Source organism: Tasmannia lanceolata, unplaced genomic scaffold (genome assembly GCF_043159265.1).
Source record: "Tasmannia lanceolata isolate RefF3 unplaced genomic scaffold, GAP_Taslan_0.1 ptg000006l, whole genome shotgun sequence".
Classification (NCBI taxonomy): domain Eukaryota; kingdom Viridiplantae; phylum Streptophyta; class Magnoliopsida; order Canellales; family Winteraceae; genus Tasmannia; species Tasmannia lanceolata.
Window position 1 is genome coordinate 50,647,348 of NW_027518683.1, and position 72,089 is coordinate 50,719,436.

At 38.7% G+C, this 72,089-nt stretch overlaps 2 protein-coding genes and 1 pseudogene across 2 annotated transcripts in view; 1 reads left to right on the forward strand and 2 right to left on the reverse strand.

The window, feature by feature from the left end:
• Nucleotides 1-28,522: 28,522 nt before the first annotated feature.
• LOC143880497 (receptor-like protein kinase HERK 1 pseudogene) lies at nucleotides 28,523-31,806 on the reverse strand (annotated as a pseudogene).
• A 16,212-nt stretch (nucleotides 31,807-48,018) lies between these two features.
• Nucleotides 48,019-53,312, forward strand: LOC143878694 (uncharacterized protein At1g24485-like). Its single transcript, XM_077380947.1, has 9 exons — nucleotides 48,019-48,142; nucleotides 48,668-49,190; nucleotides 50,241-50,713; nucleotides 50,862-50,994; nucleotides 51,559-51,627; nucleotides 51,712-51,783; nucleotides 51,896-51,967; nucleotides 52,068-52,312; nucleotides 53,134-53,312. The coding sequence occupies exons 1-9, from the start codon at nucleotides 48,076-48,078 to the stop codon at nucleotides 53,310-53,312; spliced, it is 1,833 nt and encodes a 610-aa protein (XP_077237062.1). The 5' UTR covers nucleotides 48,019-48,075.
• Nucleotides 53,313-64,750: 11,438 nt separating this feature from the next.
• Nucleotides 64,751-72,089, reverse strand: part of LOC143878695 (putative leucine-rich repeat receptor-like serine/threonine-protein kinase At2g19230) — a 9,993-nt gene continuing 2,654 nt past the window's right edge. The window contains exons 2-8 of the mRNA XM_077380948.1: nucleotides 71,758-72,089; nucleotides 69,329-69,789; nucleotides 67,202-67,337; nucleotides 66,699-66,770; nucleotides 65,867-65,938; nucleotides 65,705-65,776; nucleotides 64,751-65,073 (exon numbers count right to left, since the gene is read on the reverse strand). The exon at nucleotides 71,758-72,089 is cut by the window's right edge and continues 212 nt beyond it. Coding sequence (XP_077237063.1) covers nucleotides 64,863-65,073; nucleotides 65,705-65,776; nucleotides 65,867-65,938; nucleotides 66,699-66,770; nucleotides 67,202-67,337; nucleotides 69,329-69,789; nucleotides 71,758-72,089 — 1,356 coding nt within the window. The 3' untranslated portion in view covers nucleotides 64,751-64,862. The remainder of the gene's footprint in view (nucleotides 65,074-65,704; nucleotides 65,777-65,866; nucleotides 65,939-66,698; nucleotides 66,771-67,201; nucleotides 67,338-69,328; nucleotides 69,790-71,757) is intronic.

Below are 72,089 nucleotides of genomic sequence, written 5' to 3' on the forward strand. Positions count from 1 at the left end.
TTTAGGTTATTGTTTAGTGAAATTTTTTTACTTATTGAGGCCTGTCAAGTGTTCCTTTCCCAACCAGAAATGAGGAGGAAGAGGAAAGGCTTTACTAATAGGGCGAAATGGCTAGTGATTCCGACTGATACATCGAAATTGCCCTCTACGTTACCCAAGAGACAACAAAGACCCGGGTCAGGATGAACCAGTTATCTTATGAAGAAACTTGGAACATTAGAGGCTTAGGGAATAGATATTCAAAAAGTCCTCCACCATCATGTGGGTAAGGATAAGGCTCTATCACCACCAGTGTTGTTTTCTCAAATCCCTTCCTGTTGCTTTCTTAGAGGGCATAGAGATTAATTCTTTTGTAATCCGGAGAAAGCTTGGGCTTTTGTAATCTGGTGAGTGCTTCTTGTAACCCACTTATTTTCCACATAGTGAAATCTTTTGAAGTCTTCTCCAGTGGACGTAGCCACACACATTGTGTGGTGAACCACATAAATCTTGTGTGCTTTTCTTGTGGTTTGGCTTGCACTTTATTATTTTGTTGTTACAAATTTACTTCGAATACGCTGCGTATTGTTAGCACAAAAATACGAAAACACACTTTCGTGTTTGGATTGTTAACGGGTCACCGCAGAGGGCTGATTTGATCCCCAATTCCGCAACAAGTGGTATCAGGGCTTTGGTTCTATAATGACGGTGACTGTTTCTAGCTCAAAGTTTGAAGTGGAAAGATTTGACGGAAAGAACAGTTTTAATTTGTGGCAAGTCAATGTTTGTGATTTGTTGGTTCAACAAGGATTACATAAAGTACTGTTAGGGAAGGCTAAGAAACCTGCAAATATGTCAGATGGTGATTGGGATGACATGGATTTGAAGGCTATGAGCTCTATTCGCTTGTCGTTGGGAAACGATGTCAAATACCATGTTATATATGAAAGATCTGCAGTGGATATGTGATTGAAACTTGAGAGTTCGTACATGACAAAGTCTCACACAACCAGGTTGTATTTGAAACAACAATTATACACCTTGAAGATGAAGGAAGGGATTGAAGTGATGGATCACTTGAACTCCTATAATAAGATAATTTGTCAATTTTCAAATATTGATGATGAAGACAACGCCTTGATTTTGTTGACTTCTCTACCTCCATTGTATGAACATTTGGTTACAACACTACTCTATGGTAAGGATACCATAGAATTAGAGGAGATTGCTGCTACTCTTCTTTCTAATGAGATGAGAAAGAGGCCTACGGGTGAGAAGCAGAATGTTTGGTTGCCAGAGGTAGACCACTAGAAAAAGACAAAGGGAATAATCGAGCAAGTCTAGGTCAAAATCCATAAGAGGAAAAGGCAAGATAAAGTGTTTTCATTGCCATAAAATTGGGCATATAAAGAAAGACTGCCGAAAACATAAAGAAGATCTAGAGAAGAAGCGTGGAGAGGCTTCTAAATAGGCAAGTGTGGCAGAGGAAAACTCAGATGAAGACTACGGCAAGGTGCTTACTGCATTAGGTATTGATCGTTATCATGACGCATGGATCCTTGATATAGGATGTACTTTTCATATTTGCCCACATCGACATTGGTTCTCTACATATGAACAGTTGAATGGTGGCTCGGTTTTGATGGGGAATGACAATTCATGCAAGACAATTGGGATGGGTACAGTGAATATAAAGATGTATGATGGAACCATTGGAACCTTGACAGGAGTTAGACATGTTCCAGGGCTGAAGAAAAAATTAATTTCGTTGGGTGCTTTAGACACCAGTGGATGTCGGTTTACTAGAGATGATGGAACTCTAAATGTTGAAAAGGGCTCTCTCGTGGTCATGAAGGCAAAGATGGTCAAAAATCATTTATACAAGTTGATGGGAAATACAGTGGTAGGTGGAGCAGCCGTTTCTACAAAAGAAAATGATGTAACTGATTTGACACAGCTATGGCATATGCGGTTGGGGCATATGAGTCAGCAGGATTTGAGAGAGCTCAGTAAAAGAAATCTACTTAAGGGTGTTAAAAGTTGCAAGTTGGACTTCTATGAGCATTGCGTATTCGGAAAGCAGGGTGAATTTCAAAACTTCAGTTCATCGAAGCAAAGGCAAGTTAGACTATGGGCACTCAGGTGTGTGGGGACCAGCCTGAGTTGCTTCAAAGGACGGTGCTCTTTATTTTGTGACGTTCGTTGATGATTACTCTAAAAAAGTATGGGTTTACTTTCTAAAGAGGAAATCTGAGGTGTTTTCTACATTCAAGCAATGGAAAATCATGATTGAGAAGCAAACTGGCAAGAAGGTAAAGTGTCTGAGGACAAACAATGGAGGAGAATACAAGTCTTCTGAGTTTATTGAGTTCTACAAGGGCGAAGGCATAGTTCGCCACTTTACTACACTGAAAACTCCACAACAAAATGGAGTTGCAGAACGGCTTAACATGACTCTTCTAGAGATGGCTCGCAGTATATTGAGCAATGTTGGATTAGAAAAGGACTTCTGGGCAGAAGCGGTTAATACAACATGTTACTTGGTCAACAGGTCACCTTCGACAACAATTTCTTGCAAGACTCCAAAAGAGGTATGGTCTGGTAAACCTAGTGATTATTCTATTTTGAGAATATTTGGTTGTCCTGCTTACATTCATGTTAAAAATGATCAACGCTCTAAACTTGACTCAAAATCCAAAAAGTGTATCTTTTTTGGATATGCAAGTGGGTCAAGGGATTTAGAGTGTGGGATCCTTCTTCTAACAAGCTAACCATTATTCGAGATGTTATTTTCGATGAATCCTCTATGTTAAAGTCATATAAGCAGATTGGTGAAGAAGAAAAACAGGATACTGTAGACACCCCATTTTGACCTGACCCGATTTTCCAAATTCAAATAAAATCCCGAAGTTGAATAAGGTCCTGAAGTGCGAAGTAAACCCGAAAAATCCGAAAAATGTTATTGCTGCCGGGCCTATTGAATATTCTTCGCAACCCAAGAAACCCCGAAAATCCCATTGACACTCCTCTAATCGAGCCTTTGAATTCCAAATGCTTGACTACAACGTGATTTTGATATTTTCGCTAATTCACCTTGTCCATTCGTGCGTAAAAGAGCTACCAAAAGGTCATCACCATTTTCAAAGATGTCCCTGACAAATTATGCCGAAAATGGGCTAAAAGAAAATTAAAGAAAAGACAAGCGGAATTAGTACTATTATCAAAGCATAGTTGTACCAACATTATTTCAAGAGGAATGATACATCCACCCTTTCTTCCTACCTAGACCGCCCCTTTTGCAATGAAAATACACCCAGAGTGGGCTGTCTAAGGAAGAAAAAGAGGCAAGCATATTGACCTAGACCCCATCTTATGGGAAGAAAATGAAGGCAAGCATATGTAAAGGGGCTGTCCATGGAATGGAAAGGAGGCAAATTTATCATTTCTCTTAAATAGCCAACGAATTAGGGCTAGAAGAGAGATCTCATTTTCTAAAAAAAAAGAGAAGAGAGGGGAGCTGGTTTTCTGCAGCCGCGAAGGAGGAGGAGGGAGGAGGCGCCTCATTTTTTTTGTTTCTCTAGAAAAATAGCAGAGAGAGGGAGGGAGAACGGGCAGAGCTTGATCCCCACCCACCTTGAGCCACCATCACTACCACCGCCACTTTCTTTTTCACCACAACCGAACCCCCTCTCTGCAATTTGCAACCCCCTACACCACCATCTCCTTCTACCCACCACCATCGGCCATCATCTTCTCCATTTCCCTTATCTTACGAACCCGTGAAACCCTCACCCGCCGGCCGGCCACCACCATCATCTCCGGTAACCCCATCGGAAATCCCTCCATCATCAAACCGCTTTCGTTTGCAGAGAGAGGGTAAGAAGAAGAAGAAAAATTAGAAGAGGGTTTGGGGTCTTCATCCCCATTTGCGGCTTGCGGCTTGCGGCTTGCGGCTCCCAACAGGGAGAGCAGAAGGAAAAGAGAAAGAGAGGAGGTAGGGATCCGATCATCTTCTCCGATCGGATCCTTCCCACCGGTTGACCCCACCACCACCATCAACCTCCATTTTCGTCCCTTTCATAAACCCAAACCCACTTCGTTTCTATCCCCATCCCACCTCAACCGACCACCTTCTTCTTCTTCTTATCTATCTCAACCACCACAAGACCCATTTCATTTTCCCTCAAACCCATTTCGTTTTCTCCTTAAATCCAAACCCATCTCTGCAAATCTGACCGAGCATCACCATCTTCCATCTCTATTCCCTATCTCTGCAAACCCGTTTTCTATCACCATGGTCATCCCTACTTCGATTTCTTCTATCACCATGGTCACCATCGTTTTCGTGTAGATCTGTGAAACCCTCTTCCATTGCCGACTACCACGGCCATCTCCACTCAGATCTGATCTACTGCCACCTTCACAGCCTCAATCACAGCCACCATCTACCCTACCCAAATCTGCCACTAAATTTCATCGTCCCCTGTACTCTCCGGCAATCCCAAATCCTCTGCAACTTCCGGCAATCTTGTCGGAATTCGATCGGCCGTCGTTATCGGGATCCATATCAGCGAAAGAGTCCGAAATACAGAGTCTTGTTCATCCCTGTTTGAGACTTCAGGTAATATTCTTTGCTCCACTTGTATTGTGGAAATTTGGGCAGTTGTTTGCCTTTTTGCTCGGAATTATGGCACTAATTTACAGGTTTGGTGTTAATTTCATTTTTGAGTGCAATCTAATGCTTAATTTTCCTTGATGAATGGATTATCAAGTTAGCTGTATTAACTGGAAAAGGCAAATCTTCTGATTTTGTTAGTTGGCCCCAGGTCGTGAATATAGTAGGGTGATTCAATTGATTTCCTGATTGATATTCTTACAGGTTTGATCTTACTATATTTCAGATTATTGCTTCTCGGTTGAATTGATTGGTTGTTTTCACCTCTTGATTGAAAACTGGTATAGGCTAAGCATCTGATTTGTCAAATTGGTGATAAAATGCTAATTAACATGATCTTGGTGTGATAGCATTAAATAATCTTTGGTTATTCATTTCTCTTCCTTCTTCCCTGGTCTTCTTTTAATGTTAGCTCAAAAATCAAGAGGGCAATGATAAGGTTACTTGGAGCCCGTCTTTATGTTTTGTGGCTCACCGCTTCGCACTTGGATCTGCACAAGTTGATGTCCCTTGTATGCACTGAAATTTTTACTAATTGGAATTATCATAATCTTTTGATATTCCTAATACTCTTCTTATCTTAAGCATTGAGTTAGGTTCTGAAGACAATAATGAATGGACTGTTCAGGTGAGATTATTTTGAAGCTTATCATATTTGTTTAAATTTTATTTAAATAAATTATTTAGGAAAGAAGGAGATCAGATGACTACTCTATTCGATATTATCGACATGAGTACTGTCTGATTTCAAGGCAGGATTAGAAATATTATCATGTGTATTATGACATCAGATGATCACTTTAGCATCATCTGATTTCATCCCCATATTGGGGTGGTGTTTGTGGTTGGGCATAGAAGTGTTTGATATTATTTTTTTGCTTTATTAGGCTATCCAGCGGCTGGTCTGGACTAATTAATGTTGTTTATCATTTTATGATTTCTACAGGTTGTGCACTCTTTAGTTGTAGATCATATTTTGCTGATATTTGATTTGTTTTTATAATAATTGATTGAAAATTTGAGATTATCTGGTATCATTTTTCCTCTCTCTTTGGATAGACTAGCACAGTCTTATAGATTTCTGTTAAATTTCTTTAGATACTAGAGTCCCCTCTCATTGCGAGGGCGATGAAGGCGCTAGCCCAAGCCCATCCTTAGGGGACTTGCTCAGTCCAAGTAGCATACATCTCCTTTGTATATAGGAGACTTGCACAGTCTCACTCTCTTGCTAAACCTCCTCTTTGTGCGTCGTTTGGTTTTGGGAGAACACCCTACTCGGCTTGGCAGCATACCCTTACCCTTATGGGTATTGGGTTGCACATTTGTTGCACCCTAGGGCTAGGCAGCTGTCCAGCCCGGCTGGGTGTTTTACCTTTGCGAAATATGCACAGGGTGTCTTATTCCTTTTTACGTCATTTGTGTCTCGGAGACAAGCCTTGTCTCATGTAGAGAGTTTCCCCTTTAGGAGGTTTACCTAGCCTCATGTTAGAGTGGCCTCCTCTTTTAGAGTGAGTCTTTGACTCGGTAGTGTTATTAGAGAGTCTCTGACTCATTTGTTCCCCTCTTTAGTGTTGTTAGTTCGGAGTTTCTCCTTTAGAGTTGTTGATTACTTCGCTTTGATTAGAGGCCAACTCAGTCTTATTAGAGCTTTGCTTGCTTGGGATCTTGGATCGTTTTCTTTCTTCTTGGGACGCTATCTTTCTTGTTGTGGTTCGTCTCTTTGAGGCGTTAGTTGCTTGTTTGGGTATCCCCTTTTTGCTTTAGGGCTTTGCCCTAGTTTATAGTTATGCTTGTTTGTTCTCTGTAAGAGTGAATTCATCTAAAGGTCCTGAGCATTGGAAAAGCTTTAAAATTCAAAAACATTAGAAATTTAAAACTCAAAAATATTTGAAAACTTTAAAAATATCAAAAACATTTGAAAATATAAAAAAACTTTAAAAAAATCCGAAGTGTGAGTGTTTCTTTTAGCAGCGTAGTTTGAGAGTTCGTTTCGAACTACGTTGGCTTGATCCTCTCTCACGAGGTACGTAGTGCAGCTCGGGATTTTTATCCCAAGTCCAGCCAAACTTTTATAAATAATATTTTAAACCTTCTTCAAAAACCTTTAAAACCTTGTTTTCAACAAGATCTTCCTCTAAAGTTAGGAGTTGGTCCTAGATAGAGAGTTTTAGAGTTAGAAGTTTGTCTTTGATTTGTTGTGTGCTTGTTTGTGTTTGTGTTAGAGTTAGGGGTTTGTTACGCCTCCGTCCGGTCAGTTGGCGATTCACATCGCCGACTGATGACTAGGTCTTGGATACGTTAGCAATCCTATTATTTTCCTTAGGGCACAGCCTAGTTACACATAGGTTGTAGGAACCACATGCATTAGCTTAGGGCTAATCTGCATTTAGTTAGGGCATATAGGGTGTCCTAAAATCCACAATTCACTGGAATTTAAAAATGATCGTACAAGAAACTTTAATAACTAGTCCGGTCTTTTAGATCGAGTCTAAGATAGAGGTCTAGGTGTCTTAGGCATCCTAGCTTAGAATAGGCGCGAAGAACTATGTTGCCTTGATTCTCATGGAGGCGGGGATACGTAGGCTTCTTTGGATGAATACCAGACCATCCGAGGACTCGGGATAGATCGTTTAGAGTCTTAGGATTTGTTGTTTTGTTATGTTGTGTGTTTTGTTGTGTTTTCTTACTTTCTTGTGCAGACCTATACCTTTAGCTGTAGCATGCATGCGTTCGTCCACCAGAACTTAGACACCTGTTAGGCATGTCACTCATAACCTAGTTGTCATTAGGTGACATTTATTTCGGTTCTTTTGTGTGTGCTTATTTTCATCTCCGAGACATGCATGATTAGATAGACGTTTTCTCGGAGATGTGTGTTCCCATTTCATATGATTTTCGCCCAAAACTCTTTGAGGTTAATAATAAATGGCATAAGAGACCAAGTGTTCGCACTCGGGCGAATTGGGGGCGCTCTTCGGACCTTCTCCATTCGTCATCAGGCACGGACCTTCTGTATCTCTGGTTATCCATTGCAAACAGAGCATTTATTTTGGTTCCATGGCGTGTCCATGGATGGCAACTCTGAGTTATTTTCAGATATATCTTGGTTTCGAGCCCTGGCTCCGGATTAGGATGTATCTCTTTTTTTTATATCGCCACTCATGCTATGCTGTGAGGGTGGCAACAATTTCGAGAGTTCCTTGGTTGAGCTCTCTCTTCCGTTGTGGAGATCTTAGAGGATCGCAGGAGGGATCACGCGTCCCTCGGCGCCGTCCTCGGATCGGGGTCCACAGGCTGGTGACTCTGCTGGGGAGTTCTTGAAACATTGCCTAACTCTATAAAAATGCCATTTTTACTAACTTTGGAGGAATTTGGGTTAAAATCATTTTAAATGAGAACCTTTTCGCTTAGAGTCCAGGGGCACCAGATAGGTGCGTAATTAAAACAATGGATTCACACACTGCACATCATGCATTATCATATTTTTTATTCCTTTCATGTTTTTTTTATTTGTTTTCATTATTGGCTCCACGGGATAGATTCAATGCGTGCCCGACTGGGATGTCATTACACCCTGATGGTACTGTTGAATCTATTTCCAAGCTATGCGCCGGTGCTGCAGCCGTAAACATTGGGCGTACTTGTGTTTACAGCAGCCGATGAGCAATGAAGCATACTATGTATAACATTGGGCGTACTTTTGTTATACATATTAAGTATGTTTCATACGCATAGTACCCATTAGATTGAGTCCGGAGCCCTACTTTGTTTTATATATTATGTATATACGTACTGACTTAGTGAAATCCAACTAGGAAGTACCCGTGTTTATATATGTATATTTTGCATTCATATGTGGTCGAACATGTGTTGCTCACACATGTGGAGCCTAGAGTTAGGAGCCTTGTCCCATTTGTAGACTAGGGTAGCTTATTTTATATGGCTACAACACGGTCCTAGTACACTCATCAGTCTGTCTTGAGTCGAGACTTTCTTGACTCCGTTAGATTAGATTTGAGCTGGTGCCCCTGGTTAGGATTTGTGTGTATGTGTATATACTTATATATACTGATTATGTATATTATAATTCTCCTCTTAGTTGGAGTTCCTTATTCATTTCAGTTGGTTATATCCATTCTTAGTTCAGATCTAGATCTAGTCAGTGGCTTTTGCTTGCCATTTTTCTTGGCCGAGTTTTGTCCTTTGATCTGTTGATTATAGGATTTGACCCGTTGTCATATGTTCTCATCTATGGTTAGTCCTTCTTTTGATTACCTTTTTCCGGTAGTCAGGAGTCGTTTATTGGTCGTGAGCTTTTCCTGCCACTGTCATTTGAGCATCAGTATTTTGCTGAGAGTCTTGTTCTATTGGTTTTTTTTATTCGTATACCCTTTTGTTGAGCCGTGGGATCTCCTGTATAGCCGTTATGCTGCCGGATTTTATCCAGAGCATTTTTTTTAGCATGACCGCTATTTCTTAGAGTTAGGAGAACCATGAGTTTACCTTATCTTGACTTTCTTGTCTAGTGCCGTTATGCTGCCGCATTTTATCCAGAATATTTTTAAGCATGACCGCTATCCTTTAGAGTTAGTTAAACCATGAGTTTGCCTTACCTCGATCTTCTTGTATAGCTGTTATGCTGCCGGATTTTACCTAGAACATTTTGAGCATAACTGCTATTCTTCAAAGTCAGGGATATAGACCATGAGTTTGTTGTATCGTGATCTTTTTGTTTATTCCTATTTATTCATTTGTGGATTATTATCAGATTCTTGACTTTTGTCATAATCTTTTTTTTTAATCTTTTGTGCATATAATTGATTCATATTTTCCGTCATGAATTTACCCTTCTTATACCATGATCGTTGATGGATTAGCTAAATCTTGCCTATCTGTCGCAAGTGCATGATTATTGCTGAGGTCTAAACTCATTTAGATTAGGGGTGTTATCATTCTTAACTTTTTCATACCTCAAAAGAGAGCAGCCATATCTCAAAAAGGCTTAAAGGGATAAATTGAAGATTCCTTAAGATCCTGTTGGTGTAGGTCATGTTATCAGTGCCTACCTTTCTTTGACCTTCATAGATTGACCTCCCTGTTTTGTAATTCAAACATGTTTAGGACTGTTTTGTCTCTATTTGTACAAGATATTTTATCTCCGTTATCATCCATTTAACCTAGTGTTTTAACCTCCATTTCAGGATTCTAAAGAGTGCAAATCACTGTTCCTAAAAAGACAATCTTAGCCAAACCTGCTTGGTCTAGATCATCTTCGATATCTAGACTCAGTTGATCCTCTCATTACATCGAGAATACCTTTACTCTCTTTGTCTTAACTGTTTGAATTACCAGAGGTTCATCCAATGGCTGACCCAGTTGATCCTATGATAGCCATTCAGGAGATGCTGAAAAATCTCACTCGCGACATGGCGAGCATGAAGGAGGAGATTACCCATATGAAAATTCAGAATACTGACAAGGCCCCCAATTCTAGAGAGCCAATACCCCAATCTCCTCGAGTTGTGTCTCCAAATTTGAACAGACCAACCGTTTCGCCATTTGAAGTCAATTTAGAAGATGAGCAATATGCTGAAGAATATGGTGTACCTGTGGTCAGTAAAGAGAAAGAGATGTATGACAAGTTAGAGAAGGAGATGTACGATAAGTTCAGAAGGTTGGCTCAAGATGTAGAGAATATGAAAGTTCAGGGGCCAAAGAAGTTTGACATTTCTGAGTTTATGATACCTCCTGAGGCTATTCTGCCACCCAAATTCAAAACCCCTGACTATGATAAATATGATGGGACTGGGTGTCCTCGGGGTCATGTAGGATGGTTCATAAAGCTTTCCCAACAACATGGACTCAACCCCGAGCAAATGGCACAACTATTCCCAGTGTCCCTTGTGGGAATTGCAAAACAGTGGTTCTTGCGCTTGAAACCCGAAGAAGTTAGAACTATGGAGGCCATAGCAAACAAACTGGTCGAACAATTTTCGATGGAGGACGGAATAGAGATTACGAAGAGGGATTTGAAGCAATTGAAACAAGGGCCGCAGGAGACCTTTACCTCTTTTATCCGACGATGGAAAAGAAAGTTAGCGCAATTGAGTCAAGCACTCTCAGAGGCAGATCAAATCAAGCTGGTAGTAAAGAGCCTATCCTCCGAATATTTTCATTTCATGGCACCTCAGCACTACCCAAGTTTTGACCATCTGATAAAGACGGGAACTCAAATTGAAGATGCTTTGGTAAAAGGCCTGAGGTCAAAGACTTTATCTGATATCAAAGAAGGGAAAAGACCTATGGTCGAGCCAAAGGAGGTACATAATGTCAATTCTGTTAGGACTACAGCCAAAACAGTATTGGAAGGGGAAGAGACAGCAGAAAAGAAAACAAGAAAATTTACTCCGCTTCTTTGCTCGTTATCCTATCTTCTCAGGAGATTGATCAAGGACAACAAGATTGAATTGCCTGAACAAAGAGTCCTCCCTAATCCTCTGCCTAAGAATTGGAGAAAGGATTTATTTTGTGCATATCATCGTGGCTCGGGTCATACGACTGATAAATGTTATACTCTGAAGCATAAAGTGCAAGATATGATCGATGAAGATGAGCTCACTATTGAAGAGCCTTTCGATGCTCATGCTGTCCCGCCGCTAGCTTCGATAAATGTCATTTCTACTGAAGGACCAATCTTGGATCCTGCATCTCTCATTCACCCTATTTCTGAGACGCCACTTGTCCCATCAAGCACCCGATCTGTAGAAGAATCTGTTGAGAGGACTACACTTGTCAGAATGGAAAACTGGATGGTCAAGCTCTTTGGTCAGATGGCTATGCTAACTGAGGAAGTAAGGGAGATGAAAATTCAGATGCAGCACTTCTCCATTAACTCCAACTCTGCTCCAAAGCAACTTGTTGATATGGGTACTATGACTGAAGAGGCCTCGGTTCAGAGTTTAATCCTTGATAGATATGTTGATTTGCATAATGGAAAAAAGCCTTGCATTGCTCCGAAGGAAGTTAAAAGTGTTGGACCTTCTCGCCAACCTCTTAAGAAGCCTCTCATTGCTCCGAGAGAGGTTAAGAATGTTGGACCTTCTCGCCAACCTTTAAAGAAGCCAGTAGTAGAGGAAGAAAAGATGGGTCAGAAATGGAAAAGAGAATTCACTCAAATGCCTTGTTCTCTTATAGCCATCATGAAGAAATGGGTCAGTGAAGGTTGTTTGAGACTTCCAGATATTAAACCTGTGCCTGAACCATTCCCCAACAATTGGAGGATGGATCAATACTGTGAGTATCATAGAGGCCCGGGTCACCTGACAGAGAATTGTTTAGCTTTGAAACATGCAATCCAGAACCGGATAGAGAAAGACTCTTCTGTTCTCGCTGAAATCTATGCTTTTGTGAACCAGGCGCTTGAAAGAACCATTCAACCTCGCAGAGATCCCGTCACTTATGTCACTCTAGAGTCAGGGAATAAGTTGAAGGGAAAAGAAAAAATGTCAGAGTTTGAATATCTTGAGAATGTTGAGGCAGAGAAGGTGCTGTCACCGACAGGTTTTCAAAGACAATTTGGGCCAAGTCAACAGGACTTCAGAGGACCACCCTTTCCAAGGTTTCTGAACCAGGGTCGAACTCCTTAGCCAGCATTCATGGAGGAAGGCGTGCTACTTGTGAACTTCAGTGCCAAGTCCTCGCCTCTGTTCAACTGTTATGTTTCAAGAGTCATATGTCAAGTATCTTGTTTCTAGATTTGTTTTTTGTCAAGTTTATACCAACTCCTAGGTTGAAAGTTGGTGGGTCTTGTAGTGTCAATGTCAAAAAAAGAAAAAGAAAAAAAAAGAAGTGTCATGTCTGTCAGTCTTCCTTATATAGAGTCCGTGTTTTGTTTTCTATCAGAACCGATGAAGAGCCCATACAGGCATGTCTGGGAGCCATCTATGTACTTCAAAGTTTTCAATTCAATATAGCATTTGGTTCTGTATCTTCAATGTTTTATGATTCACTCTTAGATCTAATGTTTAAAACAACTAAAGACCCCCTTCTCGGATGAGAACGCAGACGAAATTCACCTCGAGATCTGAAAGATGATCAAACGAGAGGAAGAGCGTCGAGCATAGCCACTTAAAGAAGAAATCGAAGCCATTGATAGTGGTATCGAAATCGAAAACTCGAGAAAGATGGAGTGGCAAAACTTTATCTCCCGAGGAGCGCAAAGAATTGATAAACCTGTTTAGAGGGGTTTGAGATAGTTTTGCTTGATCCTATAAGGATAAACCAGGGGAATGCCCTGTCGTTGAGCAAAGCAAGACTTCATCGGCTTTAGACATCCAGTTGAAAAGTGAAGATTTTAAAGAGCGAAACATCAGACATCCTTTGGAGCTGATGAAATATTGAGAGAAGAGTTTTTGGCAAGGAAGTATGATAAATTTGAGTCCTAAAAAAAAAAGAAAGACAAGGGGTTGTGGAACCTTAAGCATAAATTCAAGATCTTCGAGATAAGAGATGGAGCATTATGGTTGAAGTCTTGTCTGAAAAACCGCCAGACTCTTCGAAAACATTTTCATAGTCTTTGAACCTTAGCATGTAAGAGCTTGCAAGTTAACACACCAGGAGGCCATCCTTGGACGTTTGAGCTTTTATAGCCAAAATCCTAATGTTTTAAAATCTATTTGTAAACCCTTTGGGCCAAAAGTCAAATCAAACCATTTCTTTTCAAACACATTATAAACCCGGGGCATTTATGCGCCCGAACTACGTCAGACCTGATCCCCATTTCTTCAGGGGTACGTAGGCAACTTGATTAATTCAAGTTCGGTCAAACCTTGGGATAGAATCCTTTTTAAAAATTTTGAAGCTAAATGCTAAACCATTCTTTGAAAAACCCCATAGTGAACTACGCGGACCTGATCCTCCATTTTTGGGGTACGTAGGTAGTCTGGCTAGACCAGATTCGGTCCAAATCCTTAGCACCTTAGGTATTCAACTCTTTTGAACCCAAGCCCACCTAGAAAGTCCTTCTGGTGAAACAAGCAAAGGTTCGAGGCGAATGAAAAGAAAAACAGAAAGAAAAGAATGAGTCTGAAGACCCACTAGGTTGAAAACGCGAAAGGGCGGTCTAGATAAAGTCATTTTCTTGCTAAATCAATAATCAAAGAGATTGGCTTATGTAAAGTCAGGGTAGTGGTCTGCTAGATTGAAAACTTGAAAAAGCAATCTAGTCAGAGGCAAATACTTCCCATGAAAAGTTGAGTTGAATGGAAGCAGAAGGAGTTCTTCAGTCGCGAGGAATTCCAAAGTTTGAGTACAAGTAGTCTTTTAGACTGAAAGCTTGAAAAGCAAAAGTTGAGATAAGTAGTCTTTTAGACTGAAAGCTTGGAAAGCAAAAGTTGAGATAAGTGGTCTTTTAGACTGAAAACTTGGAAGACATTAATTTTGACTTCTTCCGAAAAGACAAATCAACGAGACCGAGAAGCAACCTCTACAGGGCAGGATCCTGGAATCCGAATAGTGTCAGCGAGACTTACTTTGACACATTTTTAAACTAGGGGCATTAAAACCGAGCAATCCGAAGGGGTAATAACCATGGCGGATGTCCTGATGGAGGAAACTAGAGCCTCTTGGCATGGTTTTTGAGAGTACTCTAAGAGTGGCTAGCTTTACCATAATAAAATAACACATTTTATCTAAGGGTGAATCAAAAGTGAGTCAAGTCCCTTGAGTAATTTGAGTCTTCTTTGATTGAGTCATTGGAAGTCTTTTTCTTATTTTTATCTTTTTTTCTCTCTCAATGTCCGAAGTGTTTGGCACTGGAAGAGCGAGAGTACACCTTCTGAAATGCGAAAAAAAAATAAAAATTTCAGAGTAGATCCTGGTTTAGAAATCAAGGAAAGGGCAAGAGACATTTTGTTCAAACTTGCCAGAGACATCAAAGCCTCAAGTAGTGAGCAATGAAAGAAAAAATTCTCAGACTCATCCATTGTGGATATCCTTTTACCCATATACCAAAGAAAGAACCCATGCAAGCTTAAACTTTTCTTACCTATCCTGGTTTTACTCTCTTATGAATCCTGTCATGGAAGTACATCATACTAGGGGCATCTTTTATGACTCGCGTCATAAAAGATATCAAATACAAGATAATTGAGATAAATATTTTCAGCAAATAGAAGCAAGAGAAGCTTGAACGCTCTTTTGAATCAAATTCAGAAATTGAACTCATTCTTTGAAAGAGTCAATGTTTCAGAAAATCTAGTACCCAACGGAGTCTAGAATTCCTGCTTTTGCAATCTTCAAATCTTAGCAGAATGCTTTTCCTCTCTTTAAAAGAGTCAATACCCAAAAATTCCATCAAGTTTTTCGAGTCTGGTCTTCAGCAATGATCATGCACTCCCATATATTCTCGGCAGGAGATAGCTATGCTATAAAGAACTCGATATAAGATCGATAAACCCATCAATCGTGTTTGCAAGTCCTTTGGGCCCCAAAAAAATCTTTTCTTTGTTAAGCCCAAACAAGGGGCATTTCTTTTTTTTAAGAAGGAAAAGAATCTTTTGATTATTAATCAGTGAGGTGCCAAGTAGTGGCCTGTTTAATTGTTGCTTGGTGAAAAGTAGTTTCGCCTCGGTTTTGGTTTTGGGCGAAAAGTAGTTTTCCCGTGTTTGGAAGATTGGGCGAAAGGTAGTTTCCCCTTTTGATTTAAAGATTGGGTGAAAAGTAGTTTCCCCGTTGATTGAAAGATTGGGCGAGAAGTAGTTTCCCCTTTGATTTGGAAGTTTGGGCGAAAAGTAGTTTCCCCGATGATTTTAAGATTGGGCGAGAAGTAGTTTCTCCTTTGAATTGGAAGTTTGGGTGAAAAGTAGTTTCCCCATGATTTGAAAGATTGGGCGAGAAGTAGTTTCCCCATGATTCAGAAGTTTGGGTGAAAAGTAGTTTCCCCGTTGATTTTAAGATTGGGCGAAAAGTAGTTTCCCCGTTGATTGAAAGATTGGGCGAGAAGTAGTTTCCCCATAATTTGGAAGTTTGGGCGAAAAGTAGTTTCCCCGTTGATTTTAAGATTGGGCGAAAAGTAGTTTCCCCGTTGATTGAAAGATTGGGCGAGAAGTAGTTTCCCCATGATTTGAAAAATTGGGCGAAAAGTAGTTTCCCCTTTGATTGGAAGAGAAAAGTAGTTTCTCAAAGATAGGTTTTGAAGAGAAAAGTAGTTTCTCAATTATTTGAAGATTTTTGGAAGAGAAAAGTAGTTTCTCAAAGGCAGAGTTTTGGAGAGAAAAGTAGTTTCTCATTGGATAGAGTTTTGGAGAGAAAAGTAGTTTCTCGGAGAAAGTTTTTAGAGAAAAGTAGTTTCTCAGATTTGGTTTTTGGAGAAAAGTAGTTTATCAAAGATAGAGTTTTTGGAGAAGAGTAGTTTCTCGTGTTTTTTATGTTTGTCGGAAAAGTAGTTTCCTTTTGGTTTTGTTTGTTCGAGAGAAAAGTAGTTTCTTTTGATTTACAGGGCTTGTTTGAAAGCGGTTTCCCCTTTTGTTTGAATGCTTGAGGTGGAAAGTAGTTTCACTGATGCGATATGTTTTGTCGAGTTAAGAGTTTCAAGAGAGGCCATCTCATTGAGATGTACCAATTGCAGAGTTAAAGGCCAGAGAGAGACTATCTCCCTATTGCTTGCAGTTTTAAAGTTTTAAATGGTCTTTTTGCCAGTTTACCTTTGTTTTCAAAGTCAAAACCCAAAAAAAAAAACAAATTTTGCTTTGCTTTGTTTTCGGGCCAGCCAAAATGTGTTGTCTGTTCAGCTTTGGCATTCGCGGTTACACACGCTCTGCCAAAGAGGGGCATCTGTAGACACCCCATTTTGACCTGACCCGATTTTCCAAATTCAAATAAAATCCCGAAGTTGAATAAGGTCCTGAAGTGCGAAGTAAACCCGAAAAATCCGAAAAATGTTATTGCTGCCGGGCCTATCGAATATTCTTCGCAACCCAAGAAACCCCGAAAATCCCATTGACACTCCTCTAATCGAGCCTTTGAATTTCAAATGCTTGACTACAACGTGATTTTGATATTTTAGCTAATTCACCTTGTCCATTCGTGCGTAAAAGAGCTACCAAAAGGTCATCACCATTTTCAAAGATGTCCCTGACAAATTATGCCGAAAATGGGCTAAAAGAAAATTAAAGAAAAGACAAGCGGAATTAGTACTATTATCAAAGCATAGTTGTACCAACATTATTTCAAGAGGAATGATACATCCACCCTTTCTTCCTACCTAGACCGCCCCTTTTGCAATGAAAATACACCCAGAGTGGGCTGTCTAAGGAAGAAAAAGAGGCAAGCATATTACTTTCCTTTATTAGTATGCCCCTGTTCTTACCTAGACCCCATCTTATGGGAAGAAAATGAAGGCAAGCATATGTAAAGGGGCTGTCCATGGAATGGAAAGGAGGCAAATTTATCATTTCTCTTAAATAGCCAACGAATTAGGGCTAGAAGAGAGATCTCATTTTCTAAAAAAAAAATAGAAGAGAGGGGAGCTGGTTTTCTGCAGCCGCGAAGGAGGAGGAGGGAGGAGGCGCCTCATTTTTTTTGTTTCTCTAGAAAAATAGCAGAGAGAGGGAGGGAGAACGGGCAGAGCTTGATCCCCACCCACCTTGAGCCACCATCACTACCACCGCCACTTTCTTTTTCACCACAACCGAACCCCCTCTCTGCAATTTGCAACCCCCTACACCACCATCTCCTTCTACCCACCACCATCGGCCATCATCTTCTCCATTTCCCTTATCTTACGAACCCGTGAAACCCTCACCCGCTGGCCGGCCACGACCATCATCTCCGGTAACCCCATCGGAAATCCCTCCACCATCCAACCCCTTTCGTTTGCAGAGAGAGGGTAAGAAGAAGAAGAAAAATTAGAAGAGGGTTTGGGGTCTTCATCCCCATTTGCGGCTTGCGGCTCCCAACAGGGAGAGCAGAAGGAAAAGAGAAAGAGAGGAGGTAGGGATCCGATCATCTTCTCCGATCGGATCCTTCCCACCGGTTGACCCCACCACCACCATCAACCTCCATTTTCATCCCTTTCATAAACCCAAACCCACTTCGTTTCTATCCCCATCCCACCTCAACCGACCACCTTCTTCTTCTTCTTATCTATCTCAACCACCACAAGACCCATTTCATTTTCCCTCAAACCCATTTCGTTTTCTCCTTAAATCCAAACCCATCTCTGCAAATCTGACTGAGCATCACCATCTTCCATCTCTATTCCCTATCTCTGCAAACCCGGTTTCTATCACCATGGTCATCCCTACTTCGATTTCTTCTATCACCATGGTCACCATCGTTTTCGTGTAGATCTGTGAAACCCTCTTCCATTGCCGACTACCACGGCCATCTCCACTCAGATCTGATCTACTGCCACCTTCACAGCCTCAATCACAACCACCATCTACCCTACCCAAATCTGCCACTAAATTTCATCGTCCCCTGTACTCTCCGGCAATCCCAAATCCTCTGCAACTTCCGGCAATCTTGTCGGAATTCGATCGGCCGTCGTTATCGGGATCCATATCAGCGAAAGAGTCCGAAATACAGAGCCTTGTTCATCCCTGTTTGAGACTTCAGGTAATATTCTTTGCTCCACTTGTATTGTGAAAATTTGGGCAGTTGTTTGCCTTTTTGCTCGGAATTATGGCACTAATTTACAGGTTTGGTGTTAATTTCATTTTTGAGTGCAATCTAATGCTTAATTTTCCTTGATGAATGGATTATCAAGTTAGCTGTATTAACTGGAAAAGGCAAATCTTCTGATTTTGTTAGTTGGCCCCAGGTCGTGAATATAGTAGGGTGATTCAATTGATTTCCTGATTGATATTCTTACAGGTTTGATCTTACTATATTTCAGATCATTGCTTCTCGGTTGAATTGATTGGTTGTTTTCACCTCTTGATTGAAAACTGGTATAGGCTAAGCATCTGATTTGTCAAATTGGTGATAAAATGCTAATTAACATGATCTTGGTGTGATAGCATTAAATAATCTTTGGTTATTCATTTCTCTTCCTTCTTCCCTGATCTTCTTTTAATGTTGGCTCAAAAATCAAGAGGGTAATGATAAGGTTACTTGGAGCCCGTCTTTATGTTTTGTGGCTCACCGCTTCGCACTTGGATCTGCACAAGTTGATGTCCCTTGTATGCACTGAAATTTTTACTAATTGGAATTATCATAATCTTTTGATATTTCTAATACTCTTCTTATCTTAAGCATTGAGTTAGGTTCTGAAGACAATAATGAATGGACTGTTCAGGTGAGATTATTTTGAAGCTTATCATATTTGTTTAAATTTTATTTAAATAAATTGTTTTAGGAAAGAAGGAGATCAGATGACTACTCTATTCGATATTATCGACATGAGTACTGTCTGATTTTAAGGCGGCATTAGAAATATTATCATGTGTATTATGACATCAGATGATTACTTTAGCATCATCTGATTTCATCCCCATATTGGGGTGGTGTTTGTGGTTGGGCATAGAAGTGTTTGATATTATTTTTTTGCTTTATTAGGCTATCCAGCGGCTGGTCTGGACTAATTAATGTTGTTTATCATTTTATGATTTCTACAGGTTGTGCACTCTTTAGTTGTAAATCATATTTTGCTGATATTTGATTTGTTTTTATAATAATTGATTGAAAATTTGAGATTATCTGGTATCCTTTTTCCTCTCTCTTTGGATAGACTAGCACAGTCTTATAGATTTCTGTTAAATTTCTTTAGATACTAGAGTCCCCTCTCATTGCGAGGGCGATGAAGGCGCTAGCCCAAGCCCATCCTTAGGGGACTTGCTCAGTCCAAGTAGCATACCCCTCCTTTGTATATAAGAGACTTGCCCAGTCTCACTCTCTTGCTAAACCTCCTCTTTGTGCGTCGTTTGGTTTTGGGAAAACACCCTACTCGGCTTGGCAGCATACCCCTACCCTTATGGGTATTGGGTTGCACATTTGTTGCACCCTAGGGCTAGGCAGCTGTCCGGCCCGGCTGGGTGTTTTACCTTTGCCAAATATGCACAGGGTCTCTTATTCCTTTTTACGTCATTTGTGTCTCGGAGACAAGCCTTGTCTCATGTAGAGAGTTTCCCCTTTAGGAGGCTTACCTAGCCTCATCTTAGAGTGGCCTCCTCTTTTAGAGTGAGTCTTTGACTCGGTAGTGTTATTAGAGAGTCTCTGACTCATTTGTTCCCCTCTTTAGTGTTGTTAGTTCGGAGTTTCTCCTTTAGAGTTGTTGATTACTTCGCTTTGATTAGAGGCTAACTCAGTCTTATTAGAGCTTTGCTTGCTTGGGATCTTGGATCGTTTTCTTTCTTCTTGGGACGCTATCTTTCTTGTTGTGGTTCGTCTCTTTGAGGCGTTAGTTGCTTGTTTGGGGTTTCCCCTTTTTGCTTTAGGGCTTTGCCCTAGTTTATAGTTATGCTTGTTTGTTCTCTGTAAGAGTGAATTCATCTAAAGGTCCTGAGCATTGGAAAAACTTTAAAATCCAAAAACATTAGAAATTTAAAACTCAAAAACATTTGAAAACTTTAAAAATATCAAAAACATTTGAAAATATAAAAAAACTTTAAAAAAATCCGAAGTGTGAGTGTTTCTTTTAGAAGCGTAGTTTGAGAGTTCGTTTCGAACTACGTTGGCTTGATCCTCTCTCACGAGGTACGTAGTACAGCTCGGGATTTTTATCCCAAGTCCAGCTAAACTTTTGTAAATAATATTTTAAACCTTCTTCAAAAACCTTTAAAACCTTGTTTTCAACAAGATCTTCCTCTAGAGTTAGGAGTTTGTTCTAGATAGAGAGTTTTAGAGTTAGGAGTTTGTCTTTGATTTGTTGTGTGCTTGTTTGTGTTTGTGTTAGAGTTAGGGGTTTGTTACGCCTCCGTCCGGTCAGTTGGCGATTCACATCGCCGACTGATGACTAGGTCTTGGATACGTTAGCAATCCTATTGTTTTTCTTAGGCCACAGCCTAGTTACACATAGGTTGTAGGAACCACCTGCATTAGCTTAGGGCTAATCTGCATTTAGTTAGGGCATATAGGGTGTCATAAAATCCACAATTCACTGGAATTTAAATGATCGTACAAGAAACTTTAATAACTAGTCCGGTCTTTTAGATCGAGTCTAAGATAGATGTCTAGGTGTCTTAGGCATCCTAACTTAGAATAGGCGCGAAGAACTACGTTGCCTTGATTCTCGTGGAGGCGGGGATACGTAGGCTTCTTTGGATGAATACCAGACCATCCGAGGACTCGGGCTAGATCGTTTAGAGTCTTAGGATTTGTTGTTTTGTTATGTTGTGTGTTTTGTTGTGTTTTCTTACTTTCTTGTGCAGACCTATACCTTTAGCTGTAGCATGCATGCGTTCGTCCACCAGAACTTAGACACCTGTTAGGCATGTCACTCATAACCTAGTTGTCATTAGGTAACATTTATTTCGGTTCTTTTGTGTGTGCTTATTTTCATCTCCGAGACATGCATGATTAGATAGACGTTTTCTCGGAGATGTGTGTTCCCATTTCATATGATTTTCGCCCAAAACTCTTTGAGGTTAATAATAAATGGCATAAGAGACCAAGTGTTCGCACTCGGGCGAATTGGGGGCGCTCTTCGGACCTTCTCCATTCGTCATCAGGCACGGACCTTCTGTATCTCTGGTTATCCATTGCAAACAGAGCATTTATTTTAGTTCCATGGCGTGTCCATGGATGGCGACTCTGAGTTATTTTCAGATATATCTTGGTTTCGAGCCCTGGCTCCGGATTAGGATGTATCTCTTTCTTTTTATATCGCCACTCATGCTATGCTGTGAGGGTGGCAACAGTTTCGAGAGTTCCTTGGTTGAGCTCTCTCTTCCGTTATGGAGATCTTAGAGGATCGCAGGAGGGATCACGCGTCCCTCGGCGCCGTCCTCGGATCGGGGTCCACAGATACAGATGAGACCATTGAGGTGGAGGTTGACACTCCAAGAGAAGTGCAGAAAGAAAATATTCAAGTTGATTTTTTTGAAGCAAGACTACCTGAGCAGGATCAGCAGATGCACCGGTCAGAATCACGGGTTAGAAAATCTCAAAGAACTCATAAGCCACATGTACGATATGGCTATGAGGATATGTTGGCTTTTGCATTGGTAACAGAAAGTGGAGATCCGGCTACATTTCAAGAAGCAGTTGCATGCGAAAACTCTAAGTGTTAGGAGGATGCAATGTGTGAAGAAATTGAATCTCTTCAAAAGAACCAGACTTGGGATTTGGTGGAGTTACCAAAGGGCAAAAGGACCCTTATAGGAAAAATGAAGGAAGCTCAAAAAACGGTGGAGAAAAATACAAAGCAAGTTTGGTGGCAAAGGGATATGCTCAAAAGGAAGGAGTGGAGTACAATGAGACATTTTCACCGGTAGTGAAGCATACTTCGATCAGAGTAATACTTGCCATGACAAAACTATTTGACCTTGAGCTTGAGCAACTTGATGTGAAAACGCCGTTTTTGCACGGAAATCTAGAATAGAAAATCTACATGTATCAACCAGAAGGCTTCAAGGTAGAAGGAAAAGAAGACCATGTTTGCAAGTTGAAGAAGTCATTGTATGGCTTGAAGCAATCTCCCAGGCAGTGGAACAAGAGGTTTGATACTTTCATGATTGGACAAGGTTTCTACAAAAGTGAGTATGACTCTTGTGTTTATTTCAAAAACCATGGTAATGGCTCTATCATTATTTTGATTTTATATGTTGATGACATGCTTATAGCTGCTAAAAGTATATTGGAAATCAATAAGTTGAAAGCCAGGTTGAGCAAGGAGTTTGAAATGAAGGACCTAGGCACTGCAAGAAAATTTTTGGGTGTGGAGATTCGTCGAGACAGGGAAAAAGAAAAGTTGTGGCTATCTCAAAAGAAGTATATTGAGAAGATGCTCTCAAGGTATGAGATGGATAAAGCAAAGTTGGTTGCTACCCCACTTGGTGCTCATTTTAAACTTTCCTCTAAGTTGGTACCTACAACGGATGAAGAAAGGAGTTACATGTCTCGAGTTCCATATGCGAATGCTGTTGGCATTATGATGTATGCTATGGTTTGTACTAGACCAGATATTGCACCGGCAGTGGGTGTTGTTAGCAAGTATATGGTAGACCCAGGAAAAGAACACTCGCAGGCAGTCAAATGGATACTTCGGTATTTGAAGGGTACGTCGTCCCTTGGAATTTTGTTTGACAAGAACAATGTTGGAAAAGGAAATATCATGGACTATGTGGATTCCGATTATGCTGGAGATTTGGATAAGAGAATGTCAATTACGAGTTATGCTTTTACGCTTGCTGGGGCACCTGTAAGTTGGAGGTCCACTTTACAAACGACTATAGCTTCGTTTACTACAGAGGCAGAGTATTTGTAGCTTCGGAAGCAGTGAAAGAAGACATATGGCTGAGAGGACTCGTAAGTGAACTTCGAGCAAGGAAACACTTATGTATATTGCGACAGCCAAAGTGCATTGGACTTGGCAAAGAATCAAGTTTTTCACGCAAGGACAAAACACAGACGTGAGGTACCATTTTATTCGAGAGGTCATTGAAGGAGATGAAATTTCCTTGAAGAAGGTTGACACAAAGAACAATGCCACGGATATGTTGACTAAGCCTATGACGACGGAGAAGTTCAAGTATTGCTTGGACTTGATTAACATTCGACAAGTTAGGTCGAACTAGCCCCTTTGGGGTGTGGTGGAGAAGACTTTGTGATGAAAGATTTTTACAAGTGGTGGATGAATCAAATTCAAGCCAAGGTGGAGAATGTTGTGTTGCCTTGAATTTCGCAAGGCAAATACATTGCCGTATTCAACTCTTCTTGGGTTTCTTTTTAAAAAAAGAATTGTAGGGAACTAAACCGGGTAGAACTCAACCCTAAAAGCTAGCTTTTAGAGGGAGGGTGTGCATTCCCTTATAACCCATCCCCATCCCATTTAACTTTTCGATGTGGGACTATTTTTTCTTTTGCGTGGAACCCCAACAATCTCCCCCTCCACGCGGAAGCAACGTGGACCATCTCGCCCCTCCACGCAATAACTACACAGGGTTTTCCGAGATCTTCCCAGAGGGACATTACCGCCCTCGGGGGCAAACCGGGGTTACAACGCCCTGAGCTCTGATACCATTTGTAGGGAACTAAACCGGGTAGAACTCACCCCTAAAAGCTAGCTTTTAGAGGGAGGGTGCCCATTCCCTTATAACCCATCCTCATCCCATTTAACTTTCTGATGTGGGACTATTTTTTCTTTTGCGTGGAACCCCAACAATGTAGGGCATGTTTGGCTGCCATGAATTTTTTACCTGGAATATTAGCTTACCCAAAGCTGAGGGAGTGTGGGAGATGGATAGACACGACAGGTACTGAATGAGGAGAGGGTAAGAAAAGCCTGAAAAACCAGAAAACAAAAATCTCCATCCAAAATGTGATTTATTTTTACCTTTTTTTCTAGACACTAACTCACACTTTGCTCATTTGTGCACTCTCAAGTCTCTGTTCCACCTGCCCCACCCCTCTCACCACTTGATAAACTAATTTATAATGAAAAAAAATTCTTGGTCGCCAACCATGGCTGTATATGTGATCAGAGTATTCATTGGGTGGACGGTGGACTATATTGATATTGTGATGCAATACGATAGATAAAGTACGAATTTGTATCTACGAATCCGTCTTCAAACTCGGAAATAAAAGTTTAATATGTTCTTCTCTACTTTTATTCAAACGATTTCAAAACTCAATAATTCTTAAAAAATCAACCCAAAAACCTATATGTACTAATTTATATATTGTAGAAGCAACTTAAAATTAACCATGTCTGGCCACCTTGAAAAATTACTCCACTGAATGCGCATGAGCCCAATTGTGTCAGTGGACTAGAGAAGGAAGGAGAGAAAGGAAACTGAGCGTACAGAAGGGCAGAGTCAGATAGATCATGAAAAATCTCTAAAAAACTACTGAAAAGATAATAACTACTTAAAATTGTTTTTGTTTTCTTAATTTTTAGGAGTTTTTCAAGTTTCATGCTCCCCCCAATCTCACCTTCTCAGTTCTCGCACTCTCGAGCCCATCTCTCACAACCAAACCCACAAATATTCCATATAATATTTGTTCTTGGTTGCCAAACATGGCCTAAATGTAGCCAAACCCTAAGGCTACTGATAATTGCACTACCAAATCTCTCTCTCTCTCTCTCCCTAGAAAACAGTACCAGTTCTTAATGGGAAAATGTTATATTAGCCCCCTTTTCTTCCCTGGGCCACCCCCTTGTTGTGTAAAAGATAAGCATATATGCACTAGAGGGGCTGGCCTGAGGAAGAAAAGCAGAAACTATATCACTTCCCTTCTTAATGGATAATGATTTGACAGGCTGCACATGCGTGTCATCCTAACACTTATTCTTAATTTGTCACCAAAACCAAACAAGATGCGGAGGCTCAATTATGGCTCATTGTAGACATGGAATTGCAATCTCAACCGATGATAATGTGGGGCTATCACTGCACTGCACAAGAATATTCAATCTTATGTTAAATGCATCTCACCCGCTTGATCAACCATCAATCGGATGGTTGGGGATGACCCTGTCATTTGCAGATAGGGTATTCTTGTACGATTTTGTTTTGGCTCAATAGATCAATTTATGGTGGGCCCAAGACCAGATAAGAGTAACCCTATCTAATTTTTTAAATTCGATCCCACCATCCAAGCTATCTCAACTATAAAAGGAGGACCCAAAGATCCAACATTTGAATCAAGGTGAATAGGGCACTGATCCTACACATGCCTAGACAAAGAATAAGCCATATGAATTGATCCGAGAATAAAAGAAGCCCACTGGAAGCAAAGATGAAAACGGTCCAATCTACTGCTAAGAACCCACATGCATGCTGAAAACCTCCATCCAATGTTTTAAATCTCAATTTTGGTTTAGTTTGCCATGGAAATGAAAACAATTGGGTCATTTAGAAATTTCAGTAGGAATCCTATAGAATCACGGAAACATATGGAAATATATGCAAATGATAGAATTTTAAGATGATAATTTAGGAAATGCTAGAATAAGCACAAAAACACTTCGAAACCAAAACATGAGCAAGATAGATGTTGTGCATATGTCTGGTATTCTGGCATTATACAAGACCCTGGCAGACTAATGTGTGATGCAGGAACACTGGACCCTGACGGACTAATGTCACACTTCCACGTATTATGGTTTGGAGAATATAGGTTTTCTTTGAGTTTTTCTTGGCCAATAAGGAGAGTTTTCTAGCCCTAAAATCAAAATAGTGAAGCTATTCTCCACAAGATCCATTCCTCCAGGCCAAGAATTTCTATAGCCATAAATAAAAAGATCGAGCTTCCTCCTCAAACCCATCAAACGACAGACCAATCACCTAGCAACAACTAGAATATGCCTTTTCACCAAGACTTCAATATGTTCCACATCTTTCTCACTAGGAGCCCATGAAATGGGATTTATTTTCCACAATCATCAAGCACAACAGCTAAATATCTCCCCATTTCTGTTGGAATCAACGTGGCAAGCCACACCCTCACCCTCAGTCTCATAATCCACCCAAGAGCAAATTACAACAAAATCTGTTCATGTTGTCAAAACCATCAGATCTGTCCCTCATCACAAAGAGACAGCATGGGATTGGATACCAGGAATGACTAGCCCGTTCATATAACGTAGCTCAGAAAATTGTGCCTGACCAAAGCTCCCAAGACATGGGCAAGAATCCAATAACAGAAATATTTTTTTTTTCCAAACTATCCTCCAATTTTAAAGAATGTGAAGGAAAGAACTTTTGAATGGTCGAGTATCCTGAATGAATGAAGATAACATACCGGCCATTATTAGAATTTTAATCTAACTTAGGCAGAAATCGATCGTTACCTCTGTCTTCAACAACCATAACTAAGTTAAAACAGAGGATTTCAAGAAAAAGAGGTCATTCAGTGGTTGAGATTTTCATATGCAGCATCAACAAGCCATTCTTGTTCTCCTTCACTTACGAAAATCATGGGTTGGGGTTTCCCCAAGCAGAGATCTTCAACTAAAAATAAGAGTCCTAGGAGGAATGCAAGAATGCCACCCCGACTTACCCCACCAATTCAATCTAATATTTCATCTAGTGAGTTTCCAAGATGACATTAATTTCACGACCAGGAGTGCCCAATAAAGTTGTGTTATGGTCCTGAGTGGGGGCCTGCTTAGGTATGGGACTACGTGGGACCCAGCCTGTTATGGGAAAGGTTTAACGGGCCTTGCCTAACGCGTTCCATCAGCTCTTGAGCTTTTGGTGTATACGCGTTAGGCAAGGCCCTTTAAACCTTTCCCATACCAGGATGGGTCCCACCTAGTTCCATCAGCTCCGGAGCTTTTGGCGTCCAGAGCTGCACGTTAGGCATGGCCCTTTAAACCTTTCCCATAACAGGATGGGTCCCGACTAGTCCCATACATGGTTTAAAATTTCGGTTTCGGTACCAGTTTCGGTACTTGGAATTTCCGAAATTTCGGTCGATATTTGATAATAAATTAAAAAAGTGTATTTAATAAATTTCGAATCTTGGGACTGAAATTCCGAAATTTTGTAACACCTTTTTTTTTAAAAAAAATTTACATTTTCTAGAAATTTCAGACCAAAATTACGGAAATTCGGCAATTTCGGAAAGGCCGAAATCCTAAATTTCGCCAAATTTCGGTTTCAGTCTCAGTCTCCACCGAAATCTGAAATTTCGGATTTTGGTCGAAATTTCAAACCATGGTCCCGTACATAAGTGGGCCCCCACTCAGGACCGTGCCAAGGGGAGTAGAGAAAGGATGATATTACAAGAATGTTCCAAAAACTTTTTGGTCTGATTTTCTTAAAGAAGGGATAAAGCAAGTAGGAATGTATCTGGAAATGATGCATTTTCAGTGCAGGTACGACTGCCCAGAGTTTCATTAGGAAAGAATAAGAGAGAAAATTATTCCAAACAAACCATTAAAAAATAATAATTCCAAAGCAAGTAATTAATAGGGCTGCTTACAAGCAATCATGATCAGTCCAAAGCACACATTTTCACAATTGTAAATGCTCCATTTTGCTCCTTTTCATATGGAAAGATAGGGGCTTGAAAGCTTTCGAAATAAAAGATTCGCTGGTTGAGATTAGTTGTGTAGCAAGGCACAGGTTTAATTAAGGAGCCAAATGACTCATGGGGACCGAGGTCTTCTGCACTGTTATGGATTCTTATACTCAACATCATATCCCTCTACTAAACAGAATGAACACATGCTCAAGTCTATAAAACACATTCCATACATGAAAATCCAACATATGTTTTCTCAATAGCACAAAAACCAGGGTACGCACAATGCAGATATCTTGTTTTAAGTGAAGGTTCCACAGATGAATGTAGAAATAGATAAGAGAAACATACAGTACCATGATTTTAGACTTATGGGAATTGATTAATTAGTAAAGCTTACAGAATAGTAACAGAATGATTGAAATCAAAAGGTGTTTTGTGTATACAAAAGCACATGTATACAAACACCAATAAATGGAAAGATTATACTCAGCAGAATAAAATGTTACTATCACAACATCATTTATTAGGAGGGGATTGGGACATGCAAATCAAAATAATGATACTTGGATGTTATGTTCAAATCCGTGGCAATTTATATTCAGTAATATTTTTTGAGAAACAGTGACTAATTTTATTCAAGAACAGGAAGAGAGATATGTTTGGTGTTGCTTTGCATATGTCAAGAAGCTGAGACACAAACACAACAAACATTTACAGAGAGAGAGGATGTAAGCCAAAGAAACCCAAAATCATGGTGATTGATTATTTATAAAGATAACAAAACATGAACCCATCTACCGCGAGAATTTATATATGGTTCTAATAGAAAGAACAGACTTACAAACCAAACAGAAACTATGTCTCCGATCCCCACCATGGAGTGCAGCATCCTACGCATTACCTCCCTTCAGCCTTCACCAACTGTGAGAAAACCCTACTCATTGATACACCAGAAAGATCATCGACACTTGTCATACCATCATTCCCAGCATTACCACTCTCCAACTGAATGATGTGGTCAATTCGTGGGGACAGCTCAGCTATATGATTAGTACTATCTTCGTCTGGATTGCTTTGCACCATTGCCTCCTGAAGTTGGAGCGCATATTCCAAATTCCACAGCACATCTCCCATCGTTGGCCGATCAACACCATAATCGGCCAAGCATTTCTCAATAGTATCTCCAAATTTCCGAAGAGAATCAGAACTTACGTGGCCCACAAGATGTTGATCAATGATTTGCTCCAACTGCCCTTTCTTTTGCCACTTCATTGCCCATTCTGCTATGTTTACCATCTCTCTTGGAAGGGAGGGATCGATAACAGGTCTCGCACAAAGGACTTCTAACAATACTACTCCAAATGAGTACACATCTGATTTCTCAGTAAGCTGTTGCCTTCGAAAATACTCAGGATCAAGATACCCAAAACTTCCTTTCACTGCAGTACTCACATGAGTCTGATCAAAATCAGGCCCAGTTTTGGAAAGCCCAAAATCAGCAACCTTTGCCATAAGATTCTCATCTAGTAAAATGTTTGCGGACTTAACGTCACGGTGGATGATAGCCTTTGCAGAACACGTGTGAAGGTAATGGAGTCCTCTCGCTGACCCAATGCATATTTCAAGCCTCTGTTTCCAACTCAGGTTTGGAAGGTCTGAGCCATAGAGATGACTCTTAAGAGTCCCATTTTCCATATACTCATAGACTAGGATCATCTCATTATTTTCGTCACAGTACCCAATCAGCGAGACCAGATGGCGGTGGCGGAAATTAGACAACATCTCGATTTCAGTGCGGAATTCATTGATACCCTGTTGGGATTTGGGATTACCTCGCTTGACTGCGACTTTAGCACCGTCCCGTAGCAATCCTCTATAGACCTTCCCAAAACCTCCAACTCCAATGACCGAATTCTCATCAAAGTTGTTTGTAGCCTCTTGTAATGCAACAAAAGAGAAACGAAATCCGGGGTTTGAGTTATACCCAGAAGAAGTAGTAGTTGCATTGGAGAATTTACTTGCCAAGCTGTGAGAATTCCCCCCATTTGTAGAGAAAGGCACCCAACTCTTGGAAAGGCGCTTATTCAATTTCCTTCTTCTAAATGTCAGGCATAAAACTACGGCCACAATCATGATACCGAATGCCCCAAAGACAACGCCCAATATAACACCCAGATTACTTTTTGAACCCGTTTGTGCGGACAGAGTTACAGGGGCCACACCATCAAGACTACCTTTGGAGTTGTTCATCTTCAAAATCTCGAGCCCATTTAAAATGGCATTGCGGGTGTCACTGAGACCCGAAGGACCGATACTGACACGAATTCTACTAGAGCCATCACTTACACCTGTGACAAAATCCATATAGTATGCCGCAGCCAACGTGCCTTGTGTCTGGGTATTGAGATCTAGATCATGAGACACTTGCCAACTGTTAATATAAACATTGAAGTACAGTTGATCAAGCGCGATACTAACGATATCACAGAAATGCATCCGTATCAAATACATGAAATTAGCGTCCACAGGAAACTCCCATGTTATGTTAAAATTCGTAACAGAAACATTCGCCGAATTCATCTCTGAGCAAGTAGCATAGACAATATTAGGAGCATCATCAGGGGTGGCTCCACCACTCACATATTGGACAGTTCCTCCATAACTGACTGATTTGGCGAGGTTTTTATTGAATAAAAAGCTCTGATCAGGATCCCAAGTTCTCGAAAGAGAATCATCAGATGGGAGAACCCTTGGTCCACCCATATTAATCCGATAAACCGTCTCTAACGCTTGACTCAATAGACCCTGATATGTCCCAACTGGATTAACAGTCCTCGCATCTTCGGAGATAAGCTTGTCGGGAATAGAAACAACCTCGATGGCGTTTATGAAGGCGAACGAATTACTCGACGGTGTGAAAGTAAGAATTAGACTCCCCAAAGTTATATTCGTCGAGTATTCCTTAAACACGGGCAAATCATTCGGTACTTGGAAATTGGAGAGGAGAACAAATTCTTGGGTGGAAACTGAGAAGTTCGCAGTTTTCAGATTGAAATTTTGGTAAACGAATGGGAAGAAATAGAGACGAATCCAATGCCTACCGGGCTTTTGGATTGGGAATGTGTAGGACGAAGTTTGGGTGAAGATTCTGGCGGTTTGATAGAGAGCTGAGCTATTGCCTGATGGGATTGAATTTGAAGAGGTGTTGGCAAAAACTGTTTGAGGGGTTGAAATGGTTGATGAAAGGGAATTATCAGCGACGAAAACCCGATTACCCATGGTTGTGTTGGTTGGAGATCCACAATCTATAAGGTAATTGTCCACAGGAACAAATGCACTAGAGATGCATACTAAAGACAAGATCAATGAAACCCAAAAAAGAAATTCAAGCTCTTTAATACCCATCTAGAAATAAACAAGAAAAACAACAACAACAACAACAAGAAAATAGATGGAACCTTTCTAGGAAATAAAATAACTAAAGCAACCCATTTGTTACTGATCTGAGATCTATAGAACCAATTGAAAATCTCAGAAATTGGAAACTTTCTAGGAAATAAAAGAACTAAAGCAAAGATTCACCATCATAAACACAACCAAAAAGTGAAACCCATTTCTGTTTGATCTGAAATCTAAATAACTAATTGAAGATCACTAGTACCCATAATGGAAAGAGTGATCAAAACAGAAAAAAAAAAGGTGGCATCTTTGAACAAATCTGAGAGCATAATCTAGGGTTACAAGAACTGCACCAGAAAAAAGCTGGAATTCTCACCAACCCAATTTAAAAAGAAAGACGCAGATGCTTTATATGGGTTTCTCTAACATTTACAACAAAATAAGAAAACATGGCTACCTGCATCAGCCAAGAAGATTCAAACCCACTACTTTGAACTCCAAACCAACTCTGATTTTCTATACCATTCTCTCGACGGATTCAGGTGTGAAAGGATAAAGAAAGAAAATTTGGGGAAAGCAAAGTCAATGGTCTGAAACTGCACATGGACCAAAAATCCAGCTAATAAAAGAGCTGACATATTATATAAGGTACTGATATTTGCACTTTGACAATTGCACTAACTCACCTTGTCTTTTATTATTTAAACAGCTGTTACCACCGTTTCCAACATAAGTCGTGAGAACCCATTAAAACAGAAAGGACAAACTGAGTTAGTGCAACTATCAAAATATATCAGTTTTTTCTTTCTTTGTGGTTGGTAGAAGAGTTTTCTGTTACTTCCTTGTTGGTAAGAAAATGCCATAGAGGGGGGAAAAGAGCACTGCCCAATGTCAAAAGGGGGTCTAAAGATTTTCTTACACTGGAGAGAAAATATTGAAAAAGGAGAAGAAAGTCTCCAAATACCATAAAAGAAAGAAAAGAGAAAAAAAAATACATAAAAAATATATTTATAGATTCTCAGTTACCCATTTTTCTCTTTATTTTCCTTTTCAATATCATTAAATATGGTATACGAGCAACACGTTGGGGCTCTCAAATGGGCCTATATCATTTCTTCCATGCCCAACTTTGGCCATCGAGATGGTCCCAAGCCTAATAAGTCCAGGCCCATATATGCTTTTCTATGTTGAAATGATGAATAACCTAGATCTTCAAAAAACTTTTATTTGATCATCAAGATTAGAGAGGGAGTGAGAGGAATACTAAACTGAAGGGCACCCTTGCAAAATCCTAGCCCCAAGGGCACCTTGTTGGATCCACGTCACTCAACCTTGGTACTGAAAATGCAAAATTAAAGGAATGATAAATGCTGTTGTGTGAAGTAGATCCGATGACAATGAGGCACCATTGTAGTTTGATTTTGCAGGTGCACCCTTCACTCTAGAATTATTTATATCTAGTAGTATACAAATATGAGAAAACGGTTCCTACACATATGTGTAGATAAGTTATCTACACAGTAGCTTAAAATACAGTGGGGGCTACATTATTTGGGTGATCCAAACCATTCATTTTTAAGGCCCTCACATAGATAGGGTGTCCACAAAAAATCAGATCCATAGGATCATCCTAACCATTCGAACTGTGGAGGCAAAAAATGGACTAATTTGTGAAGGTTTAAAGACATCCATTTTACCTCCACAAGTCGTAGGGTTGAGATGATCCTATGTATCTGATTTTTTGTAGACACCCTATCTATATGAGGGCCTTTAAAATGGATGGCTTGGATCACCCAAACAATGTGAGCCCCCACTGTATTTTAAGCTAGTGTGTAGAGAACTCTCTACACATATGTGTAGGAACCGTTTTCTCTACAAATATTTGGTTGATAAAATAAGGGTGATGATATTTTCAACCCCCTGCAGTATGCATGCACCCCCCTTATAACGTGATTTCACGTAAACAGAGGGCAACTATATAAGTTTATAACTAGAAAACGGTGCTCTGCCTAACCGAGAGTGGAACATATCAAATCCCTACATGCCACATGGCATTGCAAAAAAAGAGAGCCTAAAAAAGATCTAAGATTGGTAACGTGGGAAGATGCTATTTGCCTAACTGAGAGAGGAATAGAGCAAATCCCTACACACAACATGGCATAGGAATGGGTATTTTTGCTATTTTAAGTAGAAACTTGTATTAAGAGGCTACTGGTGGTTTCCATACTTCAGGTTCCCAATTTGGTATCATTATTCATTACAAAAAAAAAGAGAGGAAGTCTAAACTGAAGGGAGACCTTGCAAAAAAGAGGTGAAAGGGCTCTCCCATTGGCTGCACATCACCATCATGTTTGACTTTTCGGCCGTTATTAATGCATGATGGTGATGTGTAGCCAATAGGAGAGCCCTTTCACCTCTTTTTTGCTGGGGCTCCCTTCAGTCTAGAATTCCTCAAAAAGAAACCCCCACGCAGTAAGATTTATAAGGCCTTTCATCACAAGAAAGGCCAGCTGGATTTGTACATAAGCTGAATTCAGCTCTCAAATCACAATCATGTACCCCCGAGATTATTTTATTAAGGTGATGCTCCAACTCCCTTGTTTTGATACTGGCACTCACTCACTTTATTTGACACTCTTTTTTCTTTGGTTGGTACAATTTCCCAATAATCTAACAACAAACCCATGACAGAAGTCTAAAATAAAGATATGCTTACAGATATTGGGTAAATATTGCATTCCATATCAATACAAGCACCCACAAGTGAGGTAATTAAGAGCCATTTCGTAAACAAGAGTAATAGCAAGCCTGGATTTATTTTATCCTTGGATAGACATGCCATCCTCTAATTACATTGTTCTTTTTTCTTGGAAAAAATATTACCAGAATAGAATTGGTGAACAACTGACAAGATAATTTTAAGATAAATTTATAGAAGCAATAAAATTAATCCAAGGAACAAAACTTATCAAGGATTTGGGAATTAGGATATTCCCACCTACCAATTTGTGGGCATTTCTAGTTTAATGACGATTGTGGGTCCGACAGAGAGGAACATTTTGGACCATTAGCAGGTTGGCCCCATGGTTTTAAATTTCGACCGAAATCCACTGAAACCAAAATTTGGCGAAATTTCAGATTTCGGTCTTTACCGAATTTTGAATTTCGGTCCGAAATTTTGAGAAAATATAATTAAAAAAAAAAGAAGCGTTAGAAAATTTCGGCTGAAATTTCGGAATTTCGGCTGAAATTTCGGAATTTCGGTCCCAAATTTCGAAATTTATTAAATACACTTTTTAAATTTATTACCAAATTTCGATCGAAATTTCTGAAATTCCAAGTACCGAAACTGAAATTTTAAACCATGGTTGGCCCCACACATTTAATATTTTTTCGAATAATAACAAGAAAAATCCCACAAGTATCGTTTTCTTAAGGAAAACAGTCACACAGTCACAGTCACGTACAACCTAGACCCACTGCCACGCTCTCGTCGGATAATTCTAGAAGTTTGATCGAGCATAATGAAATTAGGTGATTTAGGCCCTATTCATTTCGATTTTGACAGTCAAGTAAGTCCTAAACCGATTATTTGACTCAAAATTAAACGTGATTTTGAGTCCAATAATAGGTTTTGGAATCACAATCGGTTGTCAAAATCTAAAGAGAACAGGGCATAATGTGTTTAAATCGTTAATTTTTACACCACTTTCATCTTGTAAATGAGATCTCCATTTGGCGTCAAACTTAGGCCCATCGGATGCCCTCCCGATCGCCAGGAAAATGGGCCAAGTTTGTTGGCGGTTCGTTCATTTATTTATAATTAAGGCCCTCTTTGTTTTAGATTTTGAGTACAATAATCAGTTTTGGACTCACAATCAATCGGTTCTTAAATTTTAACATTGCAGGGCGTAATGAATGATTTATTGAAGCACAATCTCTAATATTTACTACCAAAAAAGAAAATAACCTCGCCATAATACGATAAAGGCACACCTGCAATATGAGCCTAAGTTCTTGATGGATGCAGTGTCTGAGTAATTTCAAAAATAAAGAAAGATGGCAAGGTTTTAAATTTCAGATTTCGGTCAAGACCAAAACCGAAACCTGAAATTGGCAAAACGGACCAAATTTAGGTCGAAATTTCGTCGATTTCGTCAATTTAAGCAAAATTTGCAAAAAATATTAATTTTTTATTCCTTTCCTAAATTTCAGTAATTTCGGCCGAAATTTTGGCCCAAAAAATCCACGTTTCGTGCCGAAATTTCGGGATTTCGGCTGGGTCCGAAATTACCCCCGAAACCGAAATTTGAAACCTTGGAAGAGGGGAAAAGTTCCACTTTGAATGAGGCAAAAACAAGAGGGTGATGATATTTTCACCCCCCGCCCCGCATTACGCATGCGCTCCCCTTATAAGGTGATTTGATGTAAAAAAGCGTTGAAGTTGCACAGCTTTCTCTTTAGATTTTTTCTTATTTCTTATTTCTTATTTCTTATTTAAGTTCTTTTTGTTTGGGCGATGATACCCCCCCCCCCATTACGAAAAAATCTAAAGAGAAAGGTGAAGCAAAATATTTCCCACTTTGCTTCTTCTTTGGATTTTTGTCTTTTTCAAGATTTTTTTTTTGTCTTATTCAAAGCAAATTATTTTCCTTTTCTTTCTTTATTTATGTAAATATTATTATTTTATTGCCTAGACTAAATAAATTTTGATTTCTACTAAATCTTGATGATTACAATCTGCCCGAAAATATCATCACCCAAACAAAAAGATATTCCTCAAATAAGAAATAAGAAAAAATCTAAAGAGAAAGGTAAAGTAAAATATTTCCCACTACGCTTCTTCTTTGGATTTTTGTCTTTTTCAAGATATTTTTATTTTTGTCTTATCCAAAGCAAATTGTTTTCCCTTTCTTTCTTTATTTTTGTAAATATTATTATTTTATTGCCTAGACTAAATAAATTTTGATTTCTACTAAATCTTGATGATTACAATCTGCCTGAGGGTTTAAAGAGAATAGAGTTCCTAAGGTGTCACCTCATATAGGTTATATGAGGTGGCGCTTACAAAACATAAGGGGCCCACATTTTTGGGGTGATCGAAACCACTCATTTGAAAGGCCCTTAGATGGATATGGTGCCTACAAAAAATCAGGTTCATAGGATCATCCTAACCCTTCTATTTATGGAGGTTAAAAATGGACAGATTTATGGAGGTTTATACCCATCCATTTCAACATCTACGAATGGAAGGGTTAGGATGATCCTATGAAGTTGATTTTTTGGGCACACCCTATCTATGTGAGGGCCTATCATATGAATGCTTTGGATCATCCAAACAAAGTGGGCCCCTTATATTTTTAAGCGCCACCTCATATAAGCTATATGAGGTGACACCTTAGGAACTCTATTCTCTTATATAAATTAGAGATTTTTGCCGATTAGTCCTTTTTTTTCAAAATTATTGCTAAAACATCCTCAAGAAGTTCATATTTGCCAATTGGCCCATGCTTTTAGAAAATAATTTCCACATAATCCTCAAAACAAACTTCACTTACTTTTCTCTTTTAAAAGTTTTAAAATGACAAAATTAACCACAACTTGTCCCTCGGCAAGGTCCACACTCCCACAATAAACTCTCTCTCTCTCTCTCTCTCTCTCTCTCTCTCTCTCTCTCTGAAAGTGAAGCCTTGGTATATTCAACCCATTTTGTTCATCGGACACCCCATCTAATGTATTTATGACTATTCCTTTTACATTAAAAGGGTTGGGCCCAACAAAAGAAAAGAGCAAATATATCATTTCCATTGTTCAAATTTTTGAACAAGGTAGGCCCATTTCATGATGTATTCATTCAATTGTGGGACCGGATAACAATTGCATGCACTCCAATTTAGCATGATGGAATAAACTCTGATAGCATGATCGATCAAACACGAGAATAATTTGTCTTTATTGTTAATTCATGCCATTGGAGTCAAAATAGAGTTGAGGAGATATAAGAATACCATTAATCTTCCTACTTTCAACCTTATGGAAGAAAAACTCCAATTTATTTCTTTCTCAAATTTTCCAAGTGTAAGAGGAAGAGGTATCATCTTCAACGTCTTAAAAGTAGAGTAAATTATCATCAAATAAGTAAGTTTTTACGGTACTGCTTTTTAATCTTCAATTTTACTTCTTTTCAAGGAAATTTTACATGCTAAGAGTTCTTTAAAGATTTGAGATATTGGAGGGAATTGAAAAAATAAACCCAAAGTCCTACACTTTGCATCATGAGCTTCTGTAAGTATATGAGTATTATGAGTTTATCCACTTCAATATAATTTAATGATCTCATATATGATTTTAATAATTCACTTCATTATTTGACATGTCATTGGTTGTAAATAAATAACAAAATAAAATTTAAAACATATAGAAAAAAGAAAATAATGGAAGAAAATAGTTAATAAAAAATACTTTTTGATTTAAGAATGAACTTGAATATTTTTGTGCAATGAACTTGAAAAATACTTGTAATTAAAATTTTAAATGTATAATAGTAGGAGCGGCCGTAAACCAACATTCTACACTGTCCATGCTTCTAATTCTTTGATTTGTAGTGACTTTCTTGATGAACGTAAACTAATTCTTTTGTATTTCCCATGTGAAGCCCACATATTGAAGTTTTAGAAATGTCTAACGAGGGAGATTTTGGAAGGCTATCATATGAAGGGCCGCCAACAGATAATGAGACGAATGGTTTAGATCACTAAACAATTAGGCCTCATTTGTACTTCCACAGTTCTGCTCCTCATATTTTTCTAAGAAGTTGATACATCCTATACCAACAACTTCAAAAGAGTTTTTTCTTTGGTTTGGGAATCCAACACTTGTTTAGAGAGAGATCGTAATTGCAACTGGAAAATCCCTGGTGAGATTGTGAGAGTAGAGAACGAGAAATACGGGTTAAAACCCTGGTGCGATAAGAACGAGTAAAATCATTGCCCCATGCATGAAAAAATCTGAAATTCTAAAAGGGGCAATGGGAAAATCCGGAATTTGAAACCCATATGTTATACCAAGATTTATTCCGCCCAAAAAGTGGGTTGAAATTCCTGCCAGGACCCACTCCAAAGAGAGCTCTAAAAGAACCACAACCAGTTGAGTAAAGGACTTCATAATGGTAGATCCAACCTCCTTTTGCTCTTGTTGGTTTGTTACTTACTGGCTTTATGGTTGTTTTGTTGATTATTATTATTTTTAAGTTGTTTGTTATTTGTTTTTGAACGGCTAGTACTTATTGTTTATTGGGAATTTTGTATGGATACTTTGAAATGCATACCCTTCATCCTGTCACCACGAAAGGAAGGGAGGTGTGTGTGGTATATATATATATATATATATATGAGGAAAAGGATTGTACGCTCGAGCGTACCAAGCTTATGGTACGCTCGAGCGTACCAAGCTTATGGTACGCTCGAGTGCCCAATCACATGTGGGCCCACTTTGTTAGGATGATCCAAAGTATTCATTTGAAAGGCCCTTACATAGATGGGGTGTGTACCAAAAATCAGCTTCATAGGATCATCCTAACCCATCCATTTGTAAAAGGCAAAATGGATAAACAACAAATCTGCCCATTTTTTCCCTCCACTTTTGGAGGGGTTAGGATGATTCAATGGAGCCGAGTTTTGGTACACACCCTATATATATGATAGGGCCTTGCAAATGAATGCTTTGAATCATAAAAAAAAATGTGGGACCCATGTGATTGGGGCACTCGAGCGTACTATAAGCTTGGTACGCCGAGCGTACAATCCTTTTCCTCTCTCTCTCTCTCTCTCTCTATATATATATATATATATATATAGAGGAAACTGTTGGTGAGCTTAAGCTCACCAAACTTATGGTGAGCTTAAGCTCCCCAATCACATGGCTCCCCAATCACATGTGGTGATCCAAACCATTCATTTGCAAGGCCTTATGATAGATAGGGGGTGTACAAAAAATCAGCTCCATAGGATCATCCTAACCCCTCCATTTGTGGAGGACAAAAAATGGGCAGATTTGTGTCTGTCCATTTTTGTCCTCCACAAATGGAGGGGTTAGGATGATCCTATGGAGCTGATTTTTGGTACATCCCCTATCTATGTAAGGGACTTTAAAATGAATGCTTTGGATCATCCTAACAAAGTGGGCCCCCATGTGATTGGGCGCTTAAGCTCACCATAAGTTTGGTGAGCTTAAGCTCACCAACAGTTTCCTCATATATATATATATATATATATATATATATATATATATATATATATATATATATATGAGAAATGAAGTATGTGCAGCTGCACAGATAAGCTATCTGTGCATGGCTGCACAAACCATAGTGGGGGCCACATTTTTTGGGGGATCCAAAGCATTCATTTGGAAGGTCCTTCCATGAATAGAGTGTGTACCAAAAATCAGCCATTTAGGATCATTCTAACCCTGCCATTTGTAGTTTGTAGAGGGAAAAATGAGCAGAAATAGTGTCTGTCCATTTCCCCTTCAACTTTGATTAGGTTAGGATGATCCTATAGGGCTGATTTTTGGTACACACCCTATCCATGGAAGGGCCTTCCAAATGAATGCTTTGGATCCCCCAAAAAATATGCCCCCCACTATGGTTTGTACAGCCATGCACAAATAGCTTATATGTACAACTGCACATACTTCATTTCCTCTTTCTCTGTGTGTGCAGCCATGCACATATAGCTTATCTGTGCAGCTACACATACTTCATTTCCTCTCTCTCTTTATATATATATATATATATTTCATTGGATTAGTGAATGTTGTGATGCTTCGCACATTTTTTTTATTAGAAATCCAGTAAATCGAAGAATAAATGGGGATTCGGGAAATTGCAACACCCTAATCCTTGCGCTTCTTCGTTAGATGCAGTGAAACGGCACATGTGAGGAGTTGATGGTACCCTCAATTTTGAGTTTAGTGTTTTTCTATTCCCCGTTTTCAGCCTTCTCTTCACTCATGGCCTCTCATTCCTCTCACTCTCCGAACACCACCATCCCCCGCCCCTCGGATAAATTTTCGTGGCTGCCAAACATTGCCTAAATGATCATGCTTGCATACATAATAAAGGCTTTATGCTTTTTAACTGGTTCTCAGCATTTCTCAGGTAGCAACAACCAATTAAAATAAACAACTGAGTGCCATTATCAAATCAAGCGAGTGTGGACATCATAGCAACACAATCCGTGGCCCACATGGATCTAGATCTCTATTTACAACTCACAGCAAGATGATGGATGTGCTAAAAATTGCGTCTGTTTCTTAGAATGACCTCATCAACAACCTTAATGCCTTGCCAAGGATGCAGAGGTGTGCTGTTTCTGGTATGCGGCCTATAAATTCATGAAAGTTCAATATTCAGTTGTATGAAATTTATAGGACAATAGAATGGCATACATTCATTTTTTAATCATTACTGATGGTGTACATTGTGAATTTCTGTGTCCTACAATACTTCCAACTAACCAAATATTTGTCTTATCTAATTTGCTTTCTTTTTCTTAAATATTGATAAAATTTAAGAGGCCATTAAAAAAAATGATAAATTTTAAGAGTGGCTATACAATTATCCCTTATGGCCATGGTTATAAATTTCGACCGAAATATGAAATTTCGGACTGTCAACACCGAAAAGGCCGAAATCCAAAATTGCCGAAATGTACCAAACTTGGGTCGAAATTCCCAAAATTTTAGCCTAAAATTTCGGGAATTTCTTAAATTTCGTTGCAATTGAATAAAAAATATTAATCTTTTATTCCTTTATACCAAATTTCAGCCGAAATTATCAAACTTTCGGGCCAAAGAACCGACATTTCGTATGGCTTTACCGAATTTCGACCGATATTTTAGGATTTCAGCTGAAATTTCGGTTTTGGCTGGGTCCGAAATTTATGCCGAAACCGAAATTTCAAACCATGCTTATGGCCATTCTAAACTAAATACAAACCCACTTATTAAGCTTATGGGTTATATACCTTCTATCAGTACTGATTTCTTTCTTTGTTTTGGTTTAGTGAAATTTCCGCCTTGCGGTCGAAATTGGGGAAAGGTCTCGAAATATCGTTTTTTAAGCCGAAATTTCAGTAATTTTGGCCATCGAGTTTTATCCCATTGAACCAAGTAAAATGCAGAGTTATTGTTGATGTATCTCTCAAGGTGCATTATTATATGGATCTTACTATACAAGCAGTTTAGTGAAGAATGCGAGTAATTTTGCTCCTTTTGTTTCATTCGACGGTAACTTCTCTTTTTCTTAGATGAGTATATTTTCTTTCTTTTCTTTTTCAACAATGGAATAGTGGTTTATTGTATTTTTTTCCAATTTTTTCATTTTATACCAAAGTTTGTGATTTGTTAGTTAATGACATTCTTATTTCAAGGTTTTTAAATTTTTAGTATAGTTTCAATGCAACTTCTTCATTGTTAATTTTTCTATAACCCACAGGGAACTATTGTTTTGCTAAATCGATTTCCTAGCATTTATTCCCTACCTTTCTTTCTCCATTTTATTCATCCCGTTCATTGTGCATGGCACGTTGGTCCCACTAGTGTGTGTATATATATATATATATATATATATATATATATATATATATATATATATAAAAGCATGCATTCAAAGTTAATCATCATTTAAGAACTCTTAAAAAAAAGCTATTGAAAACTAAAAAAAACAAAGTGAGGAGTGCCATTATCAGAAAAGGGCATGATGATGGCCTTTCCCTACTTATTTCCATCATCTTAACATGTGGAAATTTTCTTCAAAGTTTTGACTCTTTAAAAAAAAATTATAAAGAAGACCCATTAACCAAAATAATCGGCCGGACAAAAGAGCTTCTTATTTGGCAGGCAATATCTATTTGAACGGCAAAAATACATCATCGAAACCTAAGTACCTAACCCATAAGACTTCCCCCGGGATGGAGAAAACAGATATTATAATTAGAGGAATGCTAAACTGAAGGTTGCCCTTGTGAACACCATCCTGCAAGGGTGCCCCATTAGATCCAAGTCACCCAACATCATAAATCACGGGACTGAAGATGTAAAATTATCGAATCGATAACTAGAGTTGGGCGAGGTGGATCCAATACCTTGTGGTTGGGTTTCTACATGGGTGCACTTTAGTTTAGCATTCCAGGTGGATCCAATAGAGTGCCCTTGTGGTTGGGTTTTTACATGGGTGCACTTTATTTTAGTATTCCACTAGGGGAGTGATGAATCGACTCCCATGTGTCTTTCTCTCTCCTCTAGGTTAGAGAGAGAAATGTGAAAATTATTAGGGAAGTCGGCCCTAATTATTATTATATGACCAAATAAAATACATTATAGATGACAGAGATGTGGATGAAGAGCACGACATATCATGATTGAGTGGGAAAGAATTTATTAGTTGTCTCAACAAATGCACTATACAATTAAATATAATTATTTTTATAATTAATATATCTGAATATCTCATTCCCAAGTTGTTGATTTGATATTCGAGGTTTAATGATTGTTGGTCACTCTAAGACAAAAAAAAGGAAGTGTAATAGGAGTTGAGACGTGTTGCCGTGCAAAGCTATGCCGAGTGTTTTCTTATTCGCATTCAGAGTTTGAGAATCCATGTGCTTCCAAATGGTTAAATAAGAATGGGTCAGATACTCAAATGTCTTGACTTGAGTCTCAACTAACATTGGGTCGGTTTTTATTTGCAGATAAGATTATTTTAAGCCATGTTTTGATGTAATTGAGATATCAAAGACACTTTAAAAGTCATTAACTATGGACTTGTTTGTTTTGGATATTGAGTCCGAAAGTGATTATTGGACTCAAAATTATGTTTGATTTTGAGCCCAGCAGTCAGTTTCGGACACATGATGGATCTAAAAATCTCAAACAAACAGAGTCTACGTGTAACGAATTAGGAATTTTTATACGGTGTCCGAACTTTGCCGCACGTATATGATAGTAAATTTTGTTTAACCCGAAAAGTGTTTAGAGTTTTGAAGAGGCGCAGAGGGTCTAATATTACCATGTTTCCGCAAGTCCACTCACGCAGGATAGCATGAAATTGATTTCGATGAGCTTGAATTGTATTTCTTCGCTATCAGTTAGCTCATAGGTCTCTACCAGTTTTGGATCATTTCAGTCATTTGTATTCCGTATCTAGTGTGTCTCAAGGCTAGGGTTGTTGGTTTTCATACTTAAATATATCATATTTCTTTACCTTTAATAAACCGGTAGGGTCTCGGCTAGTCGGCCAAACCGTTGCTTACTTACCAAAAAATTACGTACCATAGTTTCCACCACCTTACCTGAACCTCTTCCCTTTCAATATGTTATTTCTTACTCTGCTTAGCTAAACTGCTCAATTTTTCTTTCTTTCTTTCTGGTAGCACGAGGTATCTGTTCATACATGCGAGTTGTCCCATTGGAACTTGTTTAGGTCGGGTCTGATCTTTTTTTTTTTTTTAATAACCCGGAATAGATTGCGGCCCCGGGAAGGACCTCAAAATATTATATAGAATTTGCAAATTTACAAGAAGAGGGCTAATCAACTCGCCTCTAAATCAGAAACCGAAAGGGGAAAAACCAAAAACAACACATTCCCTTAATACCGCCCACCACCTAGGTCATCCTCGACCGGAGATTTGGAAGACCTAAGGCATCACATCCTGCAGCCCCACGGGCCATGGTTGGCATTCCTGACCAGCCTTGATAAATTCGATTCGATTTGGTAATAACAACTTCATTTGTGAGAGCGTCCGCAACTTTATTGCCTTCTGTGAATTGGTGTTGATGGGAGAGGCAAAGTTGATCCATGAGTAACATCATTTCCGTCCAGAAAGAGGAGATGGACCACGGGTAGCTCTCTTTCTTTGAAATGAAATCCATCAACACCTTGCTATCCGATTCTACAATGAGGTTCACTATTCCGAAAGCTTTGCATAGCCTAAGACCGTCCAAGGGCGCCCTTGCTTCTGCCACCATGTTGGTGGATATCCCATAGAAATAGGCGAAGGCAAAGATAACTTTTACTTTAGAGTCGCGTACTACTCCGCCGCCTCTTGATTCTCCCGGGTTTCCCTTTATCGCCTCGTCGATGTTAAGCTTAAAAAGACCACACACTGGTCTTTCCCACCAAATCCAGATTTCCCTGCTAATTTTTTGATTCCAAACGTCAATCTTCAAATCCTCTAAAGCAAGCCGGTCCAGCATGCTGATTTCTTTCGAGAATTTTTTGCTAGTTCTCACTGCTCTTAAATCACTCACGACTTTCTCTATAACTCAATTTATGTTGCTGATCATCTTGCCTTCCATTCTTCTCAAGTAGCGTTCATTCCATATGTGCCACGGGTCTCATCTAATGTATTTTCTATTTCATCTTGCTGTAGGTATGGTTGGTTGAGTGCATCAAGATCATTTATGCCCCTTCTTGAGAGCCTTATTCATTGAGGGAGTTCCATACTCTGTTGTTCATTTACTCCTTCCATAGGGTTGGACAATGATTTGTTTGGCTAGACGCCTTGTGGGGGTATCCATTGGACTTGTCCATGGTTGGAAACGAGATCATATCAAAGCGATATGAGTACATTAGAATTATAGTTTCAACCTACTAACGACAATTCGACTAAAGACAAGATGTGCCGATGCCCATTCCTAAGTTCTTCCCATTTGAACTTTTAAAGGCAAAGGTGGTTCATCTGATCAAGACATGTAGGGCTGAGAAAGTCACTCTGATTCCCATTCCTAAGTTCTTCCCATTTGAACTTTTGAAGGCAATCTAATCATCTCAAGTTGGGTTGAGAAAGTCACTCTGATTCGTTCCTTGACATTCATAACTTTAAAGTGTTAGACGTGGCTTTGGAGTGGACAGTTACGTGAGTATAGTTGTTCGATAATGCATCTGGGCTCAAAACACGGAAAAAGGTTGCTCAAATTTTGCATGTTTCTCTTCAGAAGGAAAAACACACAGAGAATGCCTTTCCCCAATACCTAGCAATGAAAGCAGTGAAGTATTCCTTAGGTTCTTGCCACAAACTTGTATGCTATTTTAGACTATAGTTAGCAGATTGATAAACAAATTAGAGAAGCGGAACATAAAACGGAAACGGGAAACACAGAGAAAGAATCAAGGGAAATGGGAAACGAAGAAATTATGGAAAATTGCATGAGAAATGTCCAAGGAACATATTAAAAACATTTTAGAAACGATAGAGAAACGTCAATAGAACTGCATATGAAACACAAATTAAATACGGAATATATGTTTTCGTAGTTTTAAAATTTCTTAATTCCAAAATTTTCCGGTATTTTTGCTCAAAGGTCGAGAGTGTGGTCATGGACAATAGTCTGGATTTCTATTGGCCAACAATATTCATGGACCTGATCACCCAAAATTTGGCAGTTAGCTCTGTTTTTTCTTGACGTAAAACAATTTTTACGCCCATTTTTTAGTGAAACTGGAGCATAAATGGGTGCAAATTTTACGTCGAAAAATTGTCATTACATAGGAGGGTACTATAGCCATTACAAATTGATGATTTTGTAATATTTTTTCCAAATTCAATTCCAGCTTTGAGGGACAAAAAATGTAGTAGCGCACATGTTTAAAATTTCGACTGAAATCTGAAATTTTGGACCGAAATCCAAAATTTAAATTTTCTCCATTTACCAAATTTCGGACTGAAATTTCGGTAATTTCGGTCCGAAATTTTGATTTAATGACATTATTTTTTTTTTAAAAAAGTGTTACAAAATTTCGGCCCGGAATTTGGAACCAAATTACCAAAATTTTACAGCATGGTAGAGCATGGAATATAAGATTGACTACTAATGCAATCCCAAGTCTAACATATATTCCATGTAAAATCCCAAAGTCAATATATTCCCCAGCTTTTGATTATAAGTTTGTAACCCACTTGCTTGTTAGTTGTAACTTGTAACACCTACTTAGTAAAATGATTCTCCGCCGTTGACTTTGACCCATCTTGCTTCTAACCGCGTTCCTCGCCCCGAGCTGGAATCGTGGTCCTTTAGTCAATCCCTATGAAATGACGAAATTACCCCCAATGACTTTCTTTGAAAGATAGTGTTATTTTGATATTTCGAGACACGATCAAGGCTTATTTAGGATTATTTGTTTTCCCCATTGTCCATTCCTTGCACTAATCCCTCCTTTTAAACTTCAAAATATGCTATAGCACGTTCTACCTTTTGTTTTTGTTTTTTTTTCTGTAATTTGTATTTTCAAGTAGGCACGTTGTAATTAGGTGGGCATTACTCTACTGAGAATGAATAGGTAGAAAGTACTTCAATATCAATGGTGAGGATCACTTCTATGGTCACTGGCATACACATGTAGTACAATCGAAACCATTGATCTTATAGAACATCATGAGGTGATACATGATGATTCTGGCCCTATGCAGTCGGAGCATCCTGCACGTAAAAATAAAGAACTACAAAAATCAACGGTTTAGCTTTTGTTGGCGGAGCCCTAAAGCAGGTTTGATAGATCAACGGCCTAGAACCCTCAAATGAAGATGTTCTTAATGGCATTTGGCCACACTAGTGGTCATGGATCAGACCAATGAATCCGATCATGTAGACATGACACAAGTTATAGCCCAAAGAGTGTCTTAGGAAAGAGCTTAACAACCAAATCTTTTTTAATCATTTTTCTATTCTTTTTGGGGAAGTGATAATCTGATATATTCAACCCCTTTTCTTCCATGGGCCCCCCACTACACTCTAGTCTGTTTATGAATTATGACTTGACTTTTCAGTTTTCACACTACAAGGGCGTGGCTCGGGGAAGAAAAAAGGGGAGAATATATCATTTTCCTTGTTTTTATATTATGTTCCAAATTCAGCACTATTAAGATAGGATTAGAAAAACCTAAGGGCTGACTTATTTTAATGCATGGGCCACTCAAGTGGGAGTCTCATTGATTGGATGGATGGATCAATAGAGATCCATAGATAGAGACCAATTGACTTACTCCGGAATGGTGGTGGTTGAAGGAGGGGTATTTTAGCTTCCCTTCTCCCCATAAATTGACCCCAAATGAGGTGATCTGAGTTGCTCTCTCCAATAGAGTAATTAAAAAGCGGATAAATAGTGGGTCAGGGAATTTTATCTATATAAGCTCAGCATATCGCAACGAAAATGACCAAAGCGCCTCTCTCGTAGACAATAACAAAGGGAAATGATAAATCGGCCCCTGTATGTGGCAATCAGCCCTATTAAATCCTTCTTATGTGAAGTACATAAGCCCTTCTGCAGTCATTGATACACTGCTGCTAGGTGTCCCAAGTAATGTGACAATTAGCCCCATTTAATCCTTCTTATGCGAAGTACATAAGCCCCTCTGCAGTCATTGATACACTGCTGCTGAGTGTCCCAGTAATCAAAAGGGGCGGTTATATCACTTCCAATAACAAAATATCCCTATCTCGTGGGAAAAAAAACCCAAGTACTCTTATCTCACATAAATTGAGCAAAATACCCCGATTATAACTTCATTAAAAGAGAGCTTAGACGACCGCAATAATTGGCCGTACTCAAAGCCGTACTCAAGGGCTTGCACACAGTTTACTTATCATTACTCAGCCCTTTTGAATTTTGAATACATACACAGAAGTCAAAGTCAAGGAAAAAAAAAATCAATAGCAAATTGCAAAACTCACATGTACAGCCTGCATGTTTACATTGCTTGCGCATTAGTCTCTCTTCACAAAGTCAAAATTCCATTCCTCCATAGTCACTCTTCACAAACTCAAAACTCCAATCCTCCATAAATATGCCTCTTGAACCTTAGCTCTCTTGAACTTGAGCAACAATGGCTAACCTTCTCTCTCTTCTGTTCTTACTACTTCTCTCACTTTTTGATGTCTCGGAGCCGGCCGGTAAGTTCTCATTGTTTTTGATAGGGGTGCAACTCGGGTTGATTATTAGGAATTCGGGTTGAGCTTTTACCATAAAATGGGGCTGGGTTTAGGTTGATTACAACTCATTTTTTTAGCAAAAGCTCAACCTGACCCGACCCAAGTTCCAACCCTAGTTTTTGAATCTCCCCACCCTCTTTCCTTAATTTTTGTTTTCCCAAATATTCTAGTCATTTTCATCCGTAATCACAAATATATCAGATATTTTCAGAAACATTGCAATATTTTGCATTTTTTTTATAATCAATAGAACCCCAAAATTTTGCCTAAATTCTGAAAAATCGTCATGATATCTTAATATTTTATTTTTATAATGAAAACATCACAAAATTATCCGGATATATTCACGATATCATTTGTTGTCCTATTGTTGGTCTTAAAATTTATATTTTTTATATTTTTGAAATTTTATTGTCTTGGTTTTCACCCAGTATTAACTTGGAATTTCTTAAAATCTTTATGACTATGTTTTCATCATACATGCAGTGTTCTCAAGCCTGGATTGTGGCGCTACGGAGTCATCCGTTGACGGGAACGGCATTCCATGGCTAAGCGATGTAGGCTACATCCAAAACGGCGAAATCCGAGTAGTTCCGAACGCTGGGTCAGTTTCTCTCGTGATGAGCACTCTCAGAGTATTCTCTACTAGGAAGAAGAATTGCTACTTGTTTACAGTTGACACGGGAGACCAACTCCTTGTTCGAGCGAGCTTTTATTATGGAAATTATGACAAAAAATCCTCACCCCCGACATTCGATCTTCAGTTTGACGCGAACCATTGGGCAACTGTGGTCACTTCCATAGATCAAGTTGTGGTCTATGAAGTAATATATATCGCGAATGGGACGGAGATTAGTGTATGTGTGGCCCAGACGCTGCCCAACCAGCTCCCTTTTATATCTGCAATTGAAGTAAGGAGTTTGGACTCAAGTATGTACAACCAAGTCGATGCGAATTATGCTTTGTTCCAAAGGAGTAGGGTTGCCTTTGGTGCAACTTCGATTGTGAGGTAAATATACAACTCATTTGATAATTTTACAATCTTGCAATCATGTATATATGTAGAGATAAAATCTCGTGAAAAGGTTCTTTAATTTCTCTAGTATATTTTAAGCTAAAATGCTAAATTTTTTGTTAATTGAAACGGCTCATTTGAAAACTACAATTGGAAATTTAAGATGAAGTCCAAATGATTGGCTTCAAAATTCTTTCTTTTTCGCAATGAAGTCTCCGACTTTGCTTTATTTGCAAAAACAGTGTTCTAGTTTGACAATTTACAAATAGAGTCATCACATTAGGCGAATTTTGCAAGTCGAGGTCATGCCATGATTTTTTGACAAAAATAGTCATGACAGATTTTTTTTTTTTTTTTTTTGACTTGTAAAAAGACCAAATTATCCATATACTTGCGAAAACGATCAACTCAACTCAAACCATGGATGGGTTGGGCCTACCATTTTAGACTTCATGTTTTGATGAGGTGGGACCCTTTAATGTTTCAGTAGGGTGGGTCCCACCTACTCAACTCAAACACATTCATCAGGTGGGCCCACTATTTTATCTCATGTTTGATGGGACAGGTCCCAAGATATCGGGACCCATCATTTTACACCTCATGCTTTGCTGGGAGCGTCACAGGTGTTTTGATCATTTTACAAGTTAATTTCCATCTTTTAACATATATTTACATGGAAATTTTGGTCTTTTTACTAGTCAAGATATCTACCATAAATATTGCGGAGTGATAAATCGACCCCCATATATCTTATATCGACTCTCTCTCTCTCTAACCCAGAGGAGAGAGAAAGAGACATAGGGGGTTGAATTAAGATATTTGGGGGTCGATTTATCACTGCCCTAAATATTTTGGCCACTAACTTATGAAATAACGTGATTTTCAAAATTCCCTCAAATGTGATGACTATTTGCAAATTGTCAAACTAGAAGACTCTGTTTTGCAAATAAAGCAAAGTACGAGACTTCTTTTGCAAAAACCCCAATCATGATGTTCACTTCAAAATACATCTTGTAAATGTTTCTATATATGGTGATTTTGTAGATTCCCAGATGATGCTTATGATCGGATTTGGGTTCCGGCCGTAGTATCGAACGGATTAACCGCAATTGCAAGTGACACATCAATCATGAATGCAGATGTTCCCGATAAGCCTCCGATACCAGTATTACAGAATGCAGTGACACCCGCAGAATCATCTTCCTCAATAATTCTACTCACTAATCTTCCTTCAACCCCAATTCCCATCTATATAACTATGTACTTTGCCGAGATGTCTCAGTTGGATCCAACAGCAAACCGATCTTTTGAAATATATGCCGACAATCAGCAAACCTCTGCGCCTATAATCCCTCAATATCAAGTTGCTACGGAGTTTACCTTCACAAACTCGACAGCGTCTTCAAACACGACAATTGCTTTGGTGGCCACCTCGGACTCGACTCTTCCTCCAATTATTAGTGCCATGGAGGTCTACGTTGTCGGTCCACTCAGCAATGGAACCGATGGTAACGATGGTGAGTCTACTATTCTGTATTATATATGTTGCATCAGTATGGGTACGAGTGTTGGAATCCGACATGGATATCCTATGTCGGATTTGGCAAACCTCAGAAAGAAATATTCTTAGAATTTGGTGTTTTCTTTTCTGTTCTTGTCGAACAGTTCAAGCGTTGGTTTCATTACAAAATGCTTTTGCTATGCTCCAAGAATGGAGTGGTGACCCTTGTCTTCCAGCCACATTTACCTGGGACTGGGTGGCTTGTAGCTCTGACAATTCCCCTCGAATTACAGCTCTGTAAGTTTTCCTTTTATAGCATACAATTTAGATCAAGCTGGTTTTATTATGTGAAAAACCTATCTACTGTTTGAAATAAATTTTTTATCTAGATTGAGTAATTTGTTAACTTGAATCATGGATTAGAGGCGCATTACAAAGCCCACTTCTTGAAGATAGTTGGAGTCATCTCAATCTGATCTCTAGAGGCATGTTTGGTAATAATGAAAAACCGTTCGATGGAAAAGAAATCCCTCAGACAGTGGAAATTTGCTACCTCAACTTTGGGTTTTTCCCCTGTTTTTCATGCCCTCCTCACTCTCAAGTCTCCCCTCTACACCTGTCTCTCATAATTGGAACCACTAATAAACTTACCCTAGATGTGCAATATGAGTTGGGTGTACTTGAGTCTCCTTTGGAAATGATTTTTTTATTAAAAAACTTCCAGCAACTACCTCCCTACCTTACCATTCCAAAAAAAATAAAAATAAATCTTCCTACCTACCTTGTAACATAAATCTTATCTATTCTAAGTTTAGATTGTTGTGTTTGAATAAAAATATCTATATTAATGGTGATTTGTAGGTATCTCAATGGCCTTGGATTAGTTGGGACTCTGCCAGACTTCAGTACTTTAGATGCTCTTCAAACAATGTAAGAGAAACAGAACTGCAATGCAAACTATCTAAAATTCTATTGATTTTTGTTGTTTTCATCTCATACTTCTATTGATTGCAGAGACGCCCACAATAACAGCTTAAATGGTAGCATTCCAGATTTCCTAGGCTCTCTCCCCAACCTAAAAGAGCTGTTAGTTTTCCTGATAAAACTCAATCCCTACATCATCTTTCATGGGTTACTGATATATAAATAAATTTGTACCAAAACTAACGAAGGAATTTCATATTTCATTTCATTATAGGAACTTGGCAGATAACGATTTTAGTGGACCCATACCGTCGTCCATATCGAATAATAATAATATCAAATTGGAGTAAGCAAATCTGTTCTGAAACTCTTGTTTCCTTTTTTCTCTTTGATGGTAATACTATGTTTATATGTTCATTATATTTCCTTAAAAAAAACAATTGTAGGATTTCTGGCAATCCGAATTTGTGTGTTTCTGGCAAGCCATGTACAACTTCCAACACCGGAACTTCACCTCGGACTTCATCTGGGACTTCAACAGGAGGTGCTTCAACTGGAAAGAAGAGTAGCAACCTACCAGTAATACTTGGTTCAACAATTCCATCTTTCTTAATCTTCTGGGCTATTGTGGGACTTCTGGTGATCACCCATCAAAGAAGAAAATCAGCAGCAATTGCCGCAATTAGTACAGGTCAGAACCATATTGAAAATGGATTTTTCTATTGAAATACATAAATTTCTTAAACTTTATTCCATATATTTCCCTTAGAAAATCCCATGGAGAAACATGATGACTTGATTCAATTTTTTGTCAATTGGAGTCTATTGGTCTGTGTTTTGATTCGAATCGTTGAGTATTAATACCATGGAACATGGTGATACAGGTGTTCTGAAACTCCGAAATGCTTAACATTCTCCCGAGAATGAGTCATACTATAGTCACAAATATCTCTGATATTTTAGAAAATATTGCAATATTTTATGATTTTTTATAAACTCAACTCAACTTAACTAAGCCTTTGTCTTAAACAGTTAAACTAGTTGGGGTCGGTTATGATTTTTTTTTAAAAAGACAAAATTACAATTTTTTTCGAGATTATGAAAAATCACTGAGATATCTCCATATTTATTTTTATCGTAGGAATATCACAGAAGTATCCCAATAGATCCACGATTTTACTTGTTTTCCCTATCTTGTTTTGAAACTTTATGTTTATATATATTTTAAAATTTTATTTACATCTTTTCCTGTTATAAACCTGAAAATAACCAAAAATTTTAAAAATTTCCATGATACCCGCTTCCTGGAAAATTTCCTAGACAGATATTTGTGTGACGAAGAGTCACACTGTGAAAGTTACCGATGCCTTTTGATTTCTCATAGTATCATTCATCATCTCTGGATGTGGTTTGCATTGAGATAAAATCACATTATATCAAGTAATTGCTAATTATCTTTTATTATCTGTGTTAGTTCTAAGATTTTGTGTTTCATCTCCTTTCTTCAAACAGGTGGACTAGGTAAGCCTAATGGCCCACCACAACCAATGCCGACAGGCTTCGCCGCCCATATGAACGGACACAGCACAAACAACGATATCAAGGTAGAAATAGCCGAGCAAATCGGATCAGAATTCGCCGATTTAATGGAAGAGCAGGCACAAGCAGAAAACAACAACACAAATGCCTAGTCTCTCTATCTCTTTATTTATACAAGTTCGAAATTCAATTTAACTATGTATTTTTTTCATTTATTTCTTCTACCCCATCGAAAGCCCTTGACTAGGATTCAACACTAATAGGGTATAAGGCATAACTCATTGCCACATGCTTTAGTTGCCTAGTTGTTTCCAACTTTACCTATAAAGGGTTGTCATAATTAATTTATTGCCCTCATTTTTTATCCACTTTCATTCTTTAATATAATATAAATAAAGAGGGAATTGCTAGGTCTCCATTCATGAGGTGGCTGGTCTCACATGCGACAGACCAGTCACGAAATGCCTTTTGCGATGGACCCTAGCAAATCCCAAATAAAGAACGGCAGGAGCTCGCACACTGGGCCGCCCTTTTTTCATTCTTTAATATAAATACTTAGCCCCAAACCCAATTAGGATTATGAAATTGCATTACAAAAACAATACCACTTTTATTTTATCAGAACGAAAGAGAAGCAAACCTTCACTGTCACTTTCAATGGATTCAAAAACAACCTCTCAGACATGAGAATCACCCTTTTATGATAGTATAGAATTATATTAATGGAAGAGATTTGCTAGGGTCCATCGCAGAAGGCATTTCACGGATGGTCTGTCGCATGTCAGCCTAGCCACCTCGTGAATGGAGACAGGCATTTTGCGGCTGGTCTATCGCATGTGAGAGTAGCCACCTCGTGAATGGAGACAACTCCATTCACGAGGTGGCTGGTCTGACATGCGACAAACCATCCACGAAATGCCTTTTGCGATGGACGCTAGCAATTCCCATGGAAGAAAAGAAGGGGGGGAGGGAGAAGATAACCCTGACCGAGATGGTCAACACAGAGTGTGGACAAGAACAAAAGTTAAAACAATAAAGAAACCAAAATCCCAACGGAGGAAGAAGATAAAAAATCTCTAAAGATGCCATCCAAACACCTGCCCGGTCTAATCTATCAGCATCACTATTTGCCAATCTCCTGACATATTGGAATAACACTGGGAAATCAACCTCTTTATCTATCATGAAGCATACAGAGAAATCCACCAATATCACTTTGTATCTGTAAAACTTATAAATGGAAACTACCTATTGTGGAGAGATCACACGGAATCCCTCTTGATCAGCACCCATCTTATTGGGTATGTGGATGGATCGCTTCTCATGCCCTCCATCTCTATCTCGTACGTCTAATTACCAAGCTATCTAACCAAATCAAAATTAACTACATCAAATGTCCAAGATGGCCAATACATAGTGTGGACAAGAAGAACAAAAGCTAGAGCAATTAAGAAACCAAAATCCCCACGGAGGAAGAAAATAAAAAAATCTCTAAAGATGCCATCCAACACCTGCCCGGTCTAATCTATCAGCATCACTATTTGCCGATCTCCTGACATATTAGAATAACACCGGGAAATCCACCACTTTATCTATCATGAAGCATACAGAGAAATCCACCAATATCACTTTGTATCTGTAAAACTTATAAATGGAACTACCTATTGTGGAGAGATCATGCCCTCCATCTCCATCTCGTACGTCTGAAAACCAAGCTATCTAACCAAATCAAAATTAACTACATCAAACGTCCAATAATTGATCACTATCGAAAGTTGCATTAATGCAACTCTCTTTGAAAGCCTTTCTTCACAAACTCTTGAAACACCGACTTCCAATTAAACTCCCCTTCATCAAGCTACTTGGTCAACTCCTGGGGCATGAACAACGCCACAATCAGATCCAGTCACAAACATCAACTCTGATCACTGAATTTAATTTTTTCTATTATTGATCATTATTTTAGAGTGGAATAAAATAATTAGATCCAAGCACTTGCTTTGGAATTGGTGGAAGAACATCGACAGTTTGTGGAAGGATTGAACAAAATCAGCATGGCATTCGAGAAGTCCTGCACGATGAAAAAGAAACGGCGAAATGGAAAAAGAGGAGAAAAGAAGGTGGAAAGAAGGCAAATAGAAGAAAGAAAAATACAAAAAAGAAAGGCATCAATAATTTGAAGTATTGTCGAGTTCGACGAGTTTGCTGCTTGAAATTCTGTTGTTCATCTCAAACTGTCCAATTCCAGAGTGAAGATCCTCGCATATAACCACCAGTGCATCAACATCCAAATCATTTTTTAAAAAAAAAATACAATGAAGGAGCTTTGATGAATGGCCCAATGGGACTAGTTTTAAAATGAAGCCGCCTAAACTCTTGATGACGACATGCATAATTATGCCTAATTGCTAGACGAGGGGAGGAAGAAAGGGACCCAATACCTCATTTTCCACCTACCAATGCTTAATCTTCAACCTTAAGGACAAGGTTGATTTCAAGGCGGGTGGAATGTTAGGTGCCTAGATGGATCCTGCTTGGAGTGGAAAAAATTAATTAGATATTATAGTGAATAAGATCATATCTTACCAAATTTGATATATCTAGTTGTTATGTTAGCTTAGGATACCTACTTTAGATTAGATAATCTTTATTTGGCTATTTCTATTCTTATCATAAAATCTTTCTATGTTATCACGTGCGCGCATGCATTAAGGTGGAGCTGGTTGTCCCATGTATAGATAAGGGACGAATTTATCATTTCCCTTTGCAAATAGAGTCATCACGTTTCAGTTAATTTTGTGGATCTAAGTCATGCCATCAATTTGTGACCAAAATACCCATGGTAGATCTTTTTGACTCAAAAGACCTGAATGTCCTTATATGTCAAAAGATGAAAATTAATTTGTAGAAGACTGAAATACCTGTACTATAATGTGAAAAGATGCTCATTGATATGTTTTGATAGGGTGGGTCCCACCAACTCAGTTCGATCCCATACATAGGGTGGGGCCCACCATTTTGCCTCATGATTTGATGGTAGTAGGTCCCACATCTACGCCTGAGCCCATGTTTATGGTCTGGATCACAATTTTACACATCATGTTTTGATGGGGTGCGTCCATTTTTTTTATATCCATACCTAAAAAAGCTGGTATATATAGAAATGATATTCCATCACCCTTGAGTCAAAAACTCATCATAGACTGTCATGGGTATTTTGGTCTTTGAATGAGGTAATTTTCTGTCTTTTCATGTACAAAGACATTTTGGGCCTTTTCAGTGAGTCAAGAAAAAAAATGTAGCGTGGATATTTTGGTCACAAATTGATGTCATGACATGATACGCAAAATTTTCTCAAACGTGATGAGTTTGTTTTAAGAGTTTTTATAGTCAAACTAGGAAGACTCTGTTTTTTCAAATAAAGTAAAGTGGGATTTACTAGGAACCATGGTAGAAAGCATTTTGCGGACAGCCTAGTGCATGAGAGAGCAGCCACCTCAGAGAATAAGACAAAATCTGGTGAAAAGTGAGCCTATGTGGTTGCTCTCTCATGCAACAGGCGGTCTGTGAAATTACTTCTGTGATGGTCCCTAGCAAATCCCAAGTAAAGTAGAAGACCAAACAGCCCTGGATTTTAAATGCATAATCAAACAGTGAAAACATCTGTGAATCATGGTTATCCGCAGACCAAACTGCCGCGGAAGGATATAGGAAATATGACGAAATTAAATTTACATGGATAAGCGAACAACAAAAAGTAACAATAGGAGCACAGCCATTTTCCCATCCAAACGAACACGGCTATTCTCCTCAATCATGCTTAAAGAGACTGCAACTAATTTCCATAAAATGTTAATTCTTAGAGTTGGTGCGGAAAGCATGGAAATCTTCAAATGGGCAGTGGGGAAATAAGTGGATAAAATAGAGGAAGAACGTTTTTCTTGTTTGGCGGAAGGTACCAAGGTCATAATCTTAATTTTGTAATTAACAACTGGCTTGGCTTTCATCGGTCACGGTCATAATTATTTCCTCTAGGGTTCCCCTTCCCCCAATTTGTATGACAACCCTAGTCTTTTTTTTTTTTTTTTTTTAGGTAAGAGACAATCCTAGTCATTTGCACTGAAATGGGAATAAAAATAGAAAAAAAAAAAAAAAAACTGGATGACTCGTAGGTCCACCCAGCCCATATTGGTGGGGTCTGGGTTCACAAAATAGTGACCCGTAAGATTCCGGGTCATTTGTGACCTGGCTCGTACCACCTGGACCTGTACGGGTTGGGTGAAACCCGGCCGACCCCCCCGTTTGCCAGGTCTAGCCTTCAAAATCTTCAAAATAGGATGATCCTAATCATCCAATTTGTGGGGTTCAACATGGAAGCAAAGATTTCGCAAAAGAAAAGTGAATGGATGTGGATGGGCTTAAAAGAACTTGGATACCTCCCCTTAACATATAGCTTTTAAGGGTGATGTCTACCCCCCACAAGCGGTATGAAAGGCGGGGCATGGTATCTCCCGTGTAACCTTGAGGTCCAAGGATGGGTCCCAACAAGTTGTACATGGTGTGGTAATTTCTGTGTACCCGGAGAATGGAAAAAAGCCCTCGGGAAATATCATGGTAAACCCGGAGTCAATGGAGGATGGAGAAAATACATCAGGGAAGATCTAGTAGTTCTTACATTGCTCCTGCGTGGAGAGGTGAGATTGTGTACGTTACTTCCACGTGGCGGGGAGGATTGTTGGAGGTTCCACACAAAAGCAAAGATCCCACATCGGAAAAGTCAACGGATGTGGATGGCCTTACAAAGACTTGGGCACCCTCCCCTTGAGAGCTAGCTTTTATGGGTGAGTTCTACCTAGGTCCCAACACAATTGTTGAACCCAAGGTACTTGTTAAGAAAAATGCTAATTGTCCACAAAGAAAGAAAACCCTTGCAGGTTTCTGAAAACGTAAAAAATAAGATGAAATGATATTGTTGAAGATTTGAGGGATTTAGTCGTATAAATAACGGAAGTTTGATTAAATTTAGGTTAGTGTGTGATATGTAGCCAGATCTGTGGAGGAGATGAAGAGCACATCAGGCTACACATTCCCCGATGGGGTCTGGCATATTCTTGGGGGCATCAAAGAAACAAGAAACAGTGGCAGCATGCAGCTGGTTCAGCATATCGAAGTGATATGGCTAAGGAGAATATTGAAGACACGTACGGGTGAGCAGTACAATGAAGTTACATAAATATTCTTTACAACAAATCAGCTACCCGCTTAATGGATAACCACTTGCTACCAATGGGGAATTGATTTCTATCTCAAATCGGGGTGATTGGATTTTGGATATGCACCAATGGAGGTATTGGTAGATCAATAATATTTATAAATACTTGTTTTGGTCGAGAGTTATATAAATACTTGACATGGGGTGTATACTGTGTGATATGTGAGTTTTTGATATAGAATGCGAGAAAATGAAATATTGCATGTAACATCGATGATTAAATCCAACAAATATATTCAGTTAAATGAACTTGATCTATAGATTTAAAATAATTAAATGTGAATGATCAATAAACCCAATATGGATTAATGATTAAAAGGTATATATCCAATATATTTAATAAGTGCGTAAGTGATGATCTACTTGAAATTCAAGTAAGGATCTAATGAATAAAATGAGTAAGCATGAAAATATCAAAAGAAAGGATTAGATCTTCCCTGATCCGCATGATTGATCAGTTCAATCATTGATGACGGATCATTCGTGAGCGAACGGAGAAGTGATGTGGGCCGCAGAGGTCCTATGTGAGGATCATGTGGACGAATGCCAGCAATGCCTATGTGTGAGAAAATTTAAATATCTTGCTAAATAATGGGAAAGAAATAATTAATAAAAGGAGAAAGGTAGTAAAGGTTGGAATATGGAATTTAAAATAAAATAAAATTAAGAGTGCGCTACGTTAAAATGGGAAAGGTGTGACTTCAACGAAATTAGAGTAGCATTTTATACCTAAGGTGTTGGAAATTAATCTTGACCACTAGATCTTGATCATCTATCAACTTTACTTTCTTGGGACTTAAGTTACTTGACTTTCATGAGACTTAAGTTACCTACTTTCTTGAGACTTAAGTTACTTACTTAGCTTGGAAGACAAGTCTTGACCACTTTGGAATTATGTAATGTTTTTATTTTTCATGTGATAGTGTGTTAGTTGTGCTTGGAAAAGCTAATAGTAATTAAGAAAAGTTAATTTCGGATTTGTAAGGTAGGCCAAGTTTTAGTCCATGTATCTTCTTCATATGTAAGAGTTTTTAGTGAAATTTGAAGGGTTTTGAGTAATACAACAACTTGGGTTACTTTCTTTGTGTTTTTGGTATCAAGAGAACAATCTTCTTTTCTAGAAAACTCATCTTCTCCCTCAAACCACGTTGGTTTCATTCCAACAAAGTAGTATAAGAGCCAAGGGCGTGGTAACCCCGGTCCGCTTCGAAAACCCTGGTGTAGAATCTCGTGGTTCCCACATTACCACCACATGGAGGGGAGAGATTGTCCACGTTGCTTCCCCGTGGAGGGGGAGATTGTTGGGGTTCCACGCAAAAGCAAATAGTCCCAAATCGGTAAAGTGAAATGGATGGGGATGGGTTATAACGGAATGTGCACCCTCCCTCTAATAGCTAGCTTTTAGGGGCGAGTTTTACCCGATTAGATTCCCTACAAAGTGGTATCAGAGCATAGGTTGAAGGTTGATCATGGCTTCCAATATGTTGCAACCTCAACTTCCTCGATTCAATGGAAAGAACTACAACCAATGGAGCATTCAAATGAAGATTTTCTATGGATCTCAAGATCTATGGGATATTGTTGAGAATGGCGTTGAAGAACCGGAGGATCAAGCGGCTCTCACTTCACAACAACTCAATGAGTTGAAGGACAATCGAAAGAAGGACAAGAAGGCTTTATTTTTTATCTATCAAGCGGTGGATAAAGTCATCTTTGAACAAATTTTATCGGTGACTTCGGCAAAAGAAGCATGTGATACATTCTATACATCATACAAAAGAGAAGACAAAGTAAAGTTGGTAAGATTACAAACCCTTAGATGTGAGTTTGATGCATTAAGGATGGAGGATTCGGAATCGGTTGAAGATTTTTACGATTGTGTTATTTCTCTTGTGAATCAATTGAGAGTACATGGTGAAGATATTCAAGATTGAAGGATTGTGGAGAAAATACTTAGAAGTTTGACTCGAAAATTTGAGTATATTGTTGTTGCAATTGAAGGATCAAAGGATTTAGCTACTTTATCCTTAGAAAGTTTGTTAGGATCGCTCCAATCCCATGAACTATGAATGAAGCAATTTGATTCTTCTCCTTTAGAACAAGCTTTTCAAACTCAAGTCTCTTTTAGGGGTGACTCTAGAGGAAGATGAAGAGGAATAAATTCTTTTCGTGAAAGAGGGAAAAATGGTGGAGGAAGAAATCAAGAATATGAAAAAGATGAAGGTGATTCTTCTATAAGAGGAAGAGAGAGAGGAAGACCTCTATCCCAAATTCAATGCTATCATTGTCAAAGGTTTGGTCATACAATGAAGTATTGTAGAAAGAAGATTGCGGAAGAAAGCAAGAAAGAATCTACCTTCATGCATGAGAAGGAAGAAAGTAAAGAAGAAGACACTCTTTTTCTTGCTTGTAATGTGCAATAAGTGGCTCTTGTATCTTGATAGTGGTTTTAGTAACACATGACCGGCAACAAAGGCATGTTTGTAAAGTTGGATGAATCTCTCCAATGTGAAGTTCGAACGGGTGATGAGAAGAGGCTTTCCATAAGGGGAAGTGGTAATATTCTTGTTCAAACAAAGAAAGGCGTCAAGCGCATCTCCAATGTTTTCTATGTTTCCGGTCTAAAGCACAATTTCTTGAGTGTTGGGCAACTTCTAATGAAAGGGCACGATGTTCATTTCTAGGAAGATGTAAGTGAAATCAAAGACAAGAATCATTTTATAATAGCTGAGGTGAGAATGACTCAAAACAAGATATTTCCTCTAAAGTTTCAAAGTGAAGGTATTCCTTGTTTCAACACCATTATCAAAGATATGTCATGGCTATGGCATCTTCGCTATAGTCACTTGAGTTTTAGCACTTTATCTCTCATGAACAAGAAGCATATGGTGAGAGCCATGCAGAACATCGACCGCCAAGATCAAGTATGTGAAGGATGTGCACTTGGAAAGCATCAAAGAGAATCTTTTTTCGTTGGAAAGGCTTGGAGGGCATCAAATCCTCTTGAGCTAGTGCATTCGGATTTATGCGGGCCTATGCAAACAACATCAATTGGAGGTAATCGATATTTTCTCACATTCATTGATGATTATAGTAGAAAGATATGGTTTATTCTCTTAAAGAAAAATTGGGAAGTATTTGGATGTTTTAAAATTTTCAAGAGCTTGGTTGAAAAGCAAAGTGGTTTCATGTTGAAAACTTTGCGTTCCAATAGAGGTGGTGAATATGTTTCTCATGAGTTTGAGAATTTTGTGAAAGAGAATGGAATTCGGCATCAACTTACCACTCGGTAGACACCTCAACAAAACAGGGTTGCCAAAAGGAAGAATCAGACAATTATGGAATTGGCTGGCTAGAAGTATGTTGAAAGCAAAAGGGATGCCTAATATGTTTTGGGCTGAAGCCGTTGCATGTGCCATCTATCTCTTGAATCGGGCATCATCAAAAAGTGTTCAAGGTATGACTCCACAAGAAGCTTGGAGTGGTCATAAGCCTTGCGTTTCTCACTTGAGAATTTTTGGTAGTATTGCCTACTCTCACTTGCCGGATGAAACACGAAGAAAGTTGGATGATAAATCTGAAAAATGCATCCTTGTTGGGTATAGCGAAAGTTCAAAAGCGTACAAGTTGTTCAATCCCATGACTAAGAAAATTGTCATAAGTAGGGATGTGAAGTTCAATGAAGAAGAGTCTTGGAATTGGAATCAAAGTGAGAAGAAGAAAGAAGTTTTGATAAATATGGATGAAAGCAAAGATACTCATGATAGTGGAATTGAAGAAAATGAAGAGGATATGGCTCCTTCTATCACTCCATATTCTTCTCCATCTTCTTTGGCTCCATCATCTTCATCGTCTTCAACAAGCCACGACTCTCATCCAAGGAAGACAAAAAGCATAAGAAAAATTTATGAAAAGTCTAGAAGAATTGCCGATGAAGAGTTAGCAAATTTTGCTTTGTTTGCCGATGCTGATCCAATTAGTTTTGAAGAGGCGTGTCAAGAAGAAAAGTGGAACGAACCAATGGATCAAGAAATGTGTTCAATCCAAAGGAATAATACATGGGAGTTAACTGAGCTTCCAAATGGGCAAAAGACTATTGGTGTGAAGTGAGTATACAAGACAAAGTTGAATGCAAATGGTGAAGTTGAAAAGTATAAAACTCACTTAGTAGTAAAAGGCTACAAGCAAAGGTATGATATTGATTACAAAGAAGTGTTTGCTCCCGTTGCTCGTCTTGAGACAATTCGTATGGTTCTTGCTTTGGCGGCACAAAATAGTTGGAAAGTTTATCAAATGGATGTCAAATCGGCATTCTTAAATGAGTTTCTTGAAGAGGTGTATGTTGATCAACCTCCCGGTTATGTGAAGAAAGGTGAAGAAAGCAAAGTGTGCCGATTGAAGAAGGCTTTGTATGGGTTGAAGCAAGCATTAAGGGCATGGTATAGTCGCATTGACGGGTATTTCATGAAGAACAGTTTCAAAAGGTGTCCTTATGAACACACCTTCTACATCAAAGAGAACACCCAAGGTGAGTTTTTGGTTGTTTGCTTATATGTTGATGATTTGATTTTTACCGGTAATTGTTCAAGCATGTGTGAAGAATTCAAAAGAAAGATGATGCGAGAATTTGAGATGAAGGATATGGGTCTTCTCCATTTCTTTCTTGGTATTGGGGTGAACCAAAGAAATGATGAAATTTTTATTTCTCACAAAAGATTTGCTAAAGAGGTTTAGAATGGAAGGTGCTACAATATTAGTACACCTATGGAAGTTGGCTTGAAACTTCGCAAGAATGAGGATGAGAAAGGAGTTGATGCAACTCTTTATAGAAGTCTTGTTGGTAGTCTCTTATACTTGACGGCCACAAGACCAGATCTTATGTTTGCGGTGAGTATGATAGTAGATTTATGGAATCACAAAAAAGAAGTCATTGGAAAGCCGGTAAAAGAATCCTAAGGTATGTAACTGGAACCATTGATCATAGGATACGCTATGGAAGAGTTGAAGATTCAAGTTTGGTTGGTTATTGTGATGGTGATTGGGGCGGAAGTGTTGATGATAGTAAGAGTACTTCCGGCTATGTTTTTAACATTGGTCCGGGTGCAATTTCATAGGCATCAAAGAAGCAATTGGTTGTTGCTCTTTCTACGGTGGAAGCGGAGTACATTTCATTATCTTCGGCGGGTTGTCAAGCTCTTTGGCTACGATGGATATTAGAAGAACTCAAACATCTGCAAGATTGTGGTACAAGTTTATTTTGTGATAATAGTTCGGTGATCTCACTCACAAAGAATCCAGTTTTTCATTGCAAAAGCAAGCATAGAAGGATCAAGTATCATTTCATTCAAGACTTGGTAAATGATAGAGTTGTCAATGTTTGCTTCTACAAAACTAAAGATCAAGTTGCAAATATTTTAACAAAGGCTTTGAAAACCAATAGATTCATCATGATGAAGACAAACTTAAGGGGGGCTGTTGGAAATTAATCTTGACCACTAGATCTTGATCATCTATCAACTTTACTTTCTTGGGACTCAAGTTACTTGACTTTCTTGGGACTTAAGTTACCTACTTTCTTGGGACTTAAGTTACTTCCTTAGCTTGGAAGACAATTCTTGACCACTTTGGAATTATGTAATGTTTTTATTTTTCATGTGATAGTGTGTTAGTTATGCTTGGGAAAGCTAATAGTAATTAAGAAAAGTTAATTTCGGATTTGTAAGGTAGGCCAAGTTTTAGTCCATGTATCTTCTTCATATGTAATAGTTTTTAGTGAAATTTGAAGGATTTTGAGTAGTACAACAACTTGGGTTACTTTCTCTGTCTTTTTGGCATCAAGAGAACAAATCATCTCTTGAAAACTCATTTTCTCCCTCCAACCTCGTTGGTTTCATTCCAATATAAGGAAATAAATTCTTTTAAACTTTCCATAGTCACATTCTAGGTAACATAACGCATAGATTCAGCCTTTTGACAGAAAATGAAAGTGTTTTCTAGCTGGAATCAGTCTGAAGTGGTGCAACTGAATGGAGCCTAATCAAACGGCTTTTTTTTATGACGTAGGATGTCCCCACCCCCTTCGGGAGTAGGACTAGTCCCTACGGATACACACAACGACCGACTCACCACGTGTATCAGGTAAGTCGGGGGCGGGATTCGAACACTCGTCAACAGGGAGCAAACCTGTGACTTTATGCCGAAGAGCCTACGCCTTTTTTATGCTACGTTTCTGTTGTCCTCGTAAAATGGGTTTAAATCAAATTTTCTGCCCAATTTTCCCTTTAAAAATGCTCGTAATATTTCTTATATGCCCTTTTTATGTTTGGAAAAAATGGAGTCTTACATTCACTCTCCTGAAAATTAGTTATTTAATAAGTTTAATCGTACAAATTGTCCTTAATTTTTTACTTTTTTAGGCATTTCTTTTGGCCTAATTCCCATGTTGGTCATGAGGAATCGGTTGAGCTTCCCCAGTGCCACCGGGTTGTATCTCTTGTATTTTCATTCTTCTTCTTGAGCTACGAACAAAATATGCAATTACTAAGCAAATAGCCACAAAAAGCAGAGCTCCTCCGACCGACAATCCGACTACCGGTGACCTCTTCTTCTTGGGAAATTTCAAGCCAGGGTTGCCACTTACACTGCAAATCCAAAAGAGGGGAGTTGAAAATATGGATTGAAACCACTCACAACAAAGTATACAAATGTAAATTATAGTGTGATAAACTTGTCTCTCTAGGTTTGTCCTTCTAAAGCCAAGATTAGAGATGTCATTGGTCTAGGTTCTAAACAAGGGTCTTATATATACAGCCTTTCTAGCTTCTAAACGTAGTCAAAAGCTGGTTCGTCTAGCAGCTAGGGGTACAACTCGTGTCAATTTTTGAGAATTCGGGTTGAGCTTTTACCATAAAATTGGGTCTAGTTTGGGTTGATTATAATTCATAAGTATACCTTAAGTAGAACCTAGAGCACTCAAATGTACATTCTGATTCGAAATGTATCGTGACCTGGGCTATAAAGTAGGGTTCGAAAAGCACTCCAAAAGTATCCGACCAATCTGAACGGATCGTGACCAAGACATACATGGATCCAATCCGTACTAGATCACTTGACACCCTTACCTAAACCTGTTAATCTAGTTTCTAAATTGCTAAATTCAGTTGACATAAGGATTGGACCCACTCATTCCTACAATTTTAAAATGTACACCTCTCTCTCTCTCTCTAATATCATTTATCCTTGGCTATTCAGATACAGGATCAGTGTTCTTACTTCAAGGATAGCTTCTGGTTGTTCAACAGAGACTCCGGTATGCTTCCCTCGAATTTGTTGTCAGCTAAGTTCCTGATGAAACACAGAAGAAAAGATAAACAAAGATCAGCCAAATATTCGTTTTCTTTTTCTTTTTTTATACAGTAAAATTTCTTCACTTACAGTTCTTTGAGGTTGGGCAGTTCTCCAAGGAAGTTGGGTATGGTTCCCATAAGGCTGTTGTTGTGCAAATCTCTACAATGACAATGAAACTTCTTATTTCTCTCTCTTTCTATATGTCGAAAGATTTACATGCATAAAATACAGACATATAACCATTGAGATGATGTGATGCCCTGTGTCTTCCAAGTAATCGATGTAAGTAGTTCACTTGATCAGACATCCCGCCTTATGGTTCCCATAAGGCGGGATGTCCCCTCTTGTAGTTTTCTGAGAAATGAAATAATCACCCGATTTTCTTCCTTAGGGCATGCCCGGTTAGTGTAAAGAGGGTAGTTATAAACATAGTAGCCGAAAACTCCTTGAGTGGGCGAGAAACTCGTTTTCTTTAAAACACGTTTCCATTATATTTCTGAAACCTGACAAAAAAATTGAGGTAAAGTTCTTGGTACGTTCTGAAAACATATTGGAAACATATGTGAAACATGTGTGAAACGCATGGCAAACTCTATAAAACGTATGTGAAACATGTGAGAAACATTTGTAAAACTTACGAAAATTGTTTTACAAAAAATTGTTTTACGAAAAGTGACACTAAAAAATTGTGGAATAGATATTAAAAAGGAAAACAATAGCATATATTTTTTTCTCTGTGTTTCTTGTTTTTATTTCATGTTTAACTTCTCGAATTCCTTTTAACACACTAGAGGGGCATGCAAAAGGAAGAAAAGGGGATGAATATATCCCTTCTAATTTTTGACATAATCAATAAAATTTCAAGGGCTTGCATATACAAATTCTGGGTTAAAAATTATACCCATTGAGATGAACTTACATAATTTCAAGGGCTTCCATTTGAGTAATGAAAATGAGGAGATAGCCCGTCAATTCATAACCCGCAAGATAACTGAAAAAGAAAAAAAAGTTCAAAGTTGTGTCTTATTATATTATGTAAAGCTAGCAGTGATATGCATCATGGAAGTAGATATAGTTTTTAAGAATAATGATATTTTCTTTCCTTGTTTTGACAATGGCACTTCTCACTTAACTAAATAGCTAAGGTCTTCTTCATTTAAGATTTATGACAATTATGAATCCAATAATCGGTTTGAGGGGTCACCATCGGTTATCATAATATCAAACGAATTATGATAACAATTCTCAGTATGGTAACAACAGGGCCTAAATTGTTGTTTGTCTGATGGGTTGTTGACTTCTTGTTACCATACTGAGAATTGTAATAACATTCAACAGCTAATTAGAACAGTGAATATAAGGAGAGGAGTGCCATTATTGAAATATGGGCCTTTTTATTAAAATTGGGTATAAAAATATTACAGAGCAGTGACTCTTGGAGGATTATCGTCGTTGCATCTCAACCATTGCCACGGGGCATTTGCTGGTAGGCAAGGATCTCCGGTCCACATTTTATCTAGCCGATCCGACAGGATGGTGATCGAGGCTAGCCCTTGCACTAAGAAAAAAAAAGAAAGACCATTTTCCAAAATAACAAAGTCAATTCAGGCTTAGTTCAACCTCAAAAACATGTTTCTGCAAATACCAATTTACAAATTACGCTCAGTTTCGATGTAAAACGGGTAGAAAACAAATTTTACGCCCATGTAAAATTTGTTTTACACCCATTTTACGTCCAAAGAAATGGATCCTAAGGCATTATTTGGATTGTAGGAATTTTCAAGCAAAGTTTAGAAAGGAAAACTATTTCTAAAATTTCATACTTTTACCCCATGGAAAAAGATAACCTGAACAAACCCTATTCATTTTTTATTTAGAGGCACCTTCAATTTAGGATGATATCCCTCTAAATTAATTAATCATAGTTATACCATTTCTTTAAATTGTGGCAAGAATAAGTTTTTCACATAAAAAGTAAGGAAATTTTTGGATTTTGTACAAGCAATTTCATGGAAAATGAGTTAAAGAAATGCTGTGAAAAAAAAAAATCAATAAAAATTCCCCTGCATCCAAACAGCACCTTATGGCCATAATTTTCCCAAACTAACTACCCAAATTCATGATGACGTTAATCTCGTATGGTGCTTGTCACCTTTAAGCTATAGCCCACCGGTTCAACGGTCTGGATCGTTGGGCATGTGTTTTATTATCTAGGATATTAGGGTTGTAACTTGGGTGGTGTGAGTCAGTTCTTCAGAACCCTACCCTACCTGACAAATTATCTCAGAGCCAATCAGGTTAAGTTTTTTGATGCGGCCGGGTGCATTTCTGCCATAATGATGCAACCTGTTTTTGAGTTTGACTTTTAGACTACTAAATGGCAGAATTTGGAGAGGAGGTAAATTAGGAAGTTGTATGTCTTTTTTGAGATCTTCCCAACTATTATAGGCATTCTTAATTTGGACGTGTGGTTGGACAGTTATTATTTTTTTAGTAGATTGTGTCTTTTAGTTCCTAAGCTAGTTAATATGTTTATGAGTTGCTAGGTTATTTATGAGTATGTGAGTCCCTAAACTAGTTAGTGGGATATCTTGAACATTTTTTTCTCATGTAATCCTCCCTTAAAATTGTAGCAACAATTTGTAAAAAAGAATTTTGTTGAAGAAGAAAAGCTTTTCTAATTACTTGGCTAGAGTTTTACTTCTTGTTCTTCCTTCACAATCCGAAGGATTGAATTCGTCGATCCGAATGGTATCATTTTTTCTGGAAAAAAATCTAAGATTCATAAAACCGACTGTATCCGAGTAGTTTCTCGGGTCGGGTCGGGTTTTTAACGTTTAACTCAAGATATATAGTTACTAATTTCAAATTAAAGGTCATAGAAAGCTGCAAATCTTCACACAGAATCTCTAAATTTCAGTCATGAAGTGCATAAATTTACAAAGGAAACTACTTCATAGTTCATATCACAAAACCTGATCAAGTGAATGAAAACAATTATATAAATATAATGGGAAATAATTTATCATATTATTCAAGAGATATTTAAGAGTGTCATGGTACAACTATAAGAGTTGAGCCAGGTTTTGGGTTTTTTCCCCTTAATCTTACCTGATTTTTCAACCTTAAACTTGCCCCAACTCAAGACCCATGATTTCTAAACTCGATCCAGGTTACTTTCGAGTTGAGTTTATGTGGTTCGGGTAAAACTTAGCCCAAGTTGAAAGCTTAACAGAGATGATTATGAATTGAGTTTATGTTAAAGTATAAAAGATTAAATAACTCCATCTCCAACAGCTTAAGTTTTTAGAGTAATTTTGGTTGTTTCACATCATATCAAAGCAAAGTTCTAGGGTTGAAAATTCCTTGATATTCAAAAAATCCACATGTAATGGCCAACCCAAAAGGGGGCCACATGTTCCATGTGTAGACCAACCCTAAAAAGAGGGGCCACACATAAGGGGGAGTATAAAAGTTTAAATAGTGCCATCTCCAACAGCTTAAGCTTTTTCAGTATAATTCATATAGAGATAGTAAATGACAACTTACAATCTTCTTCTGACGTTTGTTCCACCACAACATCCCTCACATTGAATAGCTCCATGGCACTTATGATGGGAGGCAAATTTGAAAAGTTGGAGGGAATGAGGGTCAGATTGAAAATTCCATCACCTAGACCGTCGATCACATCACAGATCATATAGCGGGGAGAAAGGGTCTGATTGTAATTTCCATTGAAGTAGATATCGAAAGATCTACTCTGGTTAGATTGGAGCTTGAAAGATTCTGCAAAATAGAGGATGACATAATTGCGCAAATCTATCTGGGATGTATTAAAGGCAAGGATGATGGGATCTAACGGACGTCGTGCTTCTATCATGGTACTAATAACTTCGAAAGGAGGTTCATTAATGGCTTTGATTGAAAGGGATTTATAATCTGCACTGATGTTGGTGAAACCGATCGGGGTTGTTGGGTCCCAGATGCGGTGGTGCTCATCGTCTGGGAACCTGCAATTTAAAATCTTTGATAGTTATTTTAATGGAAAACACTTCTAAAATGGGATCCATTTAGAAAATAAAGAGGATAATGAAATTGATTGACATGATTAGGTCAATTTCAAATTGATTTTTGGCCTTTTGTGGTGATTCTTGCCTCCTTCTTTGTCCTTTTGTGGTGATTCTTGCCTCCATTGGATCATCATAACCGTATCTGTCCATTTTTCCGTCCACAAATGGAAGGGTTAAGATGATCCAATGGAGCGGATTTTTGCTAGATACTTTGGATTCCCCAAAAAATGTGGGCCCACCCTTGTTTTCTGCACTCGAGCACAAATAAGCTATTTGCGCAGAAGCAATTTTCTGTAAAAACATATCCTAAAGGAGCAATGATAGATACAAGGGAGCCCTTGCATAAAGAGCCAAAAAAGGGCTCTGGATTGGATCCACGTCATCAAATGTATCTGGTTTTACTTCTTCAGCCAATTTTAAATTGTAACTGAAAATGACATGGATCCTATTCAGAGACCCTTTTGTGGCTCTTTATGCAAGGGCTCCCCTGTATCTATCATTGCTCATCCTCTAAAGTACCCATATAATATATAGTAATAAAGGCTATTGATCTTGACACTACCATGTTTTAATAAGGGAAATGATTTCTGCGCTCCAGTGTTTTGATAAACATGCGCTTCACTTGTTTGTCGTATAGTATTTAAAGGGATGTCAGAGGATACTATGGTTCTCAAAAAGCTCTTAAAACCCTTTAAATACTACACGACAAACAAGTGAGTGCATGTTTATCAAAACATTGGAGCGTTGAAATCATTTCCCTTTTGCATAACCATGTTTTAATGATCAAAGAGACCTCAACTTAAATTTCTATCAGCCCTAATTTATATGATGCCCATCATGCATGCTCGTGCAAGGTGGAGCCGCCCTTGATATTTGATCCAATAGCAGCCCCTTAAAAAGATGAAACACGGGCTGCTGTTGGATCATATATAAAGGGTGGTGCCTCTTGCATGAGCATGCCCGATCGGCACATATAAAATCTCTGATTTTTGGGGGGCGCCCCATTTATGTCTGCTCCCAAAAAATGAAATATTAGTTGACCTGGCAAATGGGTGGGCCGGCCGGGTTTCACCCAAGCCATACAAGTCCGGGTGGTATTTTGTGAACCCAGACCCCACCGATATGGCCCATGTGCACCCGCGTGTCGCCCAGTTTTTTTTTTTAGCTGTCTTTATTCCCACACTATAGGATGATCCAAACCGTCCATGTGATGGACCATAACATAAATAGGTTGTGCCAAAAAAATCATTTCCATAGGATGATCCTAGCCCTCTGATCTATGGAGGAATTGCATATTATTATTTATGGAAACATCTATAGATCGGAGGGCTAGGATCATCCTATGGAAATGATTTTTGGGGCACAACTTATTTACGTTGTGTTCCATCACATGGACGGTTTAGATCATCCTATGATGTGATCCGTATAGTACTTTCTGAAAAATACGGGTCTATAAGGGCTTACACCATATAAAATCTCGATCATTTGAGATTTTATGGGCACTCGTGAACACCTGTTTTACCCTGCCTGGTCCAGCTTTGACTGGTTGGGCTAGGCCTGGTCAAACTTCAACGGGTCACTACACCAGACCTGTAAATTACGGGCGGGCCGGGTGTACCCTCAGGTCCGAGTCACTTTTTGCCAGGTCTAAATATTAGGATCCTCGAATCATTGGGCCCCTGTGTTTCTTTCAGTGCAAAATGGGCCTAAAATAAATTTTGCCCCCATTTTTTCCACATAAAATGGGCCTAAAATTTCTTTTACGTCGATTTTACAAAGAAAGAAACCAAGGTTACTTTGCACTTATGTGTGGATAGAAGATAAAAAACTCTCATAAAACAACTCTTTTAAACCTGACCTCAATGTATTCTTTATTTAATTTACCTTTCCTTTGGAGATTTTACTTACTCAATAATACCTTCTGCTCCCCCAAAATTCCACCGGTAGACCGCGAAGAACGCACGGTTATTCCCCATCCCTTCATAAGTGGAAGGAAAAAGTGGCAACACTTCAAGGGAGGAGATGAAGGGGATATCTCCATCATGTGTTCGAATCATACAGATGCTCATTATGTCTCTAGTCCCTGTGAATATCAATTCATGAAAAATGGGTTCATTGTCGAGTGATGTAAGGACGGTCGTCCACAAATTGCTATCGAATTGAAGGTCAAAGGTAGGGGGCTTCGATAGCCCGTCATAATTGCCGTAGTAAAACCCAGCTCGAACAAGAACCTTGTAAAA

Coding starts and splice junctions, on each gene's coding strand:
- LOC143878694 (XM_077380947.1), top strand. CDS start 48,076: ATGGCTAACCTTCTCTCTCTTCTGTTCTTACTACTTCTCTCACTTTTT. Junction 50,714..50,861: donor TGGAACCGATGGTAACGATG/GTGAGTCTACTA, acceptor CTTGTCGAACAG/TTCAAGCGTTGGTTTCATTA. Junction 51,968..52,067: donor AATAATAATATCAAATTGGA/GTAAGCAAATCT, acceptor AAACAATTGTAG/GATTTCTGGCAATCCGAATT.